Genomic DNA, 72,089 nt, shown 5'->3' with positions numbered 1-72,089 from the left:
TTTACTTATAATGACTAAAACATGATAAAAGCACCAAAGTAAATAAACAATCTGCATAAACACAAAACCCCCCAGTGAAGGAAGATTATTCAAGAAATGAATCGGAACGTCCTTGCCAGTTCAGACGTACCCCGTACACGACAGACCAGGCAATAGTTCAAGCTCAGAAAGTCATGTCAGATACTGTGATGATGTAGCCGGGTATCTTCATGCATAGACAAAGCAGGGAACAAATATCCCTATTCAACCCTGGGTATGGGGGGGAAGGGGTTGCTAGTGTGACCCTGCCTGTCTATACAGAGCACCCGCCCCGAAAGGGGCGACTCCGTTCCGGATACCGAACCCTAGGATCGGGCGGTATCCCTGGATCGGGGATTCTGTGTTTACTATCTGGTCCGATCCCACAGAAGAGCTACTGTACAGAAAAGAGCTGACAACATCACTGCTGGTGATGATAGAAAGGTGTTAGGAGACACAGGACATCACTTGTAGTGTAGGAGGCAGTGTAGCCGCAGAAGAATCACAGTATCCACGAGGACCCCTGTCCACCAAAAGTGCGCGCCTGAGCATCAAAAATGGAGTAACTGAAGAACACAGCCTGGTCTAATGAATCAGGTTACATCATGTGGACAGCCAGGAGATTTTGCGTCACTTACCTGGGGAAGATATGGCACCAGGTTCACTATGGGAAGAAGACAAACCTATGTGACATGTACCACCAAGTACCACCATTCATGGATGCCTCCTAATGGCAGTGCCCTCTTTCAGCAGGATAATGTCCGGCCACACTGCAAAAACTGTGGGACTGAGGAACATGACAAAGATCAGGATGTAGACTTGTCTCCAGATTCCCAGATCTCAGTCCGTTTGTCCTCTGTGGGATGTGCTGGAAAACAAGTCCCATCCATGGAGGCCTCACCGAGCAACTTACAGAACTTGCCTTAGAAGCTGATCTCCCCTTGTCTGTAGACATAGGCTATGGTCACTGAATGAACGTGAGGAGAATCGCTCTAAACTCCCTCCCATGGTGAGAATCCTCCTCCTGAGCCGTATTCTACCTCCCCTGAAGTGGGAAAGATGCAGGTAGCTCCCATCCTGATGGACTTGTATCTGAGGCAGTTACTATGGGATTCCTTTTACCTATCGCTCTCCGTCGTCTGCTCAGCTTGAATCTGTCCACCTTCTGTTCTGTTCTACAGCTGCTCGGGAGCTGGAGAGGATTTCTGGTCTACTGTGCACATGCTGTTAAATGAGTCGAGCCGCAGAGATGTTGGTGCAGGAGAAACACAGGAGGCGCCACTGAGCGACTGCAGGTCTGAGACAGGATGGACAGTAAGGACCATAAGGGCGTTACAAAACTGTGGCTAAATAGCAACACACAGTTCAGCTCTGCACGCCACCCGCACCGCTATCCCTACCTACTGGCATGATCTACCCTGACTAACAGCCCACAACTTGGCAACGGTCCCTAACTTGACTAACTGCAGGAGCCTAAACCTAGTGGGGTAAAAGAGTAGTCAGACAGAAAGAGGTCAAAACCAGACAGTCAAAACAAGGACTGGATCAGAATCCAAAAGTAAGTTAAAATCAGTCCAAACCGGAGAGATACGTCACAGCACAAACAAGATACAAACACAGAGTCAAATACCAGATGTGGTCAGAGCCAGCAGATAACCTCAGAGGAAATATTCAGCAATCAGAAGCAAGGTCAGGGACAATCTAAAAATCAGAATGCCAGGCATCTAGACAGTAGTACAACACACGCCAGTGAGGCTTAGAAGACCAATCACAGGCACCTGTTGCCAGCAACAGACTGTTAAAATGGCCCACCTCAGGAAGCATGTGACACCGGCACCGAGCCTGATTGGCTCTGCATCCCTGATAAAGGAACTAAACAACTCCGGCTGCACCACAACAGAGAGGCCAGGCTCACTGCTGGAGCACGGACAGGTGACCATCTGACAACTACCTTAGATTCTGACCCACTGCAGGAAGATGAAGTCCACAGCTCCAGGGTGGAAGACCTAGAAGGCCAGTTGTGGAATCCCTAGCACATTACAGGAAGGCACCTTTGGAAGAGACAGATAATGGATCCTCCTATCCCCCTTCCCTAGTAACTGGTCCTCCATTACATGTCACTGCACACACGTGTACACACTGCACATGACGGCTCTTACCTTGTGATATAAGAGGCTGGTGCTCCTCTATTACATGTCACTGCACACACGTGTATACACTGCACATGACGGCTCTTACCTTGTGATATAAGAGGCTGGAGCTCCTCCATTACATGTCACTGCACACACGTGTATACACTGCACATGACGGCTCTTACCTTGTGATATAAGAGGCTGGTGCTCCTCCATTACATGTCACTGCACACACGTGTATACACTGCACATGACGGGTCTTACCTTGTGATATAAGAGACTAGTGCTCCTCCATTACATATCACTGCACACACGTGTATACACTGCACATGACGGCTCTTACCCTGTGATATAAGAGGCTGGTGCTCCTCCATTACATGTCACTGCACACACGTGTACACACTGCACATGACGGCTCTTACCCTGTGATATAAGAGGCTGGTGCTCCTCCATTACATATCACTGCACACACGTGTATACACTGCACATGACGGCTCTTACCTTGTGATATAAGAGGCTGGTGCTCCTCCATTACATGTCACTGCACACACGTGTATACACTGCACATGACGGCTCTTACCCTGTGATATAAGAGGCTGGTGCTCCTCCATTACATGTCACTGCACACACGTGTACACACTGCACATGACGGCTCTTACCTTGTGATATAAGAGGCTGGTGCTCCTCCATTGCATGTCACTGCACACACGTGTATACACGGCACATGACGGCTCTTACCCTGTGATATAAGAGGCTGGTGCTCCTCCATTACATGTCACTGCACACACGTGTATACACTGCACATGACGGGTCTTACCTTGTGATATAAGAGGCTGGTGCTCCTCCATTACATGTCACTGCACACACGTGTATACACTGCACATGACGGCTCTTACCTTGTGATATAAGAGGCTGGTGCTCCTCCATTACATGTCACTGCACACACGTGTATACACTGCACATGACGGCTCTTACCCTGTGATATAAGAGGCTGGTGCTCCTCCATTACATGTCACTGCACACACGTGTATACACTGCACATGACGGCTCTTACCTTGTGATATAAGAGGCTGGTGCTCCTCCATTACATGTCACTGCACACACATGTATACACTGCACATGACGGCTCTTACCCTGTGATATAAGAGGCTGGTGCTCCTCCATTACATGTCACTGCACACACATGTATACACTGCACATGACGGCTCTTACCTTGTGATATAAGAGGCTGGTGCTCCTCCATTACATGTCACTGCACACACGTGTATACACTGCACATGACGGCTCTTACCTTGTGATATAAGAGGCTGGTGCTCCTCCATTACATGTCACTGCACACACGTGTATACACTGCACATGACGGCTCTTACCTTGTGATATAAGAGGCTGGTGCTCCTCCATTACATGTCACTGCACACACGTGTATACACTGCACATGACGGGTCTTACCCTGTGATATAAGAGGCTGGTGCTCCTCCATTACATGTCACTGCACACACGTGTATACACTGCACATGAGGCTCTTACCTTGTGATATAAGAGGCTGGTGCTCCTCCATTACATATCACTGCACACACACGTGTATACACTGCACATGACGGCTCTTACCTTGTGATATAAGAGACTGGAGCTCCTCCATTACATGTCACTGTACACACGTGTATACACTGCACATGACGGCTCTTACCTTGTGATATAAGAGGCTGGTGCTCCTCCATTACATGTCACTGCACACACGTGTACACACTGCACATGACGGGTCTTACCTTGTGATATAAGAGGCTGGTGCTCCTCCATTACATGTCACTGCACACACGTGTATACACGGCACATGACGGCTCTTACCTTGTGATATAGGAGGCTGGTGCTCCTCCATTACATGTCACTGCACACACGTGTATACACTGCACATGACGGCTCTTACCTTGTGATATAAGAGGCTGGTGCTCCTCCATTACAGGTCACTGCACACACGTGTATACACTGCACATGACGGCTCTTACCCTGTGATATAAGAGGCTGGTGCTCCTCCATTACATGTCACTGCACACACGTGTATACACTGCACATGACGGCTCTTACCTTGTGATATAAGAGGCTGGTGCTCCTCCATTACATGTCACCGCACACACGTGTATACACTGCACATGACGGCTCTTACCTTGTGCTATAAGAGGCTGGTGCTCCTCCATTACATGTCACTGCACACACATGTATACACTGCCCATGACGGCTCTTACCCTGTGATATAAGAGGCTGGTGCTCCTCCATCATGGCCTCCTTGTACAGATCCTTGTGTCCTTCTATATACTCCCACTCCTCCATGGAGAAATAGACAGTGACGTCCTGACACCTTATAGGAACCTGACAACACAATGACACCGTCATCACCCAGACCCCTCCAGTGCTGTTACTGGAGAATTTCCCAGCATTCCCAGCAGTGTCACCTCTCCAGTCAGCAGCTCTATCATCTTGTGGGTGAGTTCTAGGATCTTCTGCTCATGTATCAGGGGGTGAGGGGGAGGCTCTGTGATGGGGGGAGGGGTCCTGCTCCGCACTCCTGACTCCTGGAGATGGATGATGGGAGTCACACAGTCCCCCGATGTCTTCTTCACTATTGTGTACTCCTGTGGATGGAGAGAGACACTTAGGGAATAAACCCTTCAGGGGCCATGTGGTCTCCTCCGGCCCTCTCCTCCTGGTACAACGTGCCTACTTACCTCCTCATGGCTCCTACAACATGACTATCGGTCACATGACACATCACTCACCATACTGGGGGCTGATCTTCAGGTTCTCCGTCACTTGGAGGGTCTGGAGGCCGTTCTCCAGGACCCTGGACTCTTCCTATCACTTCCTATGATGGATTCTCCTTCCCGATGTCTGACTTGTTACAGAATACAATAAAGAGGAGAGAAATCTAGAAAAGTTTACCTCTCCGCTCAGCAGGGAGATGATCTCCAAGGTGAGGTCTAATATTCTTCTGCTGATCTCCTTCCTGTCCATCCTTGGTGGTCATTCAGGAGAAGAGGAGAGAACCGGAGGAGCTGGAGGCTTCTAGTACTGCAGGCGCCTTTATAAGAAGAGGAGAGAACTGGAGGAGCTGGAGGTTTCCGGTATTCTAGGACCTGTGGTGATGTCACTGTCATCTGATCCATTTTGCTGAACCCCGCCCACTACAGTGATCACATGATGGTGATGTCATCATAGGTCCTTCACCTTCTGGTCACTCCTCTACTGAGCCCCGCCCCCTGCACTGATCACATGATGCTGACATCATCCCAAGTCCTTCTACACCTAATATCTTCTTCACTGCTCAGCCCCGCCCCCTGCAGTGATCACATGACGATGACGTCACCCCCAGGTCCTTCAGCTCTGGCAGTGCAGCAGATACTGAGCAGGTCCTGGTCTCTTCTCTAGGAGTTCTGGACGGTTGTGACTTGTCCTCCATAAGGACCTGCTCCTCACCAGTGATAGGAGATGGCCGACTCTACAGGAGCTGTCTATGTCCCATCATCTTCTTCTGCCTCGTTGATCTGGTTACTGAACTGTGTTAGGATTTAGTTGCTTCTCAATGACTCGGCTAAACCCACTTGTCTATCAGGACCTGCTCAGTAACTGTGTCCAGGGACACATCTTCTACATGGACGCAGTGTCAGGGTCTACAATAACCTTCTATAGGTGACTATCGGAGAATAAGCCTCTTTTATGTTTATTTTTATTTCTGAAAAGTCTTTACAATAAACAATTAACCCCTTCAACCCCGGGCCTGTTTTCACCTTCATGCCCAGGACATTTTTTGCAAATCTGACCAGTGTCACTTTATGTGGTAATAACTTTAAAATGCTTTTACTTATCCAGGCCGTTCTTCTTCTTTTTTAATTTTTTTTTATCAGTTTATTTTTATTGAAATAAACATTATCACGTGAAGACCAAGGAGGAGTTCTTAGTTTTTGTACAGTTGAAAATAAGTACAAAAAGACACAAAGATAGTGGCTAAGACAACTATGGGAAGTCAAGGTTTATATGAACAATACAGCATTAAAATGATTAAAATACTGGTTAATACCACAATAACACCCTCCCCTTCCCAACTTGAGCAGAGAGACATCAATGCCGGCACATTAAGGACAACCATACGTTTGGGCATCAAGGCAGGTCTGTCTAAGTATGGTGGCTCAGCCGTTCAAACATTACACAGTGACTGTGGATCACCTGGAGAGGGAGTGTAAGAAGGACACAATCCTGAACTAGCGCCTGTGAAGCTAGTCGCGCGGACTCCTGCCATAGAGATAAGAACTTATTTGGACAATTTCGTTTAGCATATGCTCCCTTTCTAATCTCAGGATTACATTCACCCTATTAATAAACTCTTGCCTTGTGGGCATTGCCTCTCATATCCAATGTTTAGCTATCAGTAGCCTAGCCTGGAACAGGAGGCTGTGAATACAGAAGGAGTTCCTGTCTCCCTGTCCCGGAAAATCTAGTAGCCCCAACACACATATCCTAGGGTCATCGGGGAAACGTATCCGAGTTGCCGTCGCTATAATACTTCTGACATCCTCCCAATAGGATCGCAGCCGTGGGCAACTCCAAATCATATGGAGCAATGTCGCACCCTCTTCCCCACATCTAGGGCACTTTGAATTCGAACGAACACCAATCCTGAAAAGAAATTGTGGGGTCCTATATACTCGATGGATAAGGAACAGTGGTGACAGTCGCTGGGATTCACTAACCGTCAGGAGGGAGTGAGGGCCAGGATATCTGTCTATTGTTCCTGGGACAACGCTCCAAGATCCTTCTCCCACTGGGCCTTTGCCCTAATGGTAGTAGAAGAGGAGGTAGTATAAATAATATATCTATAAAGCAAAGAAATGAGGCCTTTAGTGGAGGAGCCATTTAATAAATGCTTAATCACGGAGGGAGAGTCGGCTATCCGCACTCCCTTGGGAAATTGTCTCTGAAACGCATGCCTCAATTGTAAAAACTGAAAAAATGCCGTGTTGGGCAAGCTAAACTCTTCCTGCAACCGTGTAAAGGATTTAAAAACTCCACCTGGTTGAAGTTGTCCCAAGAACAATAGACCCTTCCTCTCCCATGGAGAAAAACCATCCAGACGAAATATCTCAGGCAATTGAGGGTTACGCCATAAAGGGGTAGAAACCATCACAGAAGCCAGTAATACCTATCAGATTTTTGAATTTAGACCATACTTTGGTTAATAGGGACAATGTGGGAAGTGTTCCATGAACCGACCTTTGTTTCGTGATAAATGAAATAATAGCAGCCGAAGAATCCAGCTCATCAGTTTGAAGCCACCCTTTAAAGTGTTGCAGCTATGAAATAAAACCATGGATTCAGCAGAGATAGACCACCCCTCTCTTTACTTTTTTGAAGCGTTTCAATACTTATCCTCGGTTGCTTTTTCCTACAAATTAGGGATCTTAAAATCCCCTGAATTTTAAAAAACAGACGTTGTGGGATCCAGACTGGAGAGTTATGGGGAAGATATAACAACTGAGGCATAAGTACCATTTTTATGAGGTTACTGCGACCAATAACTGAGAGAGGCAATTTACACCAAGTATTAGATTTAGTGATACATTTGGCAATCAGTGGTTCTATATTCAGCTTAATATAGTCCGTCGGAGATGAAGTCACCATCGCCCCTAGATATTTAAATCTATCAGCCACTTGTAAAGGTAAACCTCCAATATTTAATGAGGCTGGTAGTGGATCTAATGGAAGGATTGTGGACTTATCCCAGTTAATGGTGAGTCCGAAGTTGTCATGCCCTGCTCAGGCTATGTGCGGAGGTCTGCCAGATTAGCAGCACGTGTCTAGCCTTTTGTTTTGTTTTGGAGTCAAGCTAGATCCGCCTCCCTTCAGGTGCACTGGGTGGGGTCGTTGGTTTCAGTTTAAATCACACCCACTCCCAGTGTTCCCTGCGGGTTATAGCTTCTGTTTGGCTCTGTGTTTGCAAGGAAGGAAGGATTGGCTGTTCCTGCTCAAAAGATAAGTTGGTTTTTTGTTCTCTTGTGGTTTGCTGTCTAGGCTGTTAGAGAGACGCCTGCCCCTCCAAGGTATTTCCCCTTTCATAATCTTAGGGATTTTTAGGGTATTCTCAGCCCAGGCACGAGGACACGTTATTCCCACCTTAAGGGTCTGAACGTGGGCTTAGCAGTATAGGGAGAGCTGGTAGGGATTTATCAGGAGGTGACCTTGATCCCCAGCTTCTCGCCTAGAAACTTGTTTGTTTATTTATCTGTGTTTCTATAGCCTGTCCGCCGTGACAGAAGTAAGTCCCAAATCCAACAATTTCCTGCATTATGGAATCTATGGAATTCTGCAGGTCTCCCACATATAATAGCAGGTCGTCCGCGTACAAGAAAACTCTCTCTTTCCGATGACCCACCTGAAAACCCTGCCAGTGCGTCGGTGTGCGCAGCAAACAAGCAAGAGGTTCAATGGCGATTGCGAATAGCAAGGGTGACAAGGGACATCCCTGCCGAGTACCCCTATGTACAGGGAAATATCCAGAGAGCATCCCGTTCGCCCTAATTCTCGCAACTGGGGAATGATATAATAACTGTATCCAGGAAATAAAACCATTACCAAAACCCATAGCCGCTAGGACTTCCCACAGATAGCTCCATTCTATACTGTCAAAGGCCTTAGCAGCGTCTAAGGACACCACGGCACGACAGCCCCCTGTGTGTACCGGTCTTTGTATATTAAGAAACAATCTCCTAAGATTAACGGCTGTACTTCTATCCGGCATAAACCCAGATTGGTCTTTGTGTGAAATCACCTACCAACAAAATAGGAATCTGTGGGTTATGAGAGATCCAGTCCAAAATCTCCTTGATTGCCACAGTGGAATACGGAGGTGGAACATATACAGCTATCAACAGGAATTGTACCCTGAAGATAGTGCAGTGCAGACAAACATAACCTCCGTGTCTAATTTGCTAAAATTACATACAAATGGGATGGCTCTATGAACTAGGATGCTAACCCCTCTAGCTTGTGAAGAGAAGGTGGAATGAAAGGCTTGTGAAATCCAGGGCTTAGCAAGCAGTCTGTGGTGTGGCGTGACAAATGGGTCTCAGTAAGACATAAAATGGCTGGTTGATAATGTTGAACAGCTGTAAAGACCGCCTGACGCTTGATTGGACTGCCCAAGCCTCTAACATTCCATGCTATGATATTAGTTTTACCCTCCATCACTCAACGGTACGTATAGAAGAAGGATAATAAGCAATCCGTTATTCCAGAGCCCAGCGCTCAACAATAGTATGGTAAGAAATGCTGTCTCTCTGCTCAGATAATTCCCCAGAAAAACATAAGAGTAAAATACACAAAAAGGGACACTCTCAGTAGTCCCAACGGAGAGTGTGAGGCGCAGAAAATTTTCCTGCAACCCACAACATAGAAAGCAAGAACAAGCCCACATGAGAAGTAGACATTAAAAGAACCATCAGAACTCCCAAACAGCGACCCCGGCCACTAATAAGTAAACATGACAGTCGGCTGTTTAGTCCTGTGCGGTATCAAAAGACCACCACAGCAGCAAGCAGTGCCCCTGAGAAAACATGTATATAGACCTACATCAGGAAAGGGCAAAAAAAAAACATTTTAACAACGGATATTATCCTGCAAGAAAAAGTAAGATTAGTGTAAATAGTAGGGCGAATACTCATCCGCCCAACTGTGGAAGCAAATGTCCATCATAGCTGCAGAAGAAGAGCATCTTAAGGTCTGCGACGACGAAGCATTCCCCGGCGTAGCTGAAGGCCATCCTGATTGTTCAGTCCAACGAGAGGCTTCCTCCGGTGATTCAAAAAAATGGGTTTTACCACCCGGTCCTCAATTTCGGTAACTCTTTCTGTTATTTTCTGCATATCTTGTCAGTTAAATTACATATTTTCCTGCAGTGATCCCACTGAAGTATTCAAAGTAAGCCACGTGGAGCTGCATTGCTGTACTGCAGCATATATATCTTTACTAGTAGGGTCCAGGATCTGTGACAGGGGAAGGACCGGAGACCCTGCCTGGGCCGCATGGGCCTGAGCTGGAGCCGCAAGATGGGCTTCTGGGGCTGACTCCTTCTGGCCCTCATGGTGTCCGCCATCTTGGATGTCAGGGGCCATTTCAACAAAATCAGCGGTCAACCCCTCATCAGGGCCCGCTAAGACAGGAGGGGAGCCCGCATCCTCAGTACTGCCCGCAGGAGAGGAGACTCGGGCATATGGTACTAGTCGTGCCGCGATCTCCGCCACTTTAGCTGGCGCGGTGGCGCCATTTTATTTCGCCGGGATAGGCCCCACCGCCTCCCGATCTTTGTTACCGGATCGGGTCATGATTATGTAGGGGTCTAGTGAGCGAGAAGGCACCACTGAAGCTGCAGCAGCTGTCCGAAGTCAAAACTAGAAGTCCAGCCGCAGGATGGAGCCAGGAGCAGTCAGGAGCTCAACGAAGTGCGGCTTCCTACCTTGCCGGTCAGGCCACGCCCTATCCAGGCTATTCTGAGATTGTTTTCTCGTCACATATTGTACTTCATGACAGTGGTAAAAATGAGTAAAACAAAATCATTTTTATTCATTAAAAAATACCAAATTTACCAAAAATGTCGAAAAATTAGCAAATTTCCAAATTTCTATTTCTCTACTTTTATAATAGATAGTATTACCTCCAAAAATAGTAATTACTTTACATTCCCCATATGTCTACTTCATCTTTGGATCATTTTGAAAATTACATTTTATTTTTTGGGGATGTTAGAAGGCTTAGAAGTTTGGAAGCAAAACCCAATTTTTAAGGACCAGTTCAGGTCTGAAGTCACTTTGTGAAGCTTACATAATAGAAACCACCCAAAAATGATCCCATTTTAGAAACTACACCCCTCAAGGTATTCAAAACTGATTTTACAAACTTTGGTAACCCTTTAGGTGTTCCACAAGAATTTATGGAAAATGGAGATAAAATTTCAAAATTTCACTTTTTTGGCAAATTTAACATTTTAATCCACTTTTTCCAATAGCAAGGGTTAACAGCCAAATGAAACTCAATATTTATTACCCTTATTCCGCGGTTTACAGAAACACCCCTCATGTGATCGTAAACGGCTGTACGGGCACACGGCAGGGAGCAGAAGGAAAGGAACGCCATATGGTTTTTGGAAGGCAGATTTTGCTGAACTGGTTTTTAGATGCCATGTCCCATTTGAAGCCCCCAGATGCACCTTATAGTAGAAACTCAAAAAAATGACCACTTTTTGGAAACTACGGGATAAGGTCCCAGTTTTATTGGTACTATTTTGGGGTACATATGATTTTTAATTGCTCTATATTTCGTTTTTTGTGAGGCAAGGTAACCAAAAAAATTGATGTTTTGGCACCGTTTTTATTTTTAACAAACATTCATCTGACAGGTTAGATCATGTGCTATTTTTATACAGCAGGTTGTTACGGGTGCAATCATATCAAATATGTCTACTTTCTATAATGTTTGTTTCAGTTTTACATAATAAAGCATTTTTTAAAACAAAAATTAGGTTTTTGTATCTCCATTTTCTGAACGCCCTATTTTTTTTTCTGCCGATTGTCTTATGCAGGGGCTCGTTTTTTGCAGGAAGAGTTGAAGTTTTTATTGGTACCAATTTTTGGGTACATATGATTTTTTGATCATTCATTATTACACTTTATGGGGCAAGGTGACCAAAAAATTGGTTGTTTTGGCACAGTTTTTATTTATTTATTTTTACAGCTTTTACCTGAGGGATTAGTGTCACGGAACCATGAAGCAGACGTACAACAAGGGATAAGTGAAAATAAGAAGGCTTTATTGAAAATAAAGCTGTAAAGCAAAAGTCCAAACGGATGGCGAAACCGAAGCAGAGTCTTTGCGAAGCCAGAGGTCAGGAACCAGAAGGGTAGTCAGACGAAGCCAGGATCAGGAACCAGCAGGGTAGTCAGACGAAGCCAGGATCAGGAACCAGCAGGGTAGTCGGACGAAACCAGGATCAGGAACCAGCAGGGTAGTCAGACGAAACCAGGATCAGGAACCAGAAGCAGCAGCAGTCTAGAAGCATGTGAACACAGGAGGACCAAGCAAGGAACTGAAGCCACAGACCTCCTATATATATGAGCTAGGCATCCAGCTCCTCCCAGTGGGAAGGAGGAGCCGCAGGGTGGGAGGCTACAAGAAACCCAGAAACCAAGATGGCCGCCAGCACATGTCAAACGAAGGAGAACAGCAAGAAGGTAAGACCATGACAGTACCTCCCCCTCAAGGGCCCCTCCTCCGCGGAGTAAAGAACGGTTTCTGAGGGAAGCGTGCGTGGAAGGCTCGGAGCAAGGCAGGAGCATGGACATCTGCGGAGGGAACCCAGGAACGCTCCTCTGGACCATAACCACGCCAATGGACCAAAAACTGCACCCGACCGCGGACCAGGCGTGAGTCCAGGATATTTCTCACCTCATACTCCTCACGATTACCCACTTGGACCGGACGAGGCCGAGGAACCGAGGAAGTGAAACGATTACACACCAGTGGCTTCAACAGGGAGACATGAAACACGTTGGAGATCCGCATGCCAGGAGGAAGCGCAAGGGCATAGGCTACCGGGTTTACCCTGCGAAGCACTCGGAAGGGACCAACAAAGCGAGGCGCCAGCTTGGGAGTGGGCACTCGAAGGTTGAGGTTGCGGGTGGACAACCATACACGGTCTCCGACCTGGTAGGAAGGAGCAGGCGCCCGTCTGCGATCAGCCTGGAGTCTCTGGCGCTGCGCAGAGACCTCAAGGGACTTCTGGATCAGTACCCAAGAAGCACGTAGGATGGAAAGGTGATCCTCCACAGCCGGAATATCCTGGGGAGAGAATACCTCCGGTAACACGGCAGGTTGGAACCCATAATTGGCCATGAAGGGAGACGTCCCAGAGGAAGAGTTCACCGCCGTGTTCCTGGCAAACTCAGCCCAAGGCAGGAGGTCAACCCAATTGTCTTGGTGATCGGAGACATAGCAACGAAGGAATTGCTCCAAGGCCTGATTGGATCGTTCTGCGGCCCCATTGGACTGAGGGTGGTAGGCCGAGGAGAAGGAGAGATGAATCCCCAACTGGGAGCAAAAGGCGCGCCAGAACCTGGACACAAACTGACTCCCCCGATCCGACACAATCTCCTTGGGCAAACCGTGCAACCGGAAGACCTCCCTGGCAAAAATCGTGGCCAACTCTTGTGCAGAGGGTAACTTCTTGAGAGGAACACAGTGGCACATCTTGGAAAACCGATCCACAATCATGAGAATGACCGTATGGCCTCGGGATGCAGGGAGGTCCACAATGAAATCCATCCCCAGGTGTGACCATGGGCGCTCCCCGGTGGCTATGGGTTGCAGAAGGCCCAACGGAAGGTGCCGAGGGGACTTACTCTGGGCACAAACGGAGCATGCCGCTACATATGCGGCGATGTCGGAACGTAGGGAAGGCCACCAGAACAGACGTGAAACAGCCCAGGACAGCTGATTCTTTCCAGGATGCCCCGCGGTCTTGGAGTTATGGTAGGTTCGCAACAACCGAGTGCGCAACTCCTCAGGCACAAAACATCTGCCGTTGGGTCTCCCAGAGGGAGCACCAGATTGAGCCGCCAAAATCTGCTCACCCAGGGGAGAGGTCAGGCTGGTGCGAATGGCGGCCAAGATCTGATTCGGAGGTATGACCGAAGTCGGAATCGACTCCTCCCTGGACAGCTCGGAGTACTGCCGTGATAAGGCATCCGCCCTGATGTTCTTGGAACCGGGTAGGTAGGATACCACGTAATTAAAACGTGACAAGAACAGAGCCCATCTGGCCTGACGTGGTGTCAATCTCTTGGCCTCAGAAAGGTAGGTCAGATTCTTGTGGTTCGTCAGGATGAGGACCGGAACCACCGAACCCTCGAGCAAGTGCCTCCATTCTTTAAGGGCCTGCACGATGGCCAATAACTCCCTGTCACCAATCTGATAGTTGCACTCCGCGGAAGACAGTTTCCGGGAGTAAAACCCACAAGGAAGCAGAGGACCCTCTGGTGTTCTACGCTGAGACAGAAGGGCGCCTACTCCCGTCTCAGACGCGTCCACCTCGAGGACAAAGGGCAACCCAGGGTTGGGATGCGACAGAATCGGAGCCGACACAAAGGCGGACTTTAGAGCCTCAAAAGCTCGGATGGCCTCGAGCGGCCAGACCTGGGAATTACTGCCCTTCCTGGTCAGATCCGTGAGAGGCTTGGCTAGCATGGAAAAGTCCCTGATGAACTTCCGATAATAATTGGCGAAGCCCAAAAAGCGCTGCAGGGAACGAAGACCACTGGGCTGGGGCCACTGTAAGACAGCCGAAACCTTCTCAGGATCCATGGAGAACCCCTCAGCCGAAATGATGTAACCTAAGAAGGTTACCTGGGATCGGTGAAATTCGCATTTCTCAAGCTTACCGAACAGCTTGTTCTCTCGTAACCGTTGCAACACTTGTCTGACATCCAGAATGTGGGCCTCCATGGATTCAGAATATACCAAGATGTCATCCAAATAGACCACCACACACTGCTGCAACAGGTCACGGAAAACATCGTTGATGAATTCCTGAAAGACTGCGGGCGCATTGCACAACCCAAAGGGCATAACCAAGGATTCATAATGACCGGTCCTGGTGTTAAACGCGGTCTTCCACTCATCGCCCGCCTTGATCCTTACCAGGTTATATGCCGCCCTCAGGTCGAGTTTGGTAAAGACCGTGGCCCCTTTAAGGCGATCGAACAGCTCGGAAATCAAGGGTATCGGGTAAGCGTTCTTGATCGTGATGCGATTGAGACCCCTGTAATCGATGCAAGGCCTCAACTCACCGCCCTTCTTTTTCACAAAGAAAAATCCAGCCCCTGCCGGGGACGAGGATTTGCGAATGTGTCCGCGTGAAAGTGCCTCCCTCACGTACTCCTCCATGGCCTCATTCTCCGCTACCGACAGTGGATAGACTTTGCCACGAGGAGGAACGGCACCAGATTGTAACTCTATGGCACAATCGTATGGGCGGTGCGGAGGTAGGGCAACCGCGCGCACCTTATCGAATACATCCCGGTACTCCTCGTATTCAGGAGGCAACAGAGAGTCCGAGGAAGTACACAGCAACTTGACAGACCCATGGATGCAACTAGCCCCACACTGCGGTGACCACGAGAGGATCTCGGCCGATCTCCAATCGAAAGTCGGATTATGCTTCCGGAGCCAGGGGTACCCCAAGACCACCGAGTAGTGTGGAGACGAAATAACCTGGAGGCAGACCGACTCTCTGTGAATGGCACCAATGGCTATCCCCACTGGAAGGGTCTCATGAGTCACGTGTGGCGGCAGAAGGGGTCTGCCGTCTATCGCCTCAAGAGCCAGTGGGGAACCTCGAGCCTGCAGAGGAATGGAATTGGCGGCAGCAAACACATTATCAATGAACAAACCACCGGCACCAGAGTCCACCAACGCCTGGGTCGTCACCGAGCCCCCGACCCAGGAGAGGACAACAGTGATCAGTGGTTTGTCAACACGGGAAACCGGGGACGAGGAGACTCCACCCAAGATCTGCCCCCGACAGGATCTCAGGTGCGAGCGTTTCCCGGACGGTTCGGACATGCCAACCGAAAATGCCCACCGAGACCACAGTACATGCATCGGCCCTCGCGTCTCCGGAGTACCCTCTCCCCCTCGGACAGGCGAGCAAACCCCAGCTGCATGGGTTCACCCCCAGACAAGTCATCCCCAGGAGGCGTGGGAGGAGAGGGAGGCACGGGTGGGACAACAAACATAGGCGCCAATCTGTTAGAAAACCTCCGCAGGCTCTCCTTAAAGGAAGGTCTCTCCCTGAGTCTGGTGTCAATCAAAATCAGGAAAGAAATAAGAGACTCGAGCTCCACTGGTAGGTCCTTAGATGCAACCTCATCCTTCAAGGCATCCGAGAGACCATGAGAGAAAGCAGCGACCAGAGCCTCATTATTCCAGCCCACCTCTGCTGCCAGGGTACGAAACTCAATGGCGTATTCAGCTACGGATCGTGAACCCTGTCTGATGGACATAAGGAGCTTCGCAGCAGAGGCAGCACGAGCCGGCACATCGAATACCTTCCGAAGAGAAGCAACAAAACCGGAAAACTCGGCAACCACCGGATTGTTGTTCTCCCATAAAGGGCTGGCCCAGGCCAAGGCCTTGTCCGAGAGCAGCGAGATCAAGAAGCCCACCTTTGATCTCTCAGTGGGAAAGGCATGTGGCAGCAACTCGAAATAAATGCCCACCTGGTTAAGGAAACCTCGGCACTGAGTTGGCTCTCCCCCAAAGCGCTGTGGAAGAGGGGCAGAACCGGTCATACCCCGAAACACCGCAGGTGCAACAACAGGTGTCGGGGTAGACTCTGGCGCAACAACCGGAGCGGCAGTAGGAGCGGGCCCAGGAGCGACAACCGACCCATCGGCAACGGGAGCGAAATGAGCCGTGCGTTCAAGCAGGGTTTGCAACGCCACAGCGAACCGACCCAACAGGTGATCCTGCTGATCAAGTCTGGCAACCAGCGTGGGTAGCGAGGATGGCCCTGTACCATCAGAATTCATGGCTTGGTCCTAATGTCACGGAACCATGAACCAGACGTACAACAAGGGATAAGTGAAAATAAGAAGGCTTTATTGAAAATAAAGCTGTAAAGCAAAAGTCCAAACGGATGGCGAAACCGAAGCAGAGTCTTTGCGAAGCCAGAGGTCAGGAACCAGAAGGGTAGTCAGACGAAGCCAGGATCAGGAACCAGCAGGGTAGTCAGACGAAGCCAGGATCAGGAACCAGCAGGGTAGTCGGACGAAACCAGGATCAGGAACCAGCAGGGTAGTCGGACGAAACCAGGATCAGGAACCAGAAGCAGCAGCAGTCTAGAAGCATGTGAACACAGGAGGACCAAGCAAGGAACTGAAGCCACAGACCTCCTATATATATGAGCTAGGCATCCAGCTCCTCCCAGTGGGAAGGAGGAGCCGCAGGGTGGGAGGCTACAAGAAACCCAGAAACCAAGATGGCCGCCAGCACATGTCAAACGAAGAAGAACAGCAAGAAGGTAAGACCATGACAATTAGATCATGTGAATTTTTTATACAGCAGATCGTTACGGACGTGGCAATACCTAATATGTCTACTTTTTCTTATTTATTTAAGTTTTATACAATAGTTGTATTTTTGAAACCGAAATAATGATATTTTAGTGTATCCATAGTCTGAGAGCCATAGCTTTTTTATTTTTTGACCGATTCTCATTAGGGTCTCATTTTTGCGGGATGAGGTGACGGTCTGATTTGTACTATTTTGGGGGACATATGACTTTTTGATCACTAGCTGTTGCGATTTTTGTGATGTAATGTGACAAAAATGGCCTCTTCCTTGGCCCGCCCTGCAAGTCCCTTGCTTCATCCACAGGACTGGCCGAAATCCCGCGCGCACGCAGTGCACCGCCGGCCCACGGCATCGTTACATGCAGTGCGCATGCGCCAGCAAACACCCTGAAACCAGTGACAGTGGGGAGGACCAGAAGCAAACTGGAAACCAGCATGCCCGGGACAGCGGTGCACTGCGCGCGCGCGGGATATCGGCCAGTCCTGTGGATGAAGCAAGGGACTTGCAGGGCGGGTCAAGGAAGAGGCTGGGGAGGAGTTATGTAACAAGAAGGCAGAGCAGCCTGGGCTCCTACACACCGAACGCCGCCCCTGGGCACTTGCGAGCCCTCATTTACATATGGATGAAACGTTGTTTTTCCTGCTGGTGAAAGTCAGAAGAAAATTACAAAGGTACCATTTGAATCATGGATAGGTTCTAGAGAGCCATGAAAGTGGTGTACAACGTCATATTTTGGTGACAGACTCCCTTTAAGTGATTCAAAGGAAAGCAAAATCTTCAAACATTTTTCAGTTTATATAGTGAATGTTTGAGTTTGTAAAAAAGAAGACAAACACTGCTATTTTTTTTTGAACAGTCTAATATTCACTTTTCTTCAATTTTTTTAGAGGAACAACACAAATTTGATATATTTTTCTTCATGTTTTGATTTGGAATAGAATGTGTAGTGTTCCCAATGCATCTGTGTGGATGGAAATAAAAGCTATTAGAAGGATTTGAGCTTTATTCACTTTTTTAAACACACTGCTATTATTTTGAACACAACTGTACATGCAAATATTACCTATTCACAAAGAGGTAGGCAGCAGCGAGACCCTACAAGGTGATGCCCGGGGTGCACCGGGGGATTCACCTGTACCCCTATGGGCCAGTCCAAGCCCGTCTCTCACAAACTTTCCTTCCTGGGTTTAACCGTAACATGGCTCATAACCCAACACTGCCTCCCCAGCTACACTCTCGTATGGTGGACTTCAGCTGTGTCACATCCCCTGCCCCAGCAACAAACATGGTGGAGGAGATGGTCTTCTCCTATCAGATAACTGCTGCTTCAGCCCAACTGCACTGCTACTCTCCATTACACTCCCTTCTTTTGATCTGCACTCTGTCTGCATCTACTTTCCCTCCAATCTCCTCAAATGGCTGTCATTCACCGTCTTCTGGCTCTGCCACCATCTTTTTCAACCACTTCACCACCTGGCTTGGACATTTTCTTTCCGCTGACATCCCCACTATCATTATTGGTGAATTCAACATCCTCACTGACACTTGCCACTTTGCTGCCTTTAAACTTCTCTTACTTCCTCCTTTGACCCTCACAGTGGTCCTCCACTTCCACTTACAAAGATGGTCACACAGACCTCATTTCTACATGCCTTTGCTCCCTATCTAACCTCTCTAACTCACCTTTCCCCCTATCTGACCACAATCTACCACTACTTACATTATCTTCCCTTGCCTCTAAGTGCTCCCCCCAGTCCACAAAATAGAACACAAAATAACTACAACTCTCCACTCAGTCAACCCCCTCACACATACCAAAACTCAGAAAAACAATAGGCAGCCCTGGTACACCAGTCTGACTAAAGAACGGAGACAAGATTGCCAAGCAGCGATGGAAGAAAACACATTCTGAGGAGCACTTTATCTCTGTTCTGGCAGATTGCAGCTGTTAGAGGGAATAGGAATAGAGCCAAGAGTACTGTTCAAGGTGGACATGTTCGAGTAGAATTGAGGCATATGGGAGAAATGTTATGGCACTATAGCCAGACAGAAAGGCGGTGCCAAGAGAAGGCTTTTTAAGAATGGGTGTGATGGTAGCATGTCTCAGCCCCTCTACATAACTATTCAGTCCTCTTCCTCCAAAATCAGCTTCTCTGCCATTAGAGATGAAAAACCTCACACCCTACTCTACAGATGACATCTCACCACCTGTGCACTTGATCAGATTCCACCGACCTTATCCCCCTCCTCACCACAGTGTTTATCCTTGCCCTAACTAATCTCTTCAACCTATCACTAACCACCGGTGTCTTCCCTTCCTATTTTAAACACGCTACCACCACACCCATCCGTGAAAACCCTTACTTTGACACATTCTTTCAGTGTAGCCAAATTGATCTTTTGGCTTCACAGATATCGGCTTGGGCTTTCAGTATCAGGTCTATGATGATGACATGCAAATTTACCTCTCTGGTCCAGATGTCACCTCCCTACTGTCCAAAATCCCACAATGCCTATATGCTATATACTCCTCCTTCTCCTTTCACTTTCTAAAACTTAACAAGGAGAAAACAGAATGTAATATCTTTTCCCGTCTCACTACCCCCCCCCCCCTCCCCCAACAGACCTGCCTGTCACAGTCAATGTTTGCACACAGGGGCTTAGCTAAAGGTTTATGGGCCCTGGTGCAAGAGTTCAGCTTGGGCCCCCTTCCCTCAATGCTTTGTGGTCAGTGGCAGGGAAGCAGATAGCCTTCATGCTTAACGAGGCAAAAATTGCAACGGCACCTCCCCATTGCCAAATTCTTGACCTAACCCCTTTCCTCCAGCCAGAGGTATGACTTGACAAGCATGTACTTTCTATAATACCCGTGTCTTCTTATGCAGCACAAGGGTCTTTCGGCCCCTTCAGGCTCCTGGGCCCAGTAGCCACTGCTACCTCTGCACCCCCTGTAGCTAGACCCCGGGCTGCATGTTCTCCCCGGTCCTGCAAGACCGGTGCTTCAATTAACCTATGCTTCTGCTATTTCCTTCAACCCACACGTCCAAGCGATTTTCACCTCTTGCCACCTCCACCTCAAAAATGTCTGTCAGATCCACATAGTCCTTGACCAGGAGTCTCCAAAAATGCTCGTACATGAACTCATCACCTTCCGCCTAGACTAGTGCAACATCCTCCTCTGTAGCCTTCCATCTAGCCCTCTTGTACCCCTCCAATCTATCCTGAACTCCACTGCCTGACTAATCCTCCTGTCTCCCCATCATTCTTTTGTCTCTTCTCTCTGTCAATTCCTTCAGTGGTTCCCCATTGCCCAGTGAATCCAGTAAAGAACACGACATAGAAAATGACATACAAGGTTGTCCCATGTACAGTCGTGGCCAAAAGTTTTGAGAATGACACAAATATTAGTTTTCACAAAGTTTGCTGCTAAACTGCTTTTAGATCTTTGTTTCAGTTGTTTCTGTGATGTAGTGAAATATAATTACAAGCACTTCATACGTTTCAAAGGCTTTTATCCACAATTACATGACATTTATGCAAAGAGTCAGTATTTGCAGTGTTGGCCCTTTTTTTTCAGGACCTCTGCAATTCGACTGGGCATGCTCTCAATCAACTTCTGGGCCAATTCCTGACTGATAGCAACCCATTCTTTCATAATCACTTCTTGGAGTTTGTCAGAATTAGTGGGTTTTTGTTTGTTCACCCGCCTTTTGAGGATTGACCACAAGTTCTCAATGGGATTAAGATCTGGGGAGTTTCCAGGCCATGGACCTAAAATGTCAATGTTTTGGTCCCCGAGCCACTTAGTTATCACTTTTGCCTTATGGCACGGTGCTCCATCGTGCTGGAAAATGCTTTGTTCTTCACCAAACTGTTGTTGGATTGTTGGAAGAAGTTGCTGTTGGAGGGTGTTTTGGTACCATTCTTTATTCATGGCTGTGTTTTTGGGCAAAATTGTGAGTGAGCCCACTCCCTTGGATGAGAAGCAACCCTACACATGAATGATCTCAGGATGCTTTACTGTTGGCATGACACAGGACTGATGGTAGCGCGCACCTTTTCTTCTCTGGACAAGCCTTTTTCCAGATGCCCCAAACAATCGGAAAGAGGCTTCATCGGAGAATATGAATTTGCCCCAGTCCTCAACAGTCCATTCACCATACTTTCTGCAGAAGATCAATCTGTCCCTGATGTTTTTTTTTGGAGAGAAGTGGCTTCTTTGCTGCCCTTCTTGACACCAGGCCATCTTCCAAAAGTCTTCGCCTCACTGTGCGTGCAGATGCGCTCACACCTGCCTGCTGCCATTCCTGAGCAAGCTCTGCACTGGTGGCACTCCGATCCCGCAGCTGAATCCTCTTTAGGAGACGATCCTGGCACTTGCTGGACTTTCTTGGATGCCCTGAAGCCTTCTTAACAAAATTGAACCTCTTTCCTTGAAGTTCTTGATGATCCTATAAATTGTTGATTGAGGTGCAATCTTAGTAGCCACAATATCTTTGCCTGTGAAGCCATTTTTATGCAACGCAATGATAGCTGCATGCGTTTCTTTGCAGGTCACCATGGTTAACAATGGAAGAACAATTATTTCAAGCATCACCCTCCTTTTAACATGTCAAGTCGGCCATTTTAACCCATTCAGCCTGACATAATGATCTCCAGCCTTGTGCTCATCAACATTCTCACCTGAGTTAACAAGACGATTACTGAAATGATCTCAGCAGGTCCTTTAATGACAGCAATGAAATGCAGTGGGGAGGTTTTTTTGGGATTAAGTTAATTTTCATGGCAAAGAAGGACTATGCAATTCATCTGATCACTCTTCATAACATTCTGGAGTATATGCAAATTGCTATTATAAAAACTTAAGCAGCAACTTTTCCAATTTCCAATATTTATGTAATTCTCAAAACTTTTGGCCACGACTGTACACTTTGGCTGCAAAATTATAAAGTACGTCACCAGGTAGAGTTGGGACCATCGGATACAACGTAGGGGAAGAAAAAAATTGAACAATCTCCCGGTCTGGACGCGATGAATGGTTACTTCGGATGTGAATCGTTCAAAGGCCCCCACGTTGCCGTTAGTGCCAGATACACTCTCTCAGGTATGTTGTCTGTGTACAGCTAGGCGGAAATAGGAGTTCTCAATACATCACGATAACGGAGCAGGGTAGCTCTTGAACGTTTGTGCAGAGGCGGTAGCAGGAACAGCTATCCCTATAATACCCTATAAAGGGAGCAGAGCTGAAAATACCCTACCTACCTATGCAGAGCACCCACCCTGAAAGGGGCGACCCCGCCCCGGATGCCTGTCCCTAGACCCGGGCAGAGTCCCTAGTGGACCCTAGAGAGAAGTTCCCGACGTGCCACGTTTCTTTGCAGTAACTCATCAGGGGATATGCAATGTAGGTTGAAATGCTGAGTACACAAAATGCTTAATATACAAATTGCTAATTGCATAAAATGCTGAGCACTGAATATTGCTGGGTACAAGAGGGGATAACTCCAACTAAAAATCAAGATTAAGGGATTACCACGAACAAAGGAGGGGGCCCCGTGCTACAGATGCAAGTAGCCTAGACGCAAAAGAAATCCCTAAGGTGCCCTATAGTGATGAGGGACTTAAAGGTAACAAGGAGCTAAGGTAGCCTAACTACCAGTGGCCAGGGGCCGCATAACTCTGCGTCCAGTCTGATGCTAGGAATCATGGACATGTTGGACGGAGTGGTGGACATGTTGTGAAAAATGTTAGTAAGGAAATGGAGGCAACGATTAAAGGCCTACACAGTGTAAAATAACATACTAAGGCCTCTTTCACACTTGCGTTGTTGGGATCCGGCATGCACTTCCGTTGCCGGAGGTGCCTGCCGGATCCGGAAAAACGCAAGTGTACTGAAAGCATTTGAAGACGGAACCGTCTTCCAAATGCTTTCAGTGTTACTATGGCACCCAGGACGCTATTAAAGTCCTGGTTGCCATAGTAGGAGCGGGGGAGCGGTATACTTACAGTCCGTGCGGCTCCCGGGGCGCTCCAGAATGACGTCAGAGCGCCCCATGCGCATGGATGACGTGATCCATGCGATCACGTGATCCATGCGCTTGGGGCGCCCTGACGTCACTCTGGAGCGCCCGGGGAGCCGCACGGACGGTAAGTACACTGCTCCCCCGCTACACTTACCATGGCTGTCAGGACTTTAGCGTCCCGGCAGCCATGGTAACCATTCAGAAAAAGCGAAATGTCGGCTCCGGCAATGCGCCGAAACAACGTTTAGCTTAAGGCCGGATCCGGATCAATGCCTTCCAATGGGCATTAATTCCGGATCCGGCCTTGCGGCAAGTGTTCCGGATTTTTGGCCGGAGCAAAAAGCGCAGCATGCTGCGGTATTTTCTCCGGCCAACAAACGTTCCGTTCCGGAACTGAAGACATCCTGATGCATCCTGAACGGATTACTCTCCATTCAGAATGCATTAGGATAATCCTGATCAGGATTCTTCCGGCATAGAGCCCCGACGACGGAACTCTATGCCGGAAGACAATAACGCAGGTGTGAAAGAGCCCTAACACTTTTTAGTAGGCTAGGTTTATTTTAAGGACCATGAAAGGCCAGCACTTGTGTGAAGTGTCAATTTTGACAGATCTTGAGACGACGATAGTATTTGAAAGGTTAGGAATCCTCCTACCTCAGCATATCATTATTAGCTTAACAAATAAGGATTACTTAGAAAATCATGATGTAAGGGGTTTTACTTGTTAACCATATATGTTTGTTAGAATGTTACATTTAGGATACAATGTAACTCTATGGAGATACAGACTATACAATGGCTTTGTCTCATGACATTGGGAGAGCATTCTTGGATAGACACCTGTTGCTCTCTACACACAGATTCACACATACACGTTACTATAGGGGAATTACTTCTTCACTAATTTTAAATTGTTTAATTGCTTGCTTGTTACTTTTTGAGATTCATTTGCTGTGCTTTATTTTTCTCCTCCTAAACTTTGTAACCTTTTCTTTTTATGCGAATTAAATCCTTTTAACTTTTATCTTTTATTAAGAACTCTCCATATTTTGTGGGCTCCTTCTAAAGCATTTCTTAAAATATTAAGAGATGCTGGTCCATATTTACCAGTGGCGAGACAGTACGGATTTTTGGGGTTTCCTTGTGCTTGAAAAGAGGAGCCTAGAAAGTAATTATTATTACAAGCTTCAGGAAAACAACAAAAATGAACCTATACAAAAAGGAGTGAGCCACACATCTGTTGCACGCGTTACTTCCCAGACGTATTACAGACGGAGGCCTGTGAAGAAAGAATTTACTACACAGAGATCCTTCCATTGACTGTGGAAAAAGACGTGAAGGGGACATCGAGGACAGTCATGGAATTTCTTTCTTTTTTTTTTCAATTGTCTGTTTATTAAAGTTTCAGACACAGATTCAATTACAACAGCTTAGACCGTATTTTTTCTATTGTAAAAACATCATGTTAAGGTACAGAAAGTGAGGATAGCAATGGTCGTAAGATCAGCTGGGTACATGCCCCAGATGAGTGGAAGCAGAGTAGTCATATTCAGGTTGAACACAAGATGAAGCCAACATCTTTAAATTTAACTTCTGAAAGTTGGCGTCAATAGTATGAGCCAGTATAAAACAAAAAAGGGCAAGACAGGACAGGATACATCCGGGGTAAGTATATGAGGGAGAACAAAGCCTAATTTAGGCTGGGACACCAAATACCAGGTTTTCCAAGTATGGCCGAATCTATCAATCTGGTTAAGCAGGGTAGCCGACAGGTATTCCATTCTCCTGACCTCCATTATGCTGGTTATAAGATCAGTTTGTGAGGGGGAGTTTGTGCGTTTCCAAAAACTGGCTATTAAGCGTCTAGCTGCCGTCAGCACATGAAGCATTAGCAGCAGGAAGTGCTTCTTCAAGGGTATGTGAGGAATGTTTAATAAGTAAGTGATGGGCTTCAAATGGAACCTAACATCTAGTAGGCAAAAAAGTATATCCTGTGTTATGGTCCAAAAAGGCTTTATTAAAGGGCATATGGGACCCCACGCCTGTTCCACATCTCCAACACCTATCGGAAATGTTGGGATTAAGCTTATGTATTAATTGGGTGTGATACCAGAACATTAGTATTTTGTATGTGTTCTCCCTATGGGTGATACAGGCAGAAGTCATAGCAGCTCTTTTCCAAATCATCTTCCACTCTTCCAATGGAATAGTGCGATGCAAGAGCGATTCCCATTTTGACATGTACGAGTGTTTAGTGAATGTGGAAGAGGGTGGGGACGAGAGGATTATATAGATTTCAGATATAAGGCCTCTAGTCGAATCTGAAAGCTTGCATACCTTTTCAAATGATGTAGGGATAGATACTTGGTTGGAATGAAACAGAGTATTGACTAGATGCTGGATTTGCAGATACTGATATCTAGATGATTCCGGAAGTGACATGGAGCTCTTAAGTGTATCAAATAGGATCAATTGCAAGGTCCTACAGTCAACCATATCTACAAACCGGAATATCTTCTTGGAAAACCAAGACTTAAAAAAAGGAGGTCTTCAGCCCCATCTGAAACAAGGGATTAAATAAGAAGGATGTCATGGAGGATTTCTCGGAGATTAAAGAGAATCTACGGCAGCCGTATTGCCACACCTTATACGTAAGCGACATGGGTCCTAATAAATTTGGTATCTGTGAGATGTGGAACAGGGGACCACAGTAGGGAGTTAGGATGAATTAGTGCTATCCAGAGCTTCTCTACCTCCATCCACCTAGAGTAAGCATACAGGTTGGACCATGCTGGGAGCCGTTTAAGATGAGTAGCCCAATAATACCTAGTAATGTCTGGTACTGCAAGTCCTCCCTGAGTCTTAAGAGCCTTGAGGGCACTGCCAGCTATTCGATGTCTCTTCCCATTCCATATAAGTCTGAATATACTCGATTTCAGAGCATGGAGTTCGCTTCTCGGAACCCATTCAAGGAGAGTTTCAAACAAATACAGTAGTTTTGGTAAGATAGACATTTTAACCGCCGCTATACGGCCAAATAAACATATGGGAAGAGACATCCACTTGCCCATCTGTTGCTTAAGGTCACGGAATAAAGCTGGGAAGTTGTGCGTATATAGAGAAGGATTTGATGCTGTCAGATTCACACCTAAATAACGTAAGGTCGTGTCTGTCCATCTAAAATGGAAATTAGCCTTAAGCGAGTCTAATCTATCAGCAGGGAGATTCAAGGGAAGGGTTTTTAATCTTCGCAGCGTTGATCTTATACTCTGAAAGTCTACCATACAGTTCTAACAAATCAAAAAGATTCGGCAGAGTGATACGCAGGTCTGACAAGGTAAGAAGGACATCGTCTGCGAATAAGGAAACCTTGTATTCAATTTGATTAACTTTAATCCCGTGTACGTCTGGGTGGGATCGGATAGCTGCAGCTAAGGGTTCAATGCATAGCACAAAAAGAAGGGGGGAGAGCGGGCAACCTTGCCTGGTGCCATTACGAATAGGGAATGGGGCCGAGTTAGCGTATGGCATGTTAATAGTGGCCGTAGGATGACTGTAAGGTGAACGGAGGGCAGTGAGAAAAGGACCGTGAAAACCAAATGATTGCAAGGTGGAGAACATGAAAGGCCAACTTAAGCGATCAAACGCCGGTTCTGTTTATTAACTATATAAATCAAATCAATGGTCCTCCTCGTATTATCTCCACCTTGACGGCCCTTTACAAAGCCGACCTGATCCGTATGTACGAATTGTGGGAGCCAATATGAGAGCCTGTTAGCTAACAATTTCGTAAATATTTTCAAATCTGAATTAAGGAGAGCAATAGGGCGGTAGTTGGAACAGTCTAGGGGATCTTTGCCCGGTTTCGGGATAAGAGAAATGTGGGAGTGGAGAAACAACGTAGGAACCGGGGAACTCAGTAAGAGTTGAACAGAGTACACATATACGGTAGAAATCACAATGAATGGGTAGCTTATAAAGTTTTAAAACATAACATTTATTAATGTATGTAGATAAAATAATGGGCCCTACTATACTTGACAATGCTTAATAGTTGCCACTAGTTACACTTATCTCCTGTAAAAAATGGGCGGAGATGGGAAGGGACCAAAAAGGGACAGTAATAATGTAAGGAGACAGGGTGAAGGGTAGCCAGGTACCAAGGCAGAAAGACACAGTGCTGGGTCCAAAAACCCTAAGTCGCCCTGTCTCTCTATATCCTCCCTCCTATCTACCACAGTATCCCTATTATCACCCTTCCTAATTGTGGACTGCCCAGCTTTGCCCGATAGCCAGAAAATGGTCCTATAGATGGTATCCCTAACAACAGGGGAAAAGAAAAGGGAAAGCTGGCAAAGGTGAATATGATGAATCAAGAACAGGTGAATCCACAGCTGGTGTGAAATCACCTGTAGTACCTGAACAGGTTCATACACGAAAAAAGTATATAATCAAAAGATCATGATGTCCCAAGAATGTACATATTCAAGGGACTTTATTACCACTTGAATATGTACATTTCAAGTAAAAATAAACAAAAAAGTCATATTCCCCAAATAAAGTTAAAAAAATCTATAATAAATCATACACAAAATTTATTATCCCAATAAAAATATCATAAAAATGTTAAAATGTTGAAACATAACCTTATTCCATATCAGCATATATACATATAGATAAATATAATGCGGAGCTCACGCATACATCTATATAACTGGAGTACTCCAATAAATGTGACCTCTTTGCTTCCAAATATTAACAATTTTCACCTGTCTGCAAAAATTTGACTACTAAAAATAATCGTATAGCTTTGTGCGATTTTACCAGTGGTTGGAACCTAGATGGTTCAAAGGAATGTCCTTGTTGCGATTTTAAATGGTGTAAATTTGCGCTCAAACAGAGATTCCAGATGGTGGATACCTCGCTTTCGGCCCGTGCTTGTTCACTGCCGCCTCGTTCACGGTGATCCCTTGTGTCGATCTACGTGGCGTCCCACATGATTAGCCAGGGAAAGGATTCGCTAATCGAAATAGGATACGAAGTTCACTTTTGTGTGACGTAACCTGTATAGCAGAATCCGATTGGTTTGATCGATATAACGGAAGCCAATGAAGCAGAGTTCGATTGGTATAGAGTTCAATTCCATGCAACAGAATCAATACGATACATAGAACATGCCGACATATGCAGATCGACTGTGGTGGTATTTTGACCTGATGTCCCTTGGTGCCGGTATTGGACTCTGCCGGTATTGGACTCACCACCCTCGATAAAATAAATTCGATAGAATAATCGCAAGGTCCTTTTTGCAGTATTGGAAAAAACACACAGAAAGCTGGGTCACATTCAAACTAGACGCGTTTCGGAACACAAGTTCCTTCCTCGGTAGTGAAATATAAAGTGCTAAATGGAAACCTGTTGGTCATGCCTTTAAATACCCTGTTTGGGCATATTACAATACATGGACTGGATTCTGGATTGTGCAATAGCAAACTAATTGCAAACTGCACTCCCGCAGTCAATACCTCAGGTATATACAAATACAAAATAATAATATAAAACAGTTTAAAATTACATATTATGAACCATAAAATACAGACATTAAAAAATTCTAATGTTCAAATAAATCGGAGGCTCAGAAACTCCAGATGTTTGGGGGAGGGGGGAAAGATGCAGAGAGAGTCAATGCGCTGATACACAGCCTGGGATCAACTGCCTGTGCAATCCATCCCACAAATTTCCATCTCCGAATTTAGTCCTAGGGGCATCATAGACCCAAACTCAAAAATCTTCTTAGATTCTTGTCTGGACATTTTAGCCACAAAATCACCCCCTTCTCCAGTATTGCTTGACCGATTGGATAGCCATATATTTCATCTTGCTGGGGTCACCTGCATGGTATAATTTGAAGTGCTTAGATAATAGATGTATTTCTGACTGTTTCCTAATATTGTTGATATGCTCCGGGATTCTAGTCCTAAACAATCTTTTTGTGCGCCCTACATACTGTTTTGGACATGGGCATTGGATTATATAAATCACTGCTTTGCTGTTACATGACAGCATTTCTTTAATTTCCCATTTGAAATTATTGGTGGTTGATGCTACCTCTTTTATGTTCCTATCAAAATGTGTCTGTCTACAATTATGGCAGCAACCACATCTGAAGAAGCCTTTTAGGTTAGACCATGGAGTTATCATTGATTTTATTGTATTCCTCCTTATTGTCGGAGCCACCTAAAGTCCCAGATTTGGAGCCCGGGTGTAGACAATCGGAGGCTGGACTGGAAGTATAGGGACTAAAAGCTTATCTTCCTTTATTAAATGCCAGTGTTTACGAATGATGTTATTTATCAATTTATAGTCTTTATTAAACTGTAAAATGATTTTAGCCGTCATATCTTCCTTTTGGGTAATATCAGGCACTTCTTTAGGTTTAAAAAAGGCCGCTCTATCTGGTTGTCTCAACTTTTGTATGGAATCTTCAAGTAGCTCATTTGAATAATGTTTCCTAAGAAATTGTACTTTCATATGTTGTGCCCCTACTTCAAATTGCTCTTGTTCGGTGCAATTTCTTCTTAGACGCCTAAACTGGCTAAAGGGAACATTTAGGAGCCACCTCGGAAGGTAACAACTTGTATTAAGGATGAAGCTGTTTTTAGCTATGTCCTTATGATATGTACTGCATAGAAAAGTTTCTTGTCTCTTTTCTATCCGTAAATCTAGAAACTCCACTGTTTGTGAATTAATATTTGGTGTGAATTTCAAATTAAACCATTAGTATTAAGCTCATCTATAAATTGTAATAAAGATTGATGTGATCCTCCCCAAATCAACAAAATATCATCAATATAGCGCCGCCATAGGACCAGGTCCGCCCCAAGTTTCGGGGTGATGGTATCCTGCTCCCATGCTGCCGTAAACAAATTGGCGTAACTCGAGGTGAACTTGGTACCCATGGCGGTGCCAGTAATTGCAAATAAAAACTGGACTCAAAATAAAAATAATTATCACTGAGTACAAAATTAATCCCATCTAGTATAAATTGTAATTGTTCTAATTGTAAATTGCCTTTTTGAGACAATATTTTGGATACTTGTATTCCTTGACTGTGATTAATGCTCGTATACAGTGAGCTCACATCAAGTGTAGCAAGTATCCAATTTGGATGACAGTAGATATTCTCTAACAATGTTACCACTGCCGAAGTATCACCAAGATGGGAGGGGGTGTCTCTGACATAGGGTTGTAAGAACCTGTCCAAATACTGCGACAGGTTCGATGTTAATGACCCTATGCCAGAGAAAATCGGGATTCCTGGAGGATTCAAAGGATCCTTATGTAAATTGGGGATACAATAAAAAATGGGCATTCGTTTCTGTGTGCCCAAAATTAAATTAAATTTTGTCTCATTCAGAATGCCTCTTTCTTTTGCTCTAATACACAATGATGATAATTCTTTATAATTTGGAACTATCGGGTCCTCACGTAGTTGTATGTACATTGTAATGTCTGACAACTGTCTCAGACATTCTTTTTTTATATATTTCAGTATCCAAGATCACAATCGCCCCTCATTTATCGGCTGGGCGTATTGTGACCTTGAGATCTTTCTGCAATTCTTTTATCGCTTGCATTTCTTGTTGGGAAAGGTTTGCACTTCCCTTCATTATAGGGTTGAGTCTTCTTATGTCTGCTTCTACTGCCCCTGTAATTGTGGCCATTTCATTGCTCAATTCCTGTTTAGGATACATTCTGGATTTAAGTCTTACGTCAACATGCTGATACTCTGATGTCATCCCATTCAGTTGGGAAATGTTATTTTTCATAAAATATTTTAATTTTTCAATTCCGATATAGGAATCAAATTTGTTCAAATTGGCGCTGGGGGCAAACTTTAGACCTTTTGATAATAATTGCTTTTGTGGACAAGTTAATTCTTTTGTGCGCAGATTGATTATATTATCTCCTGTGACTTCCCTATTTTCAGCTTGGGACCTTCGTCTTGTTCTACTTCTTCGTGTTGTCTTTTTCGGGTGACTGTATTTAGCTGTGTAAATGGATTGTGTATCTGTGCTTGTGCTGTAAAAATCTTTGGCTGAATGTTCAATGCTGGATCTAACTTCTGTGTTTCTAGTGACATATTTGTCTCCTTCAGAGACTCTAGTGATGAATGTATTTCCTTGGATAGGGAAAACGACCAAGGAATGGTTGACTTGGGTGACTGTTTTCCTATTGTGTTCACCTGGTGTTGTGATTGTGAATAACCCCCTTTGTGTTGTTGTTTCGAATGTTAGTAACTGGGCTTGTGTTTCATTCGTCCTTGATTTTTGAATCCCGGACTTTTTCCTAAAAAAGGCGATGAATTTTCCACACCATTTGCTATCTGCATTATATTTATCTATATGTATATATGCTGATATGGAATAAGGTTATGTTCTAACATTTTAAAATTTTTATGATATTTTTATTGGGATAATACATTTTGTGTATGCAAAAATACTGTGAGCCAGCCTGATTTATTATTGATTTATTTTTCCTTGATCAGCTGGTAACTGATAGTCTGGGCTCCAGTAGTTTGCTGGTGGAGCTTCTCTAGAATATATTTAAAGTAAAAAAAAAAATGGTAAAAAATAGGGGGGGGGGGGGAGTTGACATATTAGGTATCGCCACATCCGTATCGACCGGCTCTATAAACATATCACATGACCTAACCCCTCAGATGAACACCGTAAAAAATAAAAAATAAAAACTGTGCTAAATAAACCATTTTTTGTCACCTTACAACACAAAAAGTACAACAGCAAGCGATCAAAAAGGCGTATGCCCACCAAAATAGTACCAATCTAGCCATCACCTCATCCCGCAAAAAATGAGCCCCTACCTGAGACAACTGCCCAAAAAATAAAAAAATTATGGCTCCGAATATCGAGACACTAAAACATAATTTATTTTGTTTTAAAAAAAAGCTGTTATTGTGTAAAACTTACATAAATAAAAAAAAGTATACATCGTCGCGTCCCTATCGACTGGCTCCATAAAAATATCACATGACCTAACCCCTCAGATGAACACCGTAAAAAATAAAAACTGTGCTAAATAAACCATTTTTTGTCACCTTCCATCACAAAAAGTGATAATCGCCCAAAAACTGAAAAAAACTATGGCTCTCAAACACGATTTTTTTTTGTTTCAAAAATGATATTATTGTGTAAAACTTACATAAATAAATAAAAAGTTTACATGTTAGGTATCGCCGCATCTGTAATAACCTGCTCTATAAAAAAAATCACATGACCTAACCCCTCAGGTGAATACCGTAAAAAAAAAAAGAACGGTGTAAAAAAAGCCATTTTTTGTCACCTTACATCACAAAAAGTGTAATACCAAGCGATCAAAAGGTCATACGCACCCCAAAATAGTGCCAATCAAACCATCATCTCATCCCACAAAAATCATACCCTACCGTGACAACCTGGTCTATAAAAATACCACATGATATAACCTGTCAGATGAATGTTGTAAATAACAAAAAATAAAAACTGTGCCAAAACAGCTATTTCTTTTTATCTTGCCTCACAAAAAGTGTAATCTAGAGCAACCAAAAATCATATGTACCCTAAAATAGTACCAACAAAACTGCCACCCTATCCCGTAGTTTCTAAAATGGGGTAAATTTTTTGGAGTTTCTACTCTAGGGGTGCATCAGGGGGGCTTCAAATGGGACATGGTGTCAAAAAAACAGTCCAGCAAAATCTGCCTTCCAAAAACCGTATGGCATTCCTTTCTTTATGCGCCCTGCCGTGTGCCCGTACAGCTGTTTACGACCACATATGGGGTGTTTCTGTAAACTACAGAATCAGGGCCATAAATATTGAGTTTTGTTTGGCTGTTAACCCTTGCTTTGTAACTGGAAAAAAAATATTAAAATGGAAAATCTGCCAAAAAAGTGAAATTTTTAAATTGTATCTCTATTTTCCATTAATTCTTGTGGAACACCTAAAGGGTTAACAAAGTTTGTAAAATCTGTTTTGAATACCTTGAGGCGTGTAGTTTATAGAATGGGGTCATTTTTGGGTGGTTTCTATTATGTAAGCCTTGCAAAGTGACTTCAGACCTGAACTGGTCCCTGAAAAGTGGGTTTTTGAAAATTTCTGAAAAATTTCAAGATTTGCTTCTAAACTTCTAAGCCTTGTAACATCCCCAAAAAATAAAATGTCATTCCCAAAATGATCCAAACATGAAGTAGACATATGGGGAATGTAAAGTAATAACTATTTTTGTGGGTATTACTATGTATTATAGAAGTAGAGAAATTGAAACTTGGAAATTTGCTAATTTTTCCAAATTTTTAGCAAATTTGGTATTTTTTTATAAATAAAAATGAATTTTTTTGACTCAATTTTACCAGTGTCATGAAGTAAAATATGTGTCGAAAAGACAATCTCAGAATGGCCTGGATAAGTCAAAGCGTTTCAAAGTTATCACCACATAAAGTGACACTGGTCAGAATTGCAAAAAATGGCCTGGTCCTTAAGGTGAAAATGAGCCCGGTACATAAGGAGTTAAATACATTAGTTCTTGAAGACAGGCAGCCACAGATTCAGACACATAGTATATGTGTGAATAATAAAGATACACATAATACTGACACACAGGAACATTTAGAAGAGGATGATTTGAATGATTGTCCAAATTGTCACATTTTGGCACAACACATAGAAGATCTGGAAGATCAGATGGAAACTAGGACACAACTAATATCAAAATTACGCCACAGTATGAAAAAAGTTTCTGTTCTTACAAAAAGTGGCAAAGATACGGGGGTGTCTTACGTTCCAGACACTAGTCCAGCTGATGTAGATGAAGAAATAGAGGCTGAGGAAGTCAGGAGGAGGAAATTACATGACAGGGCAGCCAAGTTAAATTTAAAAATACAGGATCAGTTAAAGGGGTTGTCCGGGTTCAGAGCTGAACCCGGACATACCTCCATTTTCACCCAGGCAGCCCCCCTGACAGGATCATCGGAGCAGTTCATGCTCCGATGCTCCCCTTTGCCCTGCGCAAGGCATTTTTTGGAGATCCAGTGACGTACCGGGGCTCTCCATGGGGCTGCCAGGAACCCCGGTGATGTCACCGACACTGATGGGCGGGATTTAGCGCTGCCCTAGCCAGTAAAACGGCTAGGGCAGCGCTAAAGCCCGCCCATCAGAGCCGGTAACGTCACCGAACACACTGCCAGGCGGAAGTTTCCGCTCGGCAGTGTGTTATTGAAAACAAAAGAGCCCGTGGCCTGCGCGATTGTTCCGATGCTAGATGCTCCGATGCTAGCCTCAGGGGGCTGCCTGGGTGGAAATAAGGGTATGTCCGGGTTCAGCTCTGAACCCCGACAACCCTTTTAATGAAAATTACTAAAGATATCCCAACTTATAATGATAGGATGGATGCATTTCACAATGCGGAAATCTTTGAATCTAATACTGATAAGTTTAACCTTAATAATGAACAGAAAAACAAAGTATTTAAAGTATGGCTTCCTTCACATATGGCAAGGAGATTAGAGATCACCCCAAGAACAAATGATGAGCGTGAAATAATACATAGTTCCCCAGCAGATCCGTTGAGGCAACTAGTTTTATTTATTACGGGAGAATCTACTCCTATATTTGAAATCCTTGACATGTTAAAGCCAACTTTACAGGATGATCCATTTGCATTCACTTTACAGGATGATCCATTTGCATTCTTAATAAAATCTGAACAGGCTTATAGAAATGGTCATGGAAATTGAGGATGATTCTGAACCCACCTCAATGATAAAGTCATTTGTGAAACGATTTAAATACCTTGATCCAGTCTCCAGGGAGTTAGCATTAGGAAAACCTACGTTACAGAAGGCAGCAACATTTATTGATCAGATAAGGAGATCGATGAAACAAAGTAGTGTTAAGGCCAAAGTTATGGCTGTCCAAAAAAAGGCTGAAAATCATGTAACCAATTCAAATCATCTTAAATCAAACCCTCCCATGAAAGGAGAATATTCCAAACAGAAAGGAAAGGTGTCATTTCACAGAGGACAAGTTACTTGTTATCATTGTGGGAAAAAAGGACATTTAAAATGACAATGTAGGAAATTCTTCAGTGAGACACAAAATTCAGGGAAAGAAAATGGTTTTGTGCCAACAGCTCCTCCTCCTGAGCAGGATCAGTCACAGTCACCGTATGCACATTTAATAAGACAAATTAGAGAATTAACATTGATTAACACAATGTACAAGGGGAAATTTTATGGTGATAAGACTGAGGGGACAACTGGTTTGTTACCTTCCCCGTGACTAGAACGAACTATGACCCCTCGTCCTTTGGAATTAGTAGCTTCAGTTTCGTTGGATGAGTGTGGGAGACAATTTGTAAGGGGATCCTTACAGGGCAAAGAGGTGATGTTTCTCATTGACACAGGAGCTCAATTAAGCGTGACTAATCAGGATTTGCCTCTAACTCCAAATGCACCTGTTTGTACAATTGTTGGGTTTAGTGGAAAGAGCAGCAATAAAGCGACTTTAGCTCAGAATGTTGGTTTGGAAATACCTGGCTATCTGAAAACTGAAATTGACATTTGGCATAGTACTAACGCTGAAAACATCATAGAGACTGATATAATGAAGAAATAGGGCTGGGTCATTGACTTAGGAAATAAGATGATCTGGAAAGATGTTGATGGATCTAAGCCTGTCGTCATTGATCCCACTGAATGCAGTCATGTTGGGACTGTTTGCTTCACAGAAGTTGTTTCTTCAGAACATTTGTGGCCAGATACTGGTGATGAAGTTTTAAAAGGAATTGTACAATGTACTCCTTCTTTGTTGGCACAATGAAAGACTTACTTATAAATGTGGATGGGAGAGATCCTCCTCCCCAAAAGCAGGACAAATTGCCACCTTAATCAATTGGTCCCATGTCTGAAATCATACAGGAAATGCTTGATCAAGGTGTCATTAGGAAGGCTAATTCAGTAACGAACAATCCTGTGTGGTGTACCGTGAAGCCTGATGGGTCATACCAAATGTTATTGGACCTAAGACTGCCCTAAGACTGCTGAATAAGTATACCCCAAATGTGGCACCCATTGTTGCAGATACTCATGACATGATGGCATGATTGAATGCTAGGGCAAAGTTTTTCTCTCTTTTAGACATCAGTAATGTTTTTTTCAGCATTCCTCTTGCAGAGTTGTCAATACAAGTTTGCATTTTCTTTCATGGATGAGCAGTATGTATTTTACGGATTGCATCAAGGAGCTCATTTATCACCTAGCATTTTTCATCAGGCAGTTGCAAAAGTATTGTCCAAGTTTTCAAGACCAGATTGTCTGTTGCAATATGTTGATGACATTCTTCTAGCCACTGAGGATAGAGAGTTGCATTTATCTCTCTTACCAGAATTGTATTCATTGTTGCACGAAGCAGGTTTGAAATTGAACACCAAGAAGGTCAAGCTGCTACAAACTGAAGTGAGATATCTTGGAGTGTTAATCAGTCCAGGAAAGAGACAGCCTCTTCAAGAAAGGATTAAAGCCATTGCTTCTCTTCCCATTCCAACATCACACAAAGCTCTAAGACATTTCTTGGGTCTGGTAAACTTTTCCAGAAAATTCATAGAAGGGTTTGCAGAAAAAGCTAAGCCTCTACAGTACAGACCAAAAGTTTGGACACACCTTCCCACTCAAAGAGTTTTCTTTATTTTCATGACTATGGAATTATATACATAACAAACAAGTGTGAAACAACTGAAAATATGTCATATTCTAGGTTCTTCAAAGTAGCCACCTTTTGCTTTGATTACTGCTTTGCACACTCTTGGCATTCTCTTGATGAGCTTCAAGAGGTAGTCCCCTGAAATGGTTTTCACTTCACAGGTGTGCCCTGTCAGGTATAATAAGTGGGATCTCTTGCCTTATAAATGGGGTTGGGACCATCAGTTGCGTTGAGGAGAAGTCAGGTGGATACACAGCTGATAGTCCTACTGAATAGACTGTTAGAATTTGTATTATGGCAAGAAAAAAGCAGCTAAGTAAAGAAAAACGAGTGGCCATCAGTACTTTAAGAAATGAAGGTCAGTCAGTCAGCCAAAAAATTGGGAAAACTTTGAAAGTGAGGGCTATTTGACCATGAAGGAGAGTGATGGGGTGCTTCGCCAGATGACCTGGCTTCCACAGTCACTGGACCTGAACCCAATCGAGATGGTTTGGGGTGAGCTAAACCGCAGAGTGAAGGCAAAAGGGCCAACAAGTGCTAAGCATCTCTGGGAACTCCTTCAAGACTGTTGGAAGACCATTTCAGGGGACTACCTCTTGAAGCTCATCAAGAGAATGCCAAGAGTGTGCAAAGCAGTAATCAAAGCAAAAGGTAGCTACTTTGAAAAACCTAGAATATGACATATTTTCTGTTGTTTCACACTTGTTTGTTATGTATATAATTCCCCATGTGTTAATTCATAGTTTTGATGCCTTCATAGTCATGAAAATAAAGAAAACTCTTTGAATGAGAAGGTGTCTCCAAACTTTTGGTCTGTACTGTATATGATCTCTAGAAAAATAATGTTGATGACTCTTTTGGACCATGGTAAGAGGAACAACAGAAGGCATTTGAACTTCTAAAGCAGAATATGCAAAATTCTCCTGCATTGTTAACAGCTTTGCCTTGGGAACCTTTGCTTTGCAGGTTCATACCTCAGACATGGCTGTGTCAGCTGTACTCTTGCAATTGCAAGGGGGAGAATGGTGGATATTGGGCTATTTCTCCAAGCTCCTCAAACCTGTGGAAAAAGAGTTTGAAACTTGTGCAAAACATTTGGTGGGTGTTCATTTCGCTGTCAATGCAACAGAACACATAGAACAAAAAACCTCCCTTCGTTTGTGAAAACAGGGTTTTATGTCATGACTGTAAGGGGGAATTGCGTCCTGTTGTCCCAAAACACAAATTTAATTCACCAAATACAATCATGAGAGTTTAGGTCATTTGGGTCAGGAAAAATTGTTAGGAGTTCTCAAAGAGAAATTTTATTGGGACAAATTGGAGAAGACGTTCCAAGATGTTGTTCAGTCATGTCTCATTTGTGCTCAAGTCAATTCACGACCTAAAAGGACAAAAGCCTTCACTTTTACGAATTGCACCAGATAATGGTCCTTGGTCTACATTACAGATAGACTACATAGGTCCTCTACCTCCAGGCGAACATGGACTCACGTATGCATTAGTGGTGGTGGATGTATTTTCAAAATGGGTAGAGATCTTACCTGTCAGGAAAGATGATGCTCTGTCTACAGCAAGGGCATTGGTAAATCATGGGTTTTGTACTTGGGGGATCCCAAGAATGATTACCTCTGACAGAGGAAGTCATTTTACAGTAAAAATCATGCAAACGGTTTGTGCTATTCTAGGAGTACAACAACGGTTCCATGTATCGTGTCACCCACAATCTGCAGGCATTGTGGAAAGAATGAACCGAACAATTAAGACAAGGATTGCAAACATGTTATTAGACAAAGGGAATACATGGGTTGATGCAGTGCCCTTTGTACTGATGAGTATAAGAGGAACTGTTTCCTCTACGACACAATATACTCCATTTAAATTGATGACGGAAAGAACAATGCCATTCATTTTCCCAAGCGAACCATTATTGTCTACTCCTCAAAGAGATGCGATCGCAAGGTCCAGGTGTTTACAGTTATTGCAGGAGAATTTAAGTACAATTCTTCCATATGCAGCATTCAAAATGCAACGCATGAAACCACCTCACTCTTCTAAACTTGTGAAAGGTGCTTTTGTAATGATAAAAGGGGGTTTCCTATCTTGCTTTTTCCTCCTCACCTGCAGCCGGCTCTGCTGTTCACTTCCTGGTTTCCTGCTTCTAAGGCTGGGGGCGGGCTTAGGCAGTTTGAGTGAAGGCCGGCCACGCCTCTTTATGACATCACACTGAGAGCTCAGTCCTACGTGCTCGTTTATGTGGAGAGTTTGAGTCATCAGTCTGGCAGCCTGCAGAGTGTGAGGCCCCTCCCCCTGCTGGGGACTCCTGCAGTCTAAAGCTACTTTCACACTAGTGGCACGGACCTCCGGCAGGCTGTTCCTTCAGGTGAACGGATAGGTCCTGCCACTAGTGACCGTGTGCCCCCGGACTGCCGCTCCGTCCCCATTGACTATAATGGGGTGGGGGCGGAGTTCCGGTGAGAGGCTGCCGGAATAAATGTCGGACATGTCGTAGTTTTATTCTAGCAGTCTCTCGCCGGGCACTGCTGTGCCTCTGCCGGAACTCCGTCCCCGCCCCTATTATGGTCAATGGGGACAGAGCAGCAGTCTGGGGGCTCACGGTCACTAGCGGCAGGACGGATCCGACAGGCTGTTCACCCGACAAAACAGCCTGCCGGAGGTCCGTGCCGCTAGTGTGAAAGTAGCCTAATACAGTTTTACACACAGAACCCGTCTTATCTTCTACAAACCCATTCTGTGAAGCAAAACAATAATTCACTACTATACATTAGCCCACAAGCATGTCCGCCAGTAGCCATATGATCTGTGCTTTTGACTCCCATAAAACATGACCAATCCCCACCGACCAGCACTGATGCAGATTTTTATCCAATACAGCTCTACTACAGTTGTGTATAAACCTTAGACCTTTTATCTGTATAGATTCATATACAGCTCTGCTACATCTGTCTTCCCCTCCCCCACTAGCACTGTGGATGACATGCTTCATATACAGCTCTGCTACATCTGTCTATTTCTCTATTCCACCAGCACTGTGGCTGAACCTCCTCATATACAGCTCTGCTACATTTGTCTTCCTCTCCACTACCAGCACTGTGTTGGAATCACTTTATATACAGCTCTGCTACATCTGTCTATTTATGTCTCCCCCCAGCACTGTGGCTGAACCGCCTCATATACAGTTCTGCTACATCTGTCTTCCACTCCCCCACTAGCACTGTGGCTGAACTGCTTCATATACAGCTCTGCTACATCTGTCTATTTCTATATTCCACCAGCATTGTGGCTGAACCTCCTCATATACAGTTCTACTACATCTGTCTTCCCCTCCCCCACTAGCACTGTGGATGACATGCTTCATATACAGCTCTGCTACATCTGTCTTCCTCTCCACTACCAGCACTGTGTTGGGATCAATTTATATACAGCTTTGCTACATCTGTCTATTTCTCTATCCTACCAGCACTGTGGCTGAACCTCCTCATATATAGCTCTGCTACATCTGTCTTCCCCTCCCCCACTAGCACTGTGTATTAACTGCTTCATATACAGCTCTGCTACATCTGTGCATTCCCTTCCACCACCAGCAGTATGGCTTTGTAGCTATAGTTACAAATACTGCCCTGCTCTATGTTATAGACAGAAACCTGCTTACTAGTAAAGTAAGGTGCTGCATCACAATACACAGTACTGCTGCATTTTCTGAGCTGGGTATGCCGATGGAGCACCTTACTTTAGTTTTTGGAGTATTGGTGTGTGTCTGTGCAATGAGCAGGACACTGGTACGGTGGCCAATGATGCAGTGGGTCAGGATATGTGAATGAAAGTCTATGAGTAGTTCGTGACGCCAATTGCAGCTTGCGCAGGTACTGTAGCAGGGCCCTTTAAGATGTTATAACTCACGTACCAGGTGAGAAATGCCAGAGGGGGATAATGTCTCTGTGTAGCAGACATGGTAGTGTCAACGGTGTCTCCTACCTGTAGTACGGCTGGACTCCTTTATCCTGGCTCACATGCAATAAATTGAGTGTCGTTAGCAGGAGTAAATGAGATCCAGACTTGAGATATAATCCAACTTGTCTTTACTGAGTGTCAGCTTAAATGCATACAAGTATACAGCAATAGTCCTTTTTGGTCCCAGCAGGTATTGGCAATATGTGGCAGGAATCTATATCTATTCTGCTTCTTGTCATATGCCTAGTAGAACTGGCAGGTATCTATCTTCTGCTCTGTCTGTAGTCTGCTTGCTTTGGGCCTGACTAGCTGAAGGAGGTATTTGGCTTCTCCTGGTCTTTGGATTAAACACTCACAGTTCTGCTCGCAGGGAATGGCTTCCTGGAGATCTGTAGATCCGGAGGTGGCTGCTTGCTTGTCAACCAGCACTGAGGTAGATGATTCAGGCTGGGAAGAGGGATCCTGGGCCTCAGCCGAGGTTGGGATCCCTGTGTTTGGGAGCTCCAGCTAACACAGCCTTCCCCAAGGAGGGGGCTGGTACACACTGGATCTAACTGGTTTCTTCCCTCCCTTGCTGCAGGGCGTGGGGCATCCCACTTCTGCTCAAAGAGGAGGGGGGACTAGACTGGAATGGTCTGTTCCAGTCTAGGTCTATTAACTAGCTATGGTCTTTCTACATATTGCTGCCACCTGCTGGTGTACATGGAAATTACAGCAAATACATATTAAACAGTCATAGAAATACATATGTTGGTGATGCACGGTTATATTACACTAGTTGACAATATATTCACACTAAACATTATTGTAGCAGGGTGACAGAGTTTTAGTGACATAATCTGGGATGTTACATCTGTCTACAGCAGGGCAGTACAAAATAAACTTGTCCCTGCACTAAATAAAATTGTCCCCAGCGTCCATGCACTAAATAGATAACACCCTTTGATGGTTATAATAAATAAAATCGTTGGTGGATTAGTGGATGATGTTATCCTGCCGTGAGATACCGGACTGGCATTGCAGGAGCGCATGGCGTCATTAGTTTCTATGACGCCATTCGCTTTGTGCCGCCACCACAGTACAGTAATACACTCGTATGATGTATACCAGTGTATTACTGTACAGCAGAGGCGGCACAAAGCGCATGGCGTCATAGCAACCAATGCTTTAAAGAATACTCGCAGACAACAAAAATTGTGGGTACATGTTGATCAATGCAAATTTATGGCCACTGTTACAAGAAGGTTCTATGTCCCCCTAACAGGTCCATACATAGAAGAAAGATAGAGCCCCGACATCGCCCCAGCAGTCATCTAACCTTGATCCCACTCACAGCTAAAACTTCTTATATGATTCCACAGAAACAACACTCGGGCAAAACATCCGCCCGTGATCGCTCGCCCTCAGCTACACACTGAGCGCTGACATACCGTTAATGTCTCATCCACTCCTACCACCCAATAAGCTGCATTTCAGCTGATATCCTGCCCATAGTGATGGTGCATAGAAGAAGATAGAGCCCCGACACTGCTCCGTCTGATATTCGAGCCCTTGACTCTGCCCACTGTCAAATTCTCCATAGCACCAATCGGGAGAGCAACCCGGACAGTTTTTTTCGCCCTCAATCGCTCCCTTCTAATCACACAATGAGCGCTGACATTTAGGTAAATCATCGCTCACCAGCTCTTTGTTTCACAACCCAGCAAGTTGATCATCCAGCCGGCACTCCGCCCTCAGCCTTCTCCCACCACGATGTAGCAGCGCTGTCACTCGGGCGTAACACCGCCCACAAACATCCTCCCCTCTCCTCCCTCCCTTTCACCTTTCGGTAAATAGCGCGAGAATAGCGCGCCCAAACAAAGCATAAATAAAACACACAACTATGCACACTGTAAATGTTTTATTGTCCTCATGAAGGAGGCTGTTCGTCCCTGGAACGAGTAGACCTGGAATAAAGAATTGTTACTTTTTTTACCAATACTAATCTGGTCCCACATCTTCTGCATCAGCACCGGGAAAAGGTCCTGTTTTTCTTCCTTTCTACTACTGTTTCTCATCCCTGAAACCGCTGCAGCGGTAAGGGTAAAGACCTTGACAGCAGAGCAGATCCCCCGCAAACTGTACGGGAAAATACCGGCAAGGCAAAATAAAGTTGTTGTGCCTCATCACATCATATGGTAAGCGCAACTTATTATCTATCTGTGGAAACCGGCAACACACACGAGGCGCTGCCTCCTGTCTCTTTTTCTCTCCTATATTAGGGTGGTGTTCTTCATCTATGAGCACTGTCCACCATTGACAACAAATTTGAACAAAACTAGTATTACAGCTACAGAAATTGTTGTGTCTAGATATGGCATACGTGGAACAACAGACCGAAACAGTAAAACTTCTTTGACAAAGGAAACCCTTTTATTGTTAAACATTAGTCGAGGACAAAAATAGTTCAGTCTATGACAATCCACCAATAAAATCAGTGGTTATTACAGAGAACTTCGGGGAACTCGGAGTGTCCTTAATCTACAGGCTTCCTTGAACAGGGTTTCAGGTGGGAGAACATGGAGCAAGTCTGAGCAATAGTCACACAGGATTTCACTTCAAGGCAATGCTACATTACATTATCTTCAATATCATTAAAACAGCAATCTCAGAAATGTATGGCATATGCTGCGTCCTTGGGACCTGCAGGTATCTGTAGAACGGGGAACCCCTCACCCAGCCCAGTGTATCCAGGTTTCAGTGGAGGCTTGATTACCAAGAAATAGCCGAGATTACTGTCCTATTGTTTCCGTAAACCAGACCTCTTCTCGCAGCCTCATAAATGTCTGGGATGAGAATAACTCTTTAATTGTAAAATTAAAAAAATATAAAAAAGTAACTAACCTTTTAATGACCAGGCCTAAAAAGGTCTTCATGACTGGACACTTCTTTTTGTGATTTAGTGCGGATGTGATGGTTTAACAGTTCTAACTTTATTTCCCCCAGTTCAGCCTATTATATTGCAAAAGTTGACCTGGAGTGGCTTAGGCTACTTTCACATCTGTGACAGGGTGACCTGGCTGCCAGTTCTGGCAGAGAATGCCAGGAATCGGCCGGACAAATACCGCAGTGTGCAGCGGTTTGTGTCCGGCCAATTCTCTGCATATTTGCCAGACCTCAGTATAGTTAATGGGGCCAGCGGGCATTATGGTTGCATTGGGCAGTGCCGGATTCAGAGAACTCCAGCAGGCTGTTCTATGCAGGAACAGCCTGCTGGAATTGCTGCAGTAGATGTGAAACTGCACTCATTAAACGCTATGCAGCAAGGAAAGGAGAAGCCAGAAGCGGTAATAAATCAATTCTGTCTACTCCTCCTGGTCTTCGGCTGTCAGTGACAGGCAAAGAGAGGGCCTGCTCCTGGCTAAATTGTAGGAGCAGAAACGTTAATCCTGCACTGTACATGCACAGTGCTCCAGATTAAAGCCCAGCACCAGCGTTTGGTCAAGAAACTATACATCTTCCTATACAGGATTTATCAGAAGTTTTCTGGAAGCCGCCAGCATCAGTTTTGAATCTAAATGTACTGTCGCGGTCTCTAATGTGACAGGTGTCAGAAGATCTAAGAGATTGGCTGCACGTGATGTTATCTGACAACCTCTTTGGTTTATTTGTTTTCAGTGTTCTTGCTGGTAATGGCCACAACTCTTGTCTCAGCTGTAGCTTAGTGGTCATTACAACTCCTCTATGTCGACCCGCACCCCCTGTATTGGGGGTCATTCACTACACAGGGACACTGTTATAGGTGGGATCTGTGGATGACACATAGCATAAGGTGCTATATATGTGTCATACACAGATCCCCCCCATAGCAGTGTCGTGCCATCCACAGATGCCCCCATAACAATGTCATCCACAGACCCCCATAACAGTGTCATCCACAGACCCCCATAACAGTGCCTAATCCACAGATCCCCCATAATAGTGTCATCCACAGACCACCATTAGTTTAAAACCCACCAAAAGCACACCTTTTGGTTCAAAATATATTTTTTCTTATTTTCCTCCTCAAAAACCTAGGTGCGTCTTATGGGCCTTATAGGGTGAAAAATACGGTACTTCAGAATTTAAGTGTTACTTCCCTTTCAAATTTTGTGGTTTACTCTCTATCTTTTGTTACTAGGCCTCGGGGAGACGCTGGATCTTTCATACTGGAAGGAACAGGCCGTCTCAAGCCCAGACATTATTCTAGGGCGATTCAGGTTTTCCGGGGTCTTAGGTTCCAGTGTATGAACATTCCTACCCTCAAGGTCCGTTCATACGGATAGGAGTCAGGAGTCGGATAGGAGTCAGGGCTAGGATTAGGGTTTCCATAGGTGGTGTCTGTTTCCCTTTCCCTAGCTTTGAGGCCTAGTTCCTTTTCCCTTCCGTCCTGTGGTCGGTGTGGTGTTCCCTCCCACATCACTACGTGACATATACAACCTGAAATGAAAACTGTGAATCCCCCAGAGATAAATAGTTTGATTATATTGTGACCATATAGCTGTATAACTGTGTTGCTCTTGTGCAGTTGTATATTTTACATACTTTTCTTATATTTTTATTACTTCACACACCCGGGGTCGGAATAGTATTGAGAAAATCTAATAAAATATGTTGTTAAAAAGAAGAAATTGTATTACCTGTATTAGATCTTCAACAAGCAGAGCATAAATGAGCGGGCGACCTATCAGCCAGTACTTATCTGAGACATACAAAATACCAATAATTCATCAACATTTCTTGGCACAAATATAAGATTTCCTTTTATCTTTATAAGGGTTCTCTTTTTTTTTTTCTTCAGAAAACCCATCTTTTCTTCTGTGCCATGGAAGACAGTTTAGTACGTACCTGCTCATTGAAAAGCAGACTCTGCTGCATGCCCACAGGCTTGAGGATCCTGACTGGATATGTTCCTTTCCTGTTCACTTGCATTTAATATTATCTGGTTATAATCTGGTCAGGACATAGGAGGAAGAGCCCCCAGCCTGTGTGAGCGAAGCAGCATTAGTGGCACAATGAGTGGACAAGTGCTAACTAAAACATCTTTCTTCCACAGGATAGAAGAAAGGATTGATCTCCCAAAAAGTCTGGAGAGTCCATTTAAATACTGTTAAAACAATTCCATGGAGCGTCGTTACTTCTCCCCATGTCACTCTGGACTCTCCCACAGTGTGGGTGGAGGTGTGAATACAGTGATAAGAAGCAAGGTTCATGGGGACAATTCATCTTCACTGCTCTGGAAGTAAACAAAGCTCTTCTTCTCTTCCTTATATCCACAACACTTTTCCTTTGTGGATCTCAGTCACAGTTTACATCAGAGAAATATTAATTTGGACATCTGGGAGATCCAGAATAATTGTAACCAAAAATAAAAATATTCTTATTGGCTGTTTAAGGTCCATCAATAACTTGATGATATGTTAAAATATGTGAAAATGGTTTCTCTCCTTTGTGACTTTTCTCATGGTTAACCTGATTTTTGTTTTAAACATTTCCCACATTCTGAACATGAATACGGCTTCTCTCCTGTGTGACTTCTCTCGTGTGTAACAAGATGTGATTTATTTGTAAAACATTTCCCACATTCTGAACATGAATATGGTTTGTCTCCTGTGTGAAATCTATGATGTTTATCAAGGACTGATTTGTGTGTAAAACATTTTTCACATTCTGAACATGAATATGGCTTCTCTCCTGTGTGGCTTCTCTCATGTGTAATAAGATGTGCTTTCTGTGTAAAACATTTCCCACATTCTGAACATGAATATGGCTTCTCTCCTGTGTGACTTCTCTCATGTTTAACAAGATCTGATTTGTGTGTAAAACATTTTCCACATTCTGAACATGAATATGGCTTCTCTCCAGTGTGGCTTCTCTCATGTGAAATAAGATGTGCTTTCTGTGTAAAACATTTCCCACATTCTGAACATGAATATGGTTTCTCTCCTGTGTGAATTCTCTTATGAACAATAACATTTGATTTATATGTGAAGCACTTCCCACATTCTGAACAGGAGTATGGCTTCTCCTCTGTGTGAGTTCTTTTTTTGTGTAGAAAGGTCCAAGCTTTTTGTTAACTGTTTACCACGCTGAAGTCTTTTACCCCATTTCTGAGCCGTACCTGCGATAACAACGTGCGATTGTTCAGGAATAGGTTCCTCATTATATGATAATTCTGTACTGTGAAGTCCTGGATTAACATTAAGGTTTTCTCCTGAAGAGCGCTGCATTATATCTTCATCTACTACTTTATAATTTCGTAACAACATGAAGTTTTCCTCAGAACTCTTACTGGGAATTTCTGCTAATATAAAAATTGAAATTTGCGGTTTTATATTTTACCAAACTGTTAAGCAGACAAACTTATAAAGTTCCTGTTAGGCTGGAAGTGGATCCAGCAGGAAGGAGCGGTAAAATCCATTCATTCCAATCATTGTGGCTAAAAAAAATGCCCCAAAAACTGCATTTGTTATTCCATCTTATAAAGCTTTCTATAACATTTTCTGATGTCCTGATAGAGTCCAAGCATTTGGTTTACACCTGATCACAACTTTTATTATATACAGTAAGTCAAGATTTGATAAAACTCTGAATTTGAACAGCCCATGTCTGGACACCAGCCTCGCACTTTGTCAACACATATATGACAGACAAGCATCTATCACCACGTTCCTCAACACAAACTGTAATGGTTATAAATAGATCTTAGACCTGATGATGCTGATGTCCTCACTAGAACAGTGTTTCCCAACCAGTGTGCCTCCAGCTGTTGCAAAACTACAACTCCCAGCATGCCCAGACAGCCTTTGGCTGTGCGGGCATGCTGGGAGTTGTAGTTTTGCAACAGCTGGAGGCACACTGGTTGGGAAACACTGCACTAGAAGAATGCATGTCATAATACCCACCTAAAGCTTAATTCACAAGCTCTTTTAAGTGTACCTCCTCGTCTGCTGCTGCTGCTAAAATCTCACAATGCTCAGAACAAGCTTCAGACTCCCTGGCTCTTTAGTGAGAATGTGCCCGTCTTCCAGCAGGAGATTCAGTGTAAAATTACAGCTTCTAATTGCATCTGCTGCTTTTCTTTACTACACAGCTATGGGGACTGCAGCCTGCACTGCGCATGTGTGAGATATCAGGAGCAACAGTGGGAAGAGACTGAGTACAGCTTGTGAATATAGGACTCATGAGCGATCTTACTTTCTCACTTTAATATTAGCATTCTGACATGGAATTTCAAAACAAGTACACCGGCCTCATCAGGTCTAAGAGATCTGTTTAATACTACAAGCAGTTTGTATTGTGAAATCTTGGGAGATCCTCTTTAACATGGTTATCAACAATTTAATCATGGCCACAGTCTACATTTAACAAGATGATATGTCATGAAGTTCTGTAAAGCGCACATCTCAGGCTGAATTCACGGACATGACAATGCGGTCTGTATGACATAGGGGCTGCACAGTCACCAGACCTCAGGTTTATAGACATCTGTAGGATGCAGTGGAATAGACAGAGTGAGGTCATCAATCAGAACCTGTAATAAAGGTTTCCAGCACCTTGTTGGGTCCATTACACTAAGAATCCAGGATGTTCTAAGGGGAACGAGGGTCCTATCAAGAATTAAGAAGGTGGAGCTAATGAAGTGTCCTGTGAGTGCAGGTGACCATCACTGAGACGTCTGTGTCTGTACAAAAAAAAAAAAAAAAAATATATATATATATATATATATATATAAATGGCCCACCCTGTATATTATTTTTATATAGTTGAGTATATGCAATAGAATATTTCAGGGGTCCATATGGCCTTGATGTTGAGGGCCCCCCGTACTTTTATAGATGAATGTTTTGGATTATGCAGCTCTCCACAGCAGCACAGCCTGGAAGCAGTACACTGACCGGCAGCCTGGTAAGCTGTGCCTCTGGCATGGCCTGACAGGCAGACACTAATGACAGGTCTGGGTGCCATCATATCGGATCAGTACCAGGCAGTCACATAGCAGACTGTAGACGGCCTGAAAGAGGGAAGGAACAACTACTTCTTATCAAGGCAGAAGGTAAAACCAGTCAGATGTTTCCTCACGTGATGTGAATATCCTGTGAGCAGAATAAATAGCGGGATCTGTCCCCTGTGTATCCGCTGTAGTGATTTTATAACTTCGAATGTAGAACCACATCCAAATGATCCCAACATGACACTTAACCCTTTCCTGTACAATGAGGTACTTGTAGGTCACTGATGTCATGTAATTCCTGCACAATGCCGTACATGTATCCACCATGATAGCACAGACACAAAATCTGTGCCCTCATAGTCCCCAGTGGGTGTGTGGATGTGACTGACCGTCATGTCCTGCAGGAACAGCCGGGATCAGAGAAGAATCTGATCAGAGATCTCCGTCAGCTGGATAAGGGGAACACTCCATGATGTGATGGGGACATCTCCAATCAGAGAGCAGCAGCCGGTGATCAGATTCTCCTCCTGCCCTGAAGGCACCAAGGACAGAACCTGAAGTCACTTTCTCCATTCATGATTCCATACCTGTGGTGACATCTCCTGGAATGTCCTCCTCCTCCTCACTCTTACACGGGGGATCGCCCATCATCCGCTCTTCTTCATCCTCCACTTTAATATCAGTCAGATCTTCCCCCTGATTTGTCATCTGTAACAATTCAGGACAATACAGCAGACAGGTGGGAAATCTAACAGATCCACAGAAGAGACCCCCACAATCTATGACCCCTCTATGATTGCAGGACCCCCCTATATAGATGTGTATAGGGCTCAGCTCCATCTACCTGAGGGTTCTCTGGGACCTTCTCCTCTGGACAGTCCTGGGAATACAGAGGACGGGGACATCTCTCTGGTGGATTTCTCATCCTGGATCCATCTGTGGAGACACAAGCACACAGTGACTGAACACATGGCCTCCTGTAGATCTGTCTATAGATCAGGCAAAACAACTACTCCCAGTCTTCTCTCCACCAGGCTCCGAGGTGTTGGAGAAAGCTCTACATCTATATCCCCCTCCAGGTCTCCTTTCTTATTCCTTTCTCCTGAGGAGCCGTTTTGGTGAATGTGGAAAATCGAAAAGTATCAGATGAGAGAGACTGCCGCCCTGCTGGACAGGAACAGGGACCTCCGAGACCACTGAAACCCCCATCCGCCTCTGTGAGAGGATTCATTAGAAGGACTGTTACGCCCTTCTCGGGTTGATCCTGCTGACAGATCCAGTGTTATTGATGGATACGACATAAATGCAGATGAAAACGAAGAGAAACTCAGGTTGGGCGTTTTCACGGACTCCATGCGGCCTCCGCACTGTAGATGTTCTGTGAAATGTTATATTATAAGTGTAACAAACATATCATTGGAAACTGTTCAGACACTGCCACGTTCCTGCACTGAAGGGGATGAAGCAGTGCCAGGCCGGTACTGACTAATGTGATGTGCAGATTCTATTTGGATCTGTTTGTTATCTTGGATCTTCGTCCGTTACCTGGGGATTTCTAGGAAACTGGATTCAGAACCAGAAGAGAAGAAAACACCCGGAGTAACACTGCTGGAGATGTGCTGCAGAATGAGGAGCTGTGACCGTGCAGCAACGAAGCAGAGAGGAATATACTGAGAAAACCAGTGCTGCAGAACAAGGGCCACATGACGTGTGATACAGTGTAAGAGGCTGGAGCTCCTCCATTACATGTCACTGCACACACGTGTACACACTGCACATGACGGCTCTTACCTTGTGATATAAGAGGCTGGTGCTCCTCAATTACATGCCACTGCACACACGTGTACACACTGCACATGACGGCTCTTACCCTGTGATATAAGAGGCTGGTGTCCTCCATTACATGTCACTGCACACACGTGTATACACTGCACATGACTGGTCTTACCTTGTGATATAAGAGGCTGGTGCTCCTCCATTACATGTCACTGCACACACGTGTACACACTGCACATGACGGCTCTTACCCTGTGATATAAGAGGCTGGTGTCCTCCATTACATGTCACTGCACACACGTGTATACACTGCACATGACTGGTCTTACCTTGTGATATAAGAGGCTGGTGCTCCTCCATTACATGTCACTGCACACACGTGTATACACTGCACATGACGGGTCTTACCTTGTGATATAAGAGGCTGGTGCTCCTCCATTACATGTCACTGCACACACGTGTATACACTGCACATGACGGGTCTTACCTTGTGATATAAGAGGCTGGTGCTTCTCCATCATGGCCTCCTTGTACAGATCCTTGTGTCCTTCTATATACTCCCACTCCTCCATGGAGAAATAGACAGTGACCTCCTGACACCTTATAGGAACCTGACAACACAATGACACCGTCATCACCCAGACCCCTCCAGTGCTGTTACTGGAGAATTTCCCAGCAGTGTCACCTCTCCAGTCAGCAGCTCCATCATCTTGTGGGTGAGTTCTAGGATCTTCTGCTCATGTATCAGGGGGTGAGGGGGAGGCTCTGTGATGGGCGGAGGGGTCCTGCTCCGCCCTCCTGACTCCTGGAGATGGATGATGGGAGTCACACAGTCCCCCGATGTCTTCTTCACTATTGTGTACTCCTGTGGATGGAGAGAGACACTTAGGGAATAAACCCTTCAGGGGCCATGTGCTCTCCTCCGGCCCTCTCCTCCTGGTACAACTTGCCTACTTACCTCCTCATGGCTCCTACAACATGACTATTGGTCACTGGTCACATGATACATCACTCACCATACTGGGGGCTGATCTTCAGGTTCTCCGTCACTTGGAAGGTCTGGAGGCCGTTCTCCAGGACCCTGGACTCTTCCTATCACTTCCTATGATGGATTCTCCTTCCCGATGTCTGACTTGTTACAGAATACAATAAAGAGGAGAGAAATCTAGAAAAGTTTACCTCTCCGCTCAGCAGGGAGATGATCTCCAAGGTGAGGTCTAATATTCTTCTGCTGATCTCCTTCCTGTCCATCCTTGGTGGTCATTCAGGAGAAGAGGAGAGAACTGGAGGCTTCTAGTACTGCAGGCGCCTTTATGAGAAGAGGAGTGGAAATCATCCAGGGGACAAGACCAGATGTCACGTCCAGAACCGCACTTCCTGAGCCTGGAGGGGCCCCGCTTCTCAGAGCCCCAACATGGAGATCTCTGGTGGCTCCACAGGAGATAAATGTCTGATAGATGCAGGTCCCACCTCTGGGCTGTGCTCAGCTGTGTCCACAACTCCTAGAGAAGAGACTGGAGAGAGCTGAGCTCAGGCCGGGCCCCCGCTCCATTCATTCTCCTCCTGGAGGCAGGGGCCCCTCACCAGGACAGTCAGGGGCCAGCGAATGATGACAACCCCCACTACTACTCCCCATCATACTAAGCTGAGGAGCGAAGAAGGATTCCTTGTGTGTAATGGAGGAGAATCTCCAGAGGTGACATGTCTGAGCTCTCCACCACACTGTCTCCTCACAGCTCATCTTACCTGCAGGCTGGAGGAATGGCTGATACCAGAGAGAACAAGAGCCCTGACTACCGACCAGGACCTGCCCAGTATCTGCTGCACTGCCAGAGCTGAAGGACCTGGGGTGACGCCACCGTCATGTGATCAGTGCAAGGGCCAGAGCTCAGGAGAGGAGAAGAGGTGGGGAAGGAAATGGATGACGTCACCGTTATGTGATCCTTGCTGATGAGCCCCACCCCCTGCACTGATCACATGACGGTGACGTCACCCCAGGTCCTTCAGGACCAGGTCCTGGTCGGTAGTCAGGACTCTTGTTCTCTCTGGTATCAGCAATTCCTCCAGGGTTGTGTCTAAACTCCATGCACCATTCGTACCTGGTCCTTGCCAAGTATGGGGACTAGCGGACTCTACAGCAGCTGTCTGTTTCCCATGCCCGGTACGGTCCTCTCTGCCCCCTGGTAGACGCAGCAAACGTACTGTCTAGAGAACGGCCGCTCCGCTTTTGCACCCTGGTCCCTCTTCTGCTGTGCTGGTGGCTTTTGTGACCACCGCCTCTTCCTCCGAACTACATCGGTCACTCGCATGACCTTGATTCCATGTGGGGTCGAGGACCTCATCGTCCTCCACATCATCTTCCACCCAGTCTTCACCCCTGACTTCCTTGTCGGTTTGCACGCTTTCGAAAGCCCCAGCAGTTGGCACCTGTGTTTCGTCATCATCCGAGACGTGCTGCGATGATCCTCCCATGTACTCATCTTGAAAAATAAATGGTTGGGCATCGGTGCACTCAATCTCTTCCACTTCTGGGGCAGGGCTAGGTGGATGGCCCTGGGAAACCCTGCTAACAGAGTCATCAAAAAGCAGAAGAGACTGCTGCATGACTTGGGGCTCAGACTGCTTGTCTGATTTGCAAGGGGGTGAGGTGAAAGACTGATGGACATCGGCTGCTGGTGCCAACTGTGGTCTTTCAGCAGGAGACTGGGTGGGAGACAATGTGAAGGAACTGGATCCACTGTCCGCAACCCAATCTATCGCCTGTTCTTGTTCAGGCCTCACCATTCGTAGAGCAGCATTAGACCAGACCAAATACCGCTGCAGGTTTTGTCGCCTACTCGCACCTGAGGAAGGGTTCACTTTTGCTTGTAGCTGGCACAGATCGACCACGTCCTCTCCCTGCAACAGGAGCTCCACCAGCAGCACCACGACCTGGGCCACGTCCCTTATTTGACGCTCTCCTCATATTTTTAGAATTTCGGTTCTTGCCCTAAATGGGTGTTTAATTAATATTACAAAAGAACGACAGTATGTAAAGGGTGTATCTCACACGGCCTGAACCAGACTAGGCCTCAATTAAAGATTTCTTTGCACAAAATGGCTGTATTTTTCAAATGGCTAATTCAAACCCCTGTATGTAGAGGGGTATCTCAGAGGGCCTGAACCTGTGTAGGCCTGAAGTAAATATATCTTTGCACAAAAAGGCTGTATTTCAAATGGCTGTATTTCAAATGCCTGATTCAAACCCCTGTATGTAGGGGGGTATCTCACACGGCCTGAACCTCTGTAGGCCTGAATTCAATATTGGTGCACCAAATGGCGGTATTTAAAATCTCTGAATCTAACCCAAATGTATTAAGGGTGTATCTCACAATTAGTGTTGAGCGAACTTGTGTTTTAAGTTCGGCGTCTAAAGTTCGGGTTCGGGTTATCGAAGTATCCCGTTATGGATTCCGCTACCATGGACCATAACGGAATTTAGAATCCATAACGGGATACTTCGATAACCCAAACTTTAGACGCCGAACTTAAAACACAAGTTCGCTCAACACTACTCACAATGACATCTGCATCAAAGGCTGCCAACTAAATTTTTGGAGCCCAAACGACTGATGCTGCAAGGCCTGAAAATTTTTGTCAAAAAAGTGTGTATTTCAAACCCCAGAAAATGATGGGTGTATTTCTAGTTTAAATTGCACACTGACTAATACAGATGTTGTAGATTGCCCAAAAAATCTTTTTTTGCTAACAGAATATGAATGCTGTATATATTAAACTTGAATTTAACACTTGCAGATCTCGCAAATACTGTTTTTTGAAAATAAAAATGTGTTTTTCAAACCCCAGAAAATGATAGGTGTATTTCTACCTTAAATTGGACAGTGACTAATCCAGATGTTGCAGTTTGCAAATCACCATTTTTTTGGGGCAATGTCCCAAAAGCTCAGATGCAGTGCTGGTGCATTGAGCTTGCATAAAATGGCCGCCGCCACCCACCTAACTAACAGAATTCTAAAAGTTAGTATTTTTGGTCAATGAGCTCAGGGCAGGATAAAACGATAGTGCCCTGCACCCACACAACTATTTGTCTGTAGATCGCTGAGTTAGATTCTCTCCTATGCTCTCCCTGAAATCACAAGTCCAGCAGCATCCTCTCCCTACACTAGTAACAGCATAGTGACGTCCAGCGCTACCTGACCCAAGCTTATATAGAGCCTGGGTCACATGCTGCTCTGGCCATTAGTAGACATGGCTGTGATGGCCTCTTGGGGCAAGTAGTATGACACTTGTTGATTGGCTGCTGTGCATCCTTTCAAAAAGCGACAAGAAAGCGGCGAACACCGAACTCGAACTTTTACGAAAATGTTCGGGTTCGGGTCCTGGGTCCAAAAATCCTAAAGTTCGGTACGAACCCGAACTTTACAGTTCGGGTTCGCTCAACCCTACTCCTGAGTCCTGTGAGAACAGTTGTCCAGTGTACAAGAAAAATAAACGACGGGCGCAAATTTTCCATTTGTCAAAAGTTATCCGTGAATTGTCCCCACCTGAGTAAACATTCAGATTGCAAGACTTTGGTGGTAACCTGTGATTTTACCGTTATCATTGTCAAAGGAAAGCTCAAGATGTAGCCCCATAATACACATAATAGAGGTCCTCTTCTAATAGGATCCACACACCAGACGGACCTTTTCTATGTGTTATATACAGAGAGGTTCTCCTGCTGGTGAGGTCCTCTTCAGACATGGACTTTAGCCTGCTCACAGTGAACTGTCTATTTCCCATACACCAGACGGACCTTTTCTATGTGTTATAGACAGAGAGGTTCTCCTGCTGGTGAGGTCCTCTTCAGACATGGAGTTTGGCCTGCTCACAGTGAACTGTCTATTTCCCATACACCAGATGGACATTTTCCATCTATTATGGACCAGGGATGATTCGTACTGCTGATGTGATTTAGCCGTCTCTAACATTGAAATGGCTTTTATCCATACTCCGAAAGGACTTTTTCCATCTATTAAGAACTAGGAAGTTGTTACACAAATTTGATAAAACTTTGGTGGCTGTGATCGCGATTATTTTTTAAAAATTGAAGAAGTGTGATTATTTTTTTTCAAATGGCTTTCCAAAATGTATTCCTTTATGAGGCGCAGATCCTGGATGGGTGTTGCCTACATTTCCCATACAGAAGAGATCAGGACAGACATAACGGCGACAGATAACTGCTGTGTGATGGGGATAGCGGCAGTGACGAGTTGTCATCAGCGGCAATACAGTTTGAAACATGATGCGGGCAAAGCAGCAGATGTCTCGCTGTGTAGTGGTGGAAGCAGCAGTGGTGCGTCAACATAAATGGCTGTACAGTATGGAACATGACGGACAAGGCTGGATTTGAATATCAAATAATGTCTGGCTGTGTAGTGAGAATGGTAGAGGCACTAGTGGTAGTAGTAACTGGTGGAAGCCGCGGCAGTGCAGTATGGAACATGACGGACAAGGTGCAGGAGATGTCTGGCTGTGGTGGTAGTAGTTGGTGGCAGTACAGCATGGAACATGATGGACAAGGTGCAGGAGATGATGTCTGGCTGTGGTGGGTTTGCAGTGGCGGCAGGAGAGGACATGTTACTAGTGGACGGACCTAGAAATGACTGTCATTTTGCCAAACATTTGCTAACCAGATATCCCTCTGTCTAACACACACCAGATCTGTCTGTGATGTAAGAAGTGGACTTTTATTTAAATACACACATAAATGGGGTTTGTTCACAGCCTGAGGCAAGAAATTGAATTTCCACTGAAAATACAATTTTGAAAAATAAGTTTTTCAAATACTCAGCAAAACAGCGTGTGATGATTACCTGCTGTATAAAATGCACAAAGAAAATAGAAAAGGCAATTTTTGTCGGCACTGCACTAAATACAGAGCGCGCAGTCTCTACGGGGTCAGATTTCTTTTGCGCAGATAGATTGTGTGGGAATCTGTGAATGTGACGCAGAGCCGTCAGTGACACGCACAGCCTGTGTAAATGGCTGCTACGACCCGGCCTGGCACACTGTGCAGAAACTGCAGGCGTCGCACGACTATATTTCATCTATTTCATTTAATGTTTGTGTATGTCATTAAAAGATAGACAGTATCCCCCATAACAGTGACCTCTACAGCACCCCGCCCCTTAACACTGACCTTCATAGCGGACCGTCCCCTTAACTGTGACCTCCACAGTGCCCGCCCCCTTATCAGTGACCTCGACAGCATCCCACCCCCTTAACAGTGACCTCCACAGCAGCCTGCTCCTTTAACAGTGGCCTGCCCCTTTAACAGTGACCTCCACAGCGGCCGCCCCTTCATTAGTGACCTCCACAGTACCCCATCTCCTTAACAGTGATTTCCACAACACCCCGTCCCCTTAACAGTGTCCTCTACAGCAATCTGCCTCTTAATACTGACCTCCATAGAAGATGGTCCCCTTAACTGTGACCTCCATAGCAGCCTGCCCCTGGGTGGCCAGAGGTCCGGTTTTAGGCTGGACAGTCCGACTTTCAGACTCCCTGTCCTCCGTCCGGCACTGGGCCTGGACGGACACAGGGATGTTCTTTTGAACAGCTCACTCTCAGACTGCAGCACTGTGCTGTCTGAGCATGAGCTGCAGGGAGAAAGTCACCGTCCCTCGATCCCCTGCAGCTGACAGAAGTTGATTTGTACCTTCATTTTTTCAATCCCCGTCGGCTGCAGAGTGGGAGGGGGCGTGGCTTAGATGTACCTGGGGGCAGGGTTTTTAAAGTCTGTCTTTTGAGGGTTGCCTGAATGGCCACTCTACCTGACCCCTGAACTGTCACCTCCACAGCACAGCGGGGAGGGAGGAGGAGCTGGGGGCCGGCGTCTGGTTTTGTAATGGCAGCGGGGTAATAGAATACAGAGACTGCCCAGGGCAGGGCCCCGCTGCCATTACAAAACCAAATGCCGACCCGCACCCCCTGTATTGGGGGTCATTCACTACACAGGGACACTGTTATAGGTGGGATCGGTGGATGACACATAGCATAAGGTGCTATATATGTGTCATACACAGATCCCCCCCCCATAGCAGTGTCATGCCATCCACAGATCCCCAATAACAGTGTGTCATCCACAGATCCCCCATAACAGTGCGTCATCCACAGATCCCCCATAACAGTGCGTCATCCACAGATCCCCCCCATAACAGTGCCACCCACAGACCACCATTAGTTCAAAAGCACACCTTTTGGTTCAAAATATATTTTTTCTTATTTTCCTCCTCAAAAACCTAGGAGCGTCTTATGGGCCTTATAGGGCGAAAAATACGGTACTTCAGAATTTAAGTGTTACTTCCCTTTCATATTTTGTGGTTTACCCTCTATCTTTTGTTACTAGACCTCAGGGAGACGCTGGTTCTTTCATATTTGAAGGAACAGGCCGTCTCAAGCCCAGACATTATTCTAGGGCGATTCAGGGTTTCCGGGGTCTTAGGTTCCAGTGTATGAACATTCCTACCCTCAAAGTCCGTTCATACGGATAAGAGTCAGGGCTAGCATTAGGGTTTTTATAGGTGGTGTCCGTTTCCCTTTCGCTAGCTTTGATGCCTAGTTCCTTTTCCCTTCCGTCCTGTGGTCGGTGTGGTGTTCCCTCCCACATCACTACGTGACATATACAACCTGAAATGAAAACTGTGAGTCCCCCAGAGATAAATAGTTTGATTATACTGTGATCATATAGCTGTATAACTGTTTCTCTTGTGCAGTTGTATATTTTACATACTTTTCTTATATTTTTATTACTTCTCACACCCGGGGTCAGAATTGTATTGAGAAAATCTAATAAAATATGTTATTAAAAAGAAGACATTGTATTACATGTATTAGATCTTTAACAAGTAGAGCATAAATGAGCGGGCGACCTATCGGCCAGTACTTATCTGAGACATACAAAATACCAATAATTCATCAACATTTCTTGGCACAAATATAAGATTTCCTTATATCTTTATAAGGGTTCTCCTGTTTTTTTTTTTTTTTTTAGAAAACCCATCTTTTCTTCTGTGCTATGGAAGACAGTTTAGTACGTACCTGCTCATTGAAAAGCAGACTCTGCTGCATGCCCACAGGCTTGAGGATCCTGACTGGATATGTTCCTTTCCTGTTCACTTGCATTTAATATTATCTGGTTATAATCTGGTCAGGACATAGGAGGAAGAGCCCGCAGCCTGTGTGAGCGAAGCAGAGACTGCAGCATTGGCGGCACAATGAGTGGACAACTGCTAACTAAAACATCTTTCTTCCACAGGGCAGAAGAAAGGATTGATCTCCCAAAAATTCTGGAGAGTCCATTTAAATACTGTTAAAACAATTCCATGGAGCGTCGTTACTTCTCCCCATGTCACTCTGGACTCTCTCGCAGTGTGGGTGGAGGTGTGAATACAGTGATAAGAAGCAAGGATTCATGGGGACAATTCATCTTCACTGCTGTGGAAGTAAAACAAAGCTCTTCTTCTCTTCCTTATATCCACAACACTTTTCCTTTGTGGATCTCAGTCACAGTTTACATCAGAGAAATATTAATTTGGACATCTGGGAGATCCAGAATAATTGTAACCAAAAATAAAAATATTCTTATTGGCTGTTTAAGGTCCATCAATAACTTGATGATATGTTAAAATATGTGAAGATGGTTTCTCTCCTTTGTGACTTTTCTCATGGTTAACGAGACCTGATTTTTGTGTAAAACATTTCCCACATTCTGAACATGAATATGGTGTGTCTCCTGTATGAATTCTCTTATGAATAACAAGATGTGATTTACTTCTAAAACATTTCCCACATTCTGAACATGAATATGGCTTCTCTCCTGTGTGGCTTCTCTCATGTGTAACAAGATGTGATTTATTTGTAAAACATTTCCCACATTCTGAACACGAATATGGTGTGTCTCCTGTGTGAAATCTCTGATGTGTAACAAGATTTGATTTCTGTGTAAAACATTTCCCACATTCTAAACATGAATATGGTTTGTCTCCTGTGTGAAATCTATGATGTTTAACAAGGACTGATTTAATTGTAAAACATTTCCCACATTCTAAACATGAATAAGGCTTCTCTCCTGTGTGGCTTCTCTCATGTGTAATAAGATGTGCTTTCTGTGTAAAACATTTCCCACATTCTGAACATGAATATGGTTTGTCTCCTGTGTGAAATCTATGATGTTTAACAAGGACTGATTTGTGTGTAAAACATTTTCCACATTCTGAACATGAATATGGCTTCTCTCCTGTGTGGCTTCTCTCATGTGTAATAAGATGTGCTTTCTGTGTAAAACATTTCCCACATTCTGAACATGAATATGGCTTCTCACCTGTGTGACTTATCTCATGTTTAACACGATCTGATTTGTGTGTAAAACATTTCCCACATTCTGAACATGAATATGGTTTCTCTCCTGTGTGAATTCTCTCATGAACAATAAAATTTGATTTATATGTGAAGCACTTCCCACATTCTGAACAGGAGTATGGCTTCTCCTCTGTGCGAGTTCTTTTTTGTGTAGAAAGGTCCAAGCTTTTTGTGAACTGTTTACCACACTGAAGTCTTTTACCCAATTTCTGAGCCGTACCTGTGATAACAACGTGCGATTGTTCAGGAAAAGGTTCCTCATTATATGATAATTCTGTACTGTGAAGTGCTGGATTAACATTTAGGTTTTCTCCTGAAGAGCGCTGCATTATATCTTCATCTTCTACTTTATAATTTCGTAACATGAAGTTTTCCTCAGAACTCTTACTAGGAATTTCTGCTAATATAAAAATTGAAATTTGCGGTTTTATATTTTGCCAAACTGTTAAGCAGACAAACTTATAAAGTTCCTGTTAGGCTGGAAGTGGATCCAGCAGGAAGGAGCGGTAAAATCTATTCATTCCACTCTTTGGGCTAAAAAAAATGCCCCAAAAACTGCATTTGTTATTCCATCTTATAAGGCTTTCTATAACATTTTCTGACGTCCTGATAGAGTCCAAGCATTTGGTTTACACCTGCTCACAACTTTTATTATATACAGTAAGTCAAGATTTGATAAAACTGTAAATTTGAACAGCCCATGTCTGGACACCAGCCTCGCACTTTGTCAACACATATATATGACAGACAAGCATCCATCACCACGTTCCTCAACACAAACTGTAATGATTATAAATAGATCTTAGACCTGATGATGCTGATGTCCTCACTAGAAGAATCCATGTCATAATACCCACCTAAAGCTTAATTCACAAGCTCTTTTAAGTGTACCTCCTCGTCTGCTGCTGCTGAAATCTCACAATGCTCAGAACAAGCTTCAGACTCCCTGGCTCTTTAGTGAGAATGTGCCCGTCTTCCAGCAGGAGATTCAATGTAAGATTACAGCTTCTAATTGCATCTGCTGCTTTTCTTTACTACACAGCTATGAGGACTGCAGCCTGCACTGCGCATGTGTGAGATATCAGGAGCAACAGTGGGAAGAGACTGAGTACAGCTTGTGAATATAGGACTCGTGAGCGATCTTACTTTCTCACTTTAATATTAGCATTCTGACATGGAATTTCAAAACAAGTACACCGGCCTCATCAGGTCTAAGAGATCTGTTTAATACTACAAGCAGTTTGTATTGTGAAGTCTAGTGAGATCCTCTTTAACATTGTTATCAACAATTTAATCATGGCCACAGTCTACATTTAACAAGATGATATGTCATGACGTTCTGTAAAGCGCACGTCTCAGGCTGAATTCACGGACATGACAATGTGGTCTGTATGACCTAGGGACTGCACAGTCACCAGACCTCAGGTTTATAGACATCTGTAGGATGCAGTGGAATAGACAGAGTGAGGTCATCAATCAAAACCTGTAATAAAGGTTTCCAACACCTTGTTGGGTCCATTACACTAAGAATTCAGGATGTTCTAAGGGGAAAAAGGGTCCTATCAAGAATTAAGAAGGTGGAGCTAATGAAGTGTCCTGTGAGTGCAGGTGGTCATCACTGAGACGTCTGTGTCTGTACAATAATCACATATGACATCGGAGCTTCCTGATAATTAGAGTTGAGTGAATCAAGCTTTGGATCAGAGATCCAAAGTCGATTGGTTGGAACACTTCAGTTTTAATGCTGTCTCTGTAACGCATTAAAATGTATTGCCTCCGTGTAGGCAAAATTAATCTCACCCGAAGTCGTGTGAGACTTCGTGAATGAATTTGGTAATCTACAAATTTCTCAAAATGGCATCCAACATTTTACATTTCACAGTACAGCAGTGAGCACAGCAGAGCAGGGGTGATAATACTGTGGATCACAAGACCCTGGGAGAGTCCCTGCCCTGGGGGGCTCTCCCATAATGCCTTGCAGTCAGCCTCAGCCAATCAGAAAGAACGATATGGACAGGTCATAGGTACTATGATCACAAACAAGGAAACTATTCTGAGCTTGGACATGGATGAGGCAGGACCTCTCAGCAACTCGTAAAAAGAAAGTTATCAGCGAGTTCAGGGTCTGATGGGAAATCATTTAGACATTTACTTAGATTCCATTTATAGAGAGTTTTTAGCTGGTGACAGTAAAAGGGTCATATAGGGTTCTGTGTGTTGCTTTGCTGCCTCCAGCCATGGGCAATGCTCTGCTAGCTTTGTTGTAGTATGCCTTTTTATCTGGTGTGCAGGAGCCATGTACTGGCTGCTCATTTTTTTGTAAACATTCTTGCAGTAGACATTGTCCAACTACACATTTATTCCAGAAGTTTCAGCCTATATTTTTGCTGCAGACTGTCTCCAATTGGGCATTTTTTTTAAAAAATTGTTGAAAATGTTATTATAAAAATTCCATTCATCAGTCATACAAGTGGACCAGCTGTGTTTGGCTTCACTGTTTTAAAAGGTTTTTCAAAATGTAACCACAAAAATTAAATTCATCACAGACTAGTGTACCGGACATTACATTCTGCGTCACTCACTATTATATTGTAGTTTACTACGTCCAATCACAAACTTTTTACTACAAAACTGATGCTCGGGAGAAGGCGATGCCGCTGCTGTGGGTACAGGTTCAAAAACTGTCAGAAGTAGGGCAAGCTGGTGGCAGAAATGTTAGCGTTGCTGGTGGTGGCTCTGTTTGAGTAACTGCTTTGTGGGAATGTTTCTGCACAGTGATGGCAGACATTGTAGTTTTTCTAAAAAATTTTTACAAAATTGATTTACAAAGATTCCATTCCTCAGGCAGCCTAGTGTATGTGACGTTTTTCTTTGTCACAGTTATACTGCAGTCTCTTTCCAATTGCACAATTTTTTTTTCTAAAAAACTGAATTTATTACAAAAATTCCATTTAGCACAGACTAATGTACCACCTGACTTATATTCCTGCGTCACAATTACCATCTATTGTAGTAGACTGTCCAAATGACCATTTTTTTCTACAAAATATAGCGGAAGAAGGCGATGTACCTGCAGTTGTTGGTGCTGTCTTAACAGCTGTCAGACCTAGGTCAAGCTTGGATGGTGGTGACTCTGCATGGCCATCTCCAGTGTGGGAATTTTTCTAAACATTGGTGCCAGCTACCAAAACCATTGCAGTGAGCAAGCAAATAAGATGTGGCCAGAAAACTGGCCACCAATGTCAGCAAGACAGTCCTCCTTCTCCCAGTCATCATTCTAGTAGCCAGGCCACATCTACAAGCAGTACGATGTTGTTGTCATCATCAAAAACATCATCGACTATTGCTTCTCCTGCTCAAACAACTGCTCCTTCCTGTTTGCTGCTTCATCGTCAGTCATCCATAACAGAAAGTGTGAGCAGGTAACAACCGTATGTGCCCAGTGATCCGCATGTGTGCAAACTGAACATCCACCTGGCCAAGCTGCTGGTGGTGCAGCCGCTGCCACACCACTTAGTGGATTTCACTACCTTCAGGCAAATGATTTATTGATGGGGGATGCAAAGCTGCCATTATTTTTAAGAAAAACAACATCCGTCCTGTATACTCTCAGGAAAAGGAAGGCAAAATCATTGTATTACCAGGTTACTCTTTCTACCCACCGTTTTTGTAAGGAGATGCCTGACACCCATGTGTCTGACCAGGAAGCCTGTCTCCCTCCCTAATGAGTCACCACTCTGCCGCTGTCTCTGTTATCTCTCCTGAGGTAGCTTAAAGAGGACCTTTCACAACTGTACAAAATAAAAACTAACTAGATCAGTGGGCAGAGCGGCGCCCAGGGGTCCCCCTACACTTACTAGTATGTCTGGGCGTCGCTCCGTTCGCCTGGTATAGGCTCCGGTGTCTGCGCTCCCTCTGACTGATTTCTTGTATGAGGCGTGTCTTGCTGCAGCGCTGGCCAATCGCAGCGCACAGCTCATAGCCTGGCTATTGGCCAGCGCTGCAGCAAGACACGCCTCATACAAGAAATCAGTCAGAGGGAGCGCAGACACCGGAGCCTATACCAGGCGAACGGAGCGACGCCCAGACATACTAGTAAGTGTAGGGGGACCCCTGGGCGCCGCTCTGCCCACTGATCTAGTTAGTTTTTATTTTGTACAGTTGTGAAAGGTCCTCTTTAATCACATCTTATCGCTTCAGTCATGCAAATGCAATCAACATCTTACCTCCATGAGATCCCTGACCTTGTGTTGATTATGCTGAAGCAGTATTTACTGCCGGAGACTCCTTGTGGTTCTAAGAATCCTTAAAGGGGTTGTCTCACTTCAGCAAATAGCATTTATTATTCAAGCCACTTACTAATGTATTGTTATTATCCATATTACTTCCTTTCCTGGCTGGATTCATTTTTCCATCACATCACCACAGTTTGTTTCCATGGCTACGACCACCCTACAGTCCATCAGTGGTGGTCGTGCTTGCACACCATAAGATCTTTCAGTAAGTCTCCATACAGCACTGGTCTCTGTACGATGAGTCAGTATGCTGCCTACGCCTTCAGAGAGCTTGGAAGGGCTGGATGCTGTCCTAGGAGACCCCAGAGTGTCAGACACAACTTTACAGTACACTGACCGGCAGCCTGGTAAGCTGTGCCTCTGGCATGGCCTGACAGGCAGACACTAATGACAGGTCTGGGTGCCATCATATCGGATCAGTACCAGGCAGTCACATAGCAGACTGTAGACAGCCTGAAAGAGGGAAGGAACAACTACTTCTTATCAAGGCAGAAGGTAAAACCAGTCAGATGTTTCCTCACGTGATGTGAATATCCTGTGAGCAGAATAAATAGCGGGATCTGTCCCCTGTGTATCCGCTGTAGTGATTTTATAACTTCGAATGTAGAACCACATCCAAATGATCCCAACATGACACTTAACCCTTTTCTGTACAATGAGGTACATGTAGGTCACTGGTGTCATGTAATTCCTGCACAATGCCGTACATGTATCCACCATGATAGCACAGACACAGAATCTGTGCCCACATAGTCCCCAGTGGGTGTGTGGATGTGACTGACCGTCATGTCCTGCAGGAACAGCCGGGATCAGAGAAGAATCTGATCAGAGATCTCCGTCAGCTGGATAAGGAGAACACTCCATGATGTGATGGAGACATCTCCAATCAGAGAGCAGCAGCCGGAGATCAGATTCTCCTCCTGCCCTGAAGACACCAAGGACAGAACCTGAAGTCACTTTCTCCATTCATGATTCCATACCTGTGGTGACATCTCCTGGAATGTCCTCCTCCACCTCACTCTTACACGGGGGATCACCCATCATCCTCTCTTCTTCATCCTCCACTTTAATATCAGTCAGATCTTCCCCCTGATTTGTCATCTGTAACAATTCAGTACAATACAGCAGACAGGTGGGAAATCTAACAGATCCACAGAAGAGACCCCCACAATCTATGACCCCTCTATGACCGCAGGACCCCCCTATATAGATGTGTACAGGGCTCAGCTCCATCTACCTGAGGGTTCTCTGGGACCTTCTCCTCTGGACAGTCCTGGGAATACAGAGGACGGGGACATCTCTCTGGTGGATTTCTCCTCCTGGATCCATCTGTGGAGACACAAGCACACAGTGACTGAATACATGGCCTCCTGTAGATCTGTCTATACATCAGACAAAACAACTCCTCCCAGTCTCCTCTCCACCAGGCTCCGAGGTGTTGGAGAAAGCTCTACATCTATATCCCTCCAGGTCTCCTTTCTTATTCCTTTCTCCTGAGGAGCTGTTTTGGTGAATAGGGAAAATAGAAAAGTATCAGATGATAGAGACTGCCGCCCTGCTGGACAGGAACAGGGACCTCCGAGACCACTGAAACCCCCATCCGCCTCTGTGAGAGGATTCATTAGAAGGACAGTTACGCCCTTCTCGGGTTGATCCTGCTGACAGATCTAGTGTTATTGATGTACTTTATTAAATGTACACATTTGGTGGATACGACATAAATGCAGATGAAAACGAAGAGAAACTCAGGTTGGGCGTTTTCACGGACTCCATGCGGCCTCCGCACTGTAGATGTTCTGTGAAATGTTATATTGTAAGTGTAACAAACATATCATTGGAAACTGTTCAGACACTGCCACGTTCCTGCACTGGAGGGGATGAAGCAGTGCCAGGCCGGTACTGACTAATGTGATGTGCAGATTCTATTTGGATCTGTTTGTTATCTTGGATCTTCGTCCGTTACCTGGGGATTTCTAGGAAACTGGATTCAGAACCAGAAGAGAAGAAAACACCCGGAGTAACACTGCTGGAGATGTGCTGCAGAATGAGGAGCTGTGACCGTGCAGCAACGAAGCAGAGAGGAATATACTGAGAAAACCAGTGCTGCAGAACAAGGGCCACATGACGTGTGATACAGTGTAAGAGGCTGGAGCTCCTCCATTACATGTCACTGCACACACGTGTACACACTGCACATGACGGCTCTTACCCTGTGATATAAGAGGCTGGTGTCCTCCATTACATGTCACTGCACACACGTGTATACACTGCACATGGCGGCTCTTACCTTGTGATATAAGAGGCTGGTGCTCCTCCATTACATGTCACTGCACACACGTGTATACACTGCACATGACGGCTCTTACCTTGTGATATAAGAGGCTGGAGCTCCTCCATTACATGTCACTGCACACACGTGTATACACTGCACATGACGGCTCTTACCTTGTGATATAAGAGGCTGGTGCTCCTCCATTACATGTCACTGCACACACGTGTATACACTGCACATGACAGCTCTTACCCTGTGATATAAGAGGCTGGAGCTCCTCCATTACATGTCACTGCACACACGTGTATACACTGCACATGACGGCTCTTACCCTGTGATATAAGAGGCTGGTGCTCCTCCATTACATGTCACTGCACACACGTGTATACACTGCACATGACGGCTCTTACCTTGTGATATCAGAGGCTGGTGCTCCTCCATTACATGTCACTGCACACACGTGTATACACTGCACATGACGGCTCTTACCTTGCGATATAAGAGGCTGGTGCTCCTCCATTACATGTCACTGCACACACGTGTATACACTGCACATGACGGCTCTTACCTTGTGATATAAGAGGCTGGTGCTCCTCCATTATATGTCACTGCACACACATGTATGCACTGCACATGACGGCTCTTACCTTGTGATATAAGAGGCTGGTGCTCCTCCATTACATGTCACTGCACACACGTGTATACACTGCACATGACGGCTCTTACCCTGTGATATAAGAGGCTGGTGCTCCTCCATTACATGTCACTGCACACACGTGTACACACTGCACATGACGGGTCTTACCCTGTGATACAAGAGGCTGGTGCTCCTCTATTACATGTCACTGCACACACGTGTATACACTGCACATGACGGGTCTTACCCTGTGATATAAGAGGCTGGTGCTCCTCCATTACATGTCACTGCACACACGTGTATACACTGCACATGACGGCTCTTACCTTGTGATATAAGAGGCTGGAGCTCCTCCATTACATGTCACTACACACACGTGTATACACTGCACATGACGGCTCTTACCCTGTGATATAAGAGGCTGGTGCTCCTCCATCATGGCCTCCTTGTACAGGTCCTTGTGTCCTTCTATATACTCCCACTCCTCCATGGAGAAATAGACAGTGACGTCCTGACACCTTATAGGAACCTGACAACACAATGACACCGTCATCACCCAGACCCCTCCAGTGCTGTTACTGGAGAATTTCCCAGCATTCCCAGCAGTGTCACCTCTCCAGTCAGCAGCTCCATCATCTTGTGGGTGAGCTCTAGGATCTTCTGCTCATGTATCAGGGGGGGAGGGGGAGGCTCTGTGATGGGGGGAGGGGTCATGCTCCGCCCTCCTGACTCCTGGAGATGGATGATGGGAGTCACACAGTCCCCCGATGTCTTCTTCACTATTGTGTACTCCTGTGGATGGAGAGAGACACTTAGGGAATAAACCCTTCAGGGGCCATGTGCTCTCCTCCGGCCCTCTCCTCCTGGTACAACGTGCCTACTTACCTCCTCATGGCTCCTACAACACGACTATTGGTCACTGGTCACATGACACATCACTCACCATACTGGGGGCTGATCTTCAGGTTCTCCGTCACTTGGAAGGTCTGGAGGCCGTTCTCCAGGACCCTGGACTCTTCCTATCACTTCCTATGATGGATTCTCCTTCCCGATGTCTGACTTGTTACAGAATACAATACAGAGGAGAGAAATCTAGAAAAGTTTACCTCTCCGCTCAGCAGGGAGATGATCTCCAAGGTGAGGTCTAATATTCTTCTGCTGATCTCCTTCCTGTCCATCCTTGGTGGTCGTTCAGGAGAAGAGGAGAGAACTGGAGGAGCTGGAGGCTTCTAGTCCTGCAGGCGCCTTTATGAGAAGAGGAGAGGAAATCATCCAGGGGACAAGACCAGATGTCACCTCCAGAACCGCACTTCCTGAGCCTAGAGGGGCCCCGCTTCTCAGAGCCCCAACATGGAGATCTCTGGTGGCTCCACAGGAGATAAATGTCTGATAGATGCAGGTCCCACCTCTGGGCTGTGCTCAGCTGTGTCCACAACTCCTAGAGAAGAGACTGGAGAGAGCTCAGCTCAGGCCGGGCCCCCGCTCCATTCATTCTCCTCCTGGAGGCAGGGGCCCCTCACCAGGACAGTCAGGGGCCAGTGAATGATGACAACCCCCACTACTCCTCCCCCATCATACTAAGCTGAGGAGCTGAGAAGGATTCCTTGTGTGTAATGGAGGAGAATCTCCAGAGGTGACATGTCTGAGCTCTCCACCACACTGTCTCCTCACAGCTCATCTTACCTGCAGGCTGGAGGAATGGCTGATACCAGAGAGAACAAGAGCCCTGACTACCGACCAGGACCTGCCCAGTATCTGCTGCACTGCCAGAGCTGAAGGACCTGCGGTGACGTCACTGTCATGTGATCAGTACAGGGGGCGGGGCTCAGCGGTGGAGAGGTGTGGAAGGAAATGGATGACGTCACTGTCATGTGATCCTTTGCTGATGAGCCCCGCCCCCTGCACTGATCACATGACGGTGACATCATCACAGGTCCTTCCCCACCTCTTCTCCTCTCCTGAGCCCCGCCCCCTGCACTGATCACATGACGGTGACGTCACCCCAGGTCCTTCAGCTCTGGCAGTGCAGCAGATACTGGGCAGGTCCTGGTCGGTAGTCAGGGCTCTTGTTCTCTCTGGTATCAGCCATTCCTCCAGGGTTGTGTCTAATCTCCATGCACCATACGGACCTGGTCCTTGCCAAGTATGGGGAATAGCGGACTCTACAGCAGCTGTCTGTTTCCCATGCCCGGTACGGTCCTCTCTGCCCCCTGGTGGTCAGGTCCGGAACTATGATGGGATTCACAGTGAATTGTCTACGAGGCTGAAGTTGGTTTCTTGGGTAACTGTCGTAGTAGATCGGGATGTATAATCAGTGGCTGAGGGTGAGCGGACAGTGAATAATATAAAAGGTATCAACACTGGAAATAAAGCGGTAAGTGAGAGGTGAATACTGGTATAACCACTGTAACGGGGTTTTGGGGGCGCCCCCTAGTGTCTATGGGGTCCCCAACCCTAGTTAACTCACTATGCCTGACAGGCGGATCCTGAGCCTCCGCTATCTGGGAGTTGGGGTACATGTCTGCGGCAGTGCCTCCACCCAGTGGAACATCCGGGGTAGGGATGTGAGGCTCCACTGGGAACATACTTGGTGCAAATGAGACTGACACAGCCTAACTGGAATTAACTTTATATAATGCGTAACAAAATGAACCAACATACATAGGAAAATACAATAGAGTAACACAAATAACAGGGTAATGTGGATTCTTCCTCACCCACCCACCAGCACACCTGCGTCCCACCCCCTATCTTCGCCCTAATGGCCGTTGGTGCACATAGGAGAGTTGGGGCCCTTATAAGTCCTGCTCCGCAGGGTCACTGAAGCAGCCTGAGCTGTGTAATGTCCGTCACGGGACCTCAGAGTCTTTATTGTGGTGAGGAGACAGGTGCCCTGTGGTGATACAGGGAGAGGTTTGACTTACCCTCACAACACCATTTACCAGGCCAGTCCGCAGCAATCTCCTCTCACTGGATTCACCAGACGTCTGGACTCAGTGCTTGTCTTTGCCAGCGGTCCCTCTCTCAGCAGGTGTGATCTTGGGTGAAGTAAGTTCTCTCCGCCAGGTTCTATCTTTGTGCTGCAGTCTCTCAATGCCAGACACATGTCCTCTCTCTGGCTGAGCAAATCGTAGCTTCTAGAAACTTTTCCAGGACCTTCCTCTTTAGAGCTGTGCAGCCAGCGTCGTTTTAGGACCTGCGATGATGTCACTAACCATGTGACTCATTTCAGCCAGTCATGTGATCAATGCTCAATGTCTTATTAACAGCATACTGAGTCCATCTACTGGGCATTTCAGATAACGCAGCCGGTGTAACTCCACAGGGTTACATGCTCCCCCTTGAAAAATACTTGCCTTCCACTGGCAAGTCCGAGCCAGGGGGCTTAACAAAAATTAAACAGAAAAATGTTTAGCATACATACAGTACAGTTGGCACAGTAATATCCTAGCTAGCTATTTATTTAGGGTAACGAGTCACTAACATTTACCACTTCAGCTAGTGCATGTAGGAAAGTGGCCATTTTAGATGCTGCTTGTGTCAGCGGGGCATAACTGGGCTCTCCTATATTATCATAAACTAAGGCCCTAGGGGGTTGCCGCACTCTGGTACTGTGTCTCAGTTCTCGCTGTGGGAGAGGATCTTGGGACATCAACTGTGGGACTTCGACTCCTGCCTTCGAAGTAGAGTCTCTAAGGGAAGTTCCAGGCACAAAACATGGACTTTCTGGATTCAACCTTGGAGAACTTTGTGACCCAGGAGAGGTTCCGGGACTTTGTGGAACCACCGGAGTTAAAGGAGGCAATTGCTGTGTTTCTTCTGCGGGTGATGACCACCACTGATCCTCTGCACTGGGAGTTCCCGGGGTCTCCTCTGCCCCATTTCCAGGACTCTCTGCTGGGTTTTCCTCCAGTTCTTCACTACTCTCTTTCTCTTCATCAGCATACACAACTGGAAGCAGATGGTTTCTATGCCAAGCCTTTATTCGGCCCTCCGGGCCCCTAATGTTGTACACTGGCAGTCCTTCCAGTTTGGACACAACCTCAAACAGGGTATCTTTCCATCTGTCAGCCAGTTTGTGTTTTCCAGGCACACCTAGATTCCGGAGAAGAACTTTATCCCCTGCTTGAATCTCCCGATATCTCACCTTAGAATCATACCTTCTTTTGTTCCGTTCTTCCATTTTTGCTGCAGCTTGGGTGGCCAACTCATAGGCCCGATGAAGGTTTTGTTTGAGGTTCCTCACATATTGAAAGTGTGAAGTTGAATCTGTTCCATCAGGAGACACTCCCAAACGGACATCTATCGGTAATCGAGCTTCTCTTCCGAACATTAGGAAATAGGGTGAGAACCCTGTAGATTCATGCCTTGTACAGTTGTATGCGTGGACCATGGCTTCCACATGTTTACTCCAAGACCGCTTCTCGACTTGCTTGAGAGTCCCTAGCATATCTAGGAGGGTCCTATTGAACCGTTCTGGCTGTGCATCACCCTCCGGATGATAAGGTGTGGTTCTGGACTTCTGCACCTGCAACATGTCCAACAGCTCCTTGATCAACTTACTCTCAAAGTCTCTACCTTGATCAGAGTGTATCCGATTGGGTAGTCCATAGTGAATAAAATACTTCTGCCAAAGGACTTTGGCTACAGTCACAGCTTTTTGATCTT

General features: G+C 45.3%; 2 protein-coding genes across 3 annotated transcripts in view; both read right to left on the bottom strand.

Annotated features, from left to right (window-relative positions):
• LOC120992045 (gastrula zinc finger protein XlCGF17.1-like) overlaps window positions 1–4,444 on the bottom strand; it is a 14,171-nt gene extending 9,727 nt beyond the window's left edge. Inside the window, exon 1 of the mRNA XM_040420805.1 lies at window positions 4,391–4,444. Coding sequence (XP_040276739.1) covers window positions 4,391–4,424 — 34 coding nt within the window. The 5' untranslated portion in view covers window positions 4,425–4,444. The remainder of the gene's footprint in view (window positions 1–4,390) is intronic.
• A 41,666-nt stretch (window positions 4,445–46,110) lies between these two features.
• On the bottom strand, window positions 46,111–65,503 carry LOC120992041 (gastrula zinc finger protein XlCGF17.1-like). 2 transcript variants are annotated; one of them, XM_040420801.1, is made up of 3 exons: window positions 65,493–65,503; window positions 59,533–60,617; window positions 46,111–46,557 (listed from the first exon to the last, which is right to left on the bottom strand). In XM_040420801.1, the coding sequence occupies exons 2-3, from the start codon at window positions 60,580–60,582 to the stop codon at window positions 46,477–46,479; spliced, it is 1,131 nt and encodes a 376-aa protein (XP_040276735.1). In that variant the 5' UTR covers window positions 60,583–60,617; window positions 65,493–65,503; the 3' UTR covers window positions 46,111–46,476. The 2 variants fall into 2 exon arrangements, with proteins under 2 accessions (XP_040276735.1, XP_040276733.1); XM_040420799.1 differs by lacking the exon at window positions 46,111–46,557 and having other exon boundaries at window positions 59,241–60,617.
• Between the last annotated feature and the right edge of the window lie 6,586 nt (window positions 65,504–72,089).

This window comes from Bufo bufo, chromosome 2, assembly GCF_905171765.1.
Source record: "Bufo bufo chromosome 2, aBufBuf1.1, whole genome shotgun sequence".
NCBI lineage: Eukaryota > Metazoa > Chordata > Amphibia > Anura > Bufonidae > Bufo > Bufo bufo.
The sequence above is the reverse complement of the archived record's forward strand: the minus strand, read 5'-3'. Positions and strand labels throughout refer to the sequence as shown.

Coding starts and splice junctions, on each gene's coding strand:
- LOC120992041 (XM_040420801.1), bottom strand. CDS start 60,582: ATGTTACGAAATTATAAAGTAGAAGATGAAGATATAATGCAGCGCTCT. Junction 46,558..59,532: donor TTACACAAAAATCAGGTCTC/GTTAACCATGAG, acceptor AACAAAAATCAG/GTTAACCATGAGAAAAGTCA.